At 41.1% G+C, this 64206-nt stretch overlaps 4 protein-coding genes, 2 non-coding genes and 3 pseudogenes across 8 annotated transcripts; 2 read left to right on the top strand and 7 right to left on the bottom strand.

Annotated features, from left to right (window-relative positions):
• Positions 1-1270: 1270 nt before the first annotated feature.
• LOC144514039 (uncharacterized) lies at positions 1271-18345 on the bottom strand. 2 transcript variants are annotated; one of them, XM_078245227.1, is made up of 4 exons: positions 18078-18345; positions 15434-15652; positions 5482-6732; positions 1271-1448 (listed from the first exon to the last, which is right to left on the bottom strand). In XM_078245227.1, exons 1-3 carry the CDS (start codon positions 18268-18270, stop codon positions 5483-5485), a joined length of 1662 nt encoding a protein of 553 aa, XP_078101353.1. In that variant the 5' UTR covers positions 18271-18345; the 3' UTR covers positions 1271-1448; position 5482. The 2 variants fall into 2 exon arrangements, with proteins under 2 accessions (XP_078101353.1, XP_078101354.1); XM_078245228.1 differs by lacking the exons at positions 1271-1448; positions 15434-15652 and having other exon boundaries at positions 5181-6732.
• Positions 18346-19962: 1617 nt separating this feature from the next.
• Positions 19963-24974, bottom strand: LOC144514038 (uncharacterized). Its single transcript, XM_078245226.1, has 4 exons — positions 24936-24974; positions 24552-24799; positions 24097-24268; positions 19963-20774 (listed from the first exon to the last, which is right to left on the bottom strand). Exons 1-4 carry the CDS (start codon positions 24972-24974, stop codon positions 20325-20327), a joined length of 909 nt encoding a protein of 302 aa, XP_078101352.1. The 3' UTR covers positions 19963-20324.
• Positions 24975-27502: 2528 nt separating this feature from the next.
• On the bottom strand, positions 27503-31074 carry LOC144514037 (chromobox protein homolog 3-like). The gene is made up of 4 exons (XM_078245225.1): positions 31066-31074; positions 28422-28615; positions 27909-28097; positions 27503-27539 (listed from the first exon to the last, which is right to left on the bottom strand). The coding sequence occupies exons 1-4, from the start codon at positions 31072-31074 to the stop codon at positions 27503-27505; spliced, it is 429 nt and encodes a 142-aa protein (XP_078101351.1).
• Positions 31075-38760: 7686 nt separating this feature from the next.
• LOC144514040 (U2 spliceosomal RNA) lies at positions 38761-38947 on the bottom strand. The gene has a single exon (XR_013501245.1). It is a non-coding gene; the product is annotated as a U2 spliceosomal RNA (small nuclear RNA).
• Positions 38948-39218: 271 nt separating this feature from the next.
• On the bottom strand, positions 39219-39334 carry LOC144514043 (U5 spliceosomal RNA). The gene has a single exon (XR_013501246.1). It is a non-coding gene; the product is annotated as a U5 spliceosomal RNA (small nuclear RNA).
• Positions 39335-39758: 424 nt separating this feature from the next.
• LOC144514041 (U2 spliceosomal RNA) lies at positions 39759-39973 on the bottom strand (annotated as a pseudogene).
• Positions 39974-40786: 813 nt separating this feature from the next.
• Positions 40787-40944, bottom strand: LOC144514042 (U2 spliceosomal RNA; annotated as a pseudogene).
• Positions 40945-42311: 1367 nt separating this feature from the next.
• Positions 42312-54807, top strand: LOC144514035 (uncharacterized). The gene is made up of 4 exons (XM_078245223.1): positions 42312-42329; positions 42467-42548; positions 49086-50679; positions 52315-54807. The coding sequence occupies exons 1-4, from the start codon at positions 42312-42314 to the stop codon at positions 52487-52489; spliced, it is 1869 nt and encodes a 622-aa protein (XP_078101349.1). The 3' UTR covers positions 52490-54807.
• Positions 54808-56190: 1383 nt separating this feature from the next.
• LOC144514034 (uncharacterized) lies at positions 56191-63046 on the top strand (annotated as a pseudogene). The gene is made up of 2 exons (XR_013501244.1): positions 56191-56615; positions 60998-63046. The product of XR_013501244.1 is annotated as an uncharacterized LOC144514034 (transcript).
• The last annotated feature ends 1160 nt before the right edge of the window (positions 63047-64206 follow it).

Raw genomic sequence — 64206 nt, 5'->3', positions numbered from 1 at the left:
AAGAGAGTTAGTGAATAATCTTCTCTTAACCCTGGACTTGCTCTCACTGACAATTTTAACTCTTCATACAATAATTTGACAAAATGAAGGAAAATACGTGCTGGTTGCAGACATGTTATCGTGGAAGCAAATGTACTTTATAACTTAAAAGTTCCGAAATATTGTAAATTTTTCAGTTGTTCTGAACTGAGACCGTCATAATCATACCATTCAAGGAGTTAGGCTACTAATCATTTACACAAATTAACAGTTGTAGTCTACTCTTTGCCTTAAAAGTGAACAGAAGATAATGTTACTCAGGAAATTTACCATCAAGATCAATTACAACCACTTATCTACAATGTTAGAATATGATGCGTAACCTACATACCTCTCTCTCACTCTGTCTCTCCCTCTCTCTCTCGTATGGGCTAAAATAAACATTTCCTAAGTAACATATTAACTCCCACTGTAAACCGAGAGAGAGAGAGAGTTAGTAAACAACCATCTTTAAACCCTGGACTTGCTCTCACTCACAATTTTAACTCTTCGTACAATCAGTCATGACAAAATGAAGGAAAATATGTGCCGGTTGCAGACATATTATTATGGAAGCAAATGTACTTTTCATAACTTCTATAAATTCCGAAATATTCTAAATTTTTCAGGCAAGTTGTAATGAAACAACTGTAACGCTGTAATGAAACAGCGAGAGAAAGCGTGGCAGATGATTGCGGACCGCCTGAATGCGTAAGAAACCTAAAAATAATAATTTACTGACCACTGCTCTGAAACATCATAATCATACCATTCAAGGAGTTAGGCTACTAATCATCTACACAAATTAAAAGTTGTAGCTAGGGCTGCCCAATATATGGTTATTATTGCGTTAACTTGAAACGGGTAAACCTCGTGGTGCATTCAAAGTTATTGTAAAATACCCTATTCACATCTGTTGTTGTCGTTTAACAGCAATTTACTGGTGAAATAAGTTATTATTGATATGTTATTAGTACGTTTTTAATAAATCATTTAAATTCCTCCCTTTTTTGTGCTGATCCGAAAAATTGATCCGATCTGTGACTCAAAAACCGTGATCCAAACCGAACCGTGAGTTTGGTGATCCATTGCACCCCTACTATTTTGCATGTATGTATATGCATGTGCATATTGCAATGTCATTTATATACGTATATAAATCCTAAAAGACATGTGTTAAACCCTCTGTGTGCATTCATTAATATTGAGATTAGATTTCTGGGACTTCAGTCTGGAGTAACCTCTTTCCTTCACTCACCTCCTCCTTCTTCCTCTTGCTCCCTCGCTCCTCCGAGTCTCCCGAGGCCTCACTGACAACTTTCCTCTTGCCCTCCTTCTTTTTCTCCTCCTTCTCCTTGTGTTTCCTCATGTACTCGGCGATAAGGTCGGGGCAGTCCCGGTTGTCTTGCGGCTCCCATGTGTTATCCTCACTGGAAAGGTGAGTGCAGACAGAAGAAAATCTCCTCAGGCTTTGTTTTTAGGCAATACATTCTCACTCTAAATGGTAATTCGTATTATACCTTTTTTCTATTGCCATTTTGTAAGGATATATTGTGCAACTTAGTGTCAAAATACCAAACCTTGAACTTTGAGGGCATGATACAATGCCGAAATTTATGCTGTAGATTATTTGTAATTTGTAAATGAACACTATATATATAAATATAGTGTTCATTTACAAATTGTATGTATATATATATATATATATATCAGGACCAAGAACACCAAGTATTATTAAAGCTGCAAGCAGCGTTGGGCGGGCCCTCGTGCCTCTGCGCACGTCGGGGTTACTGGCGGACGCTGCTTTACATTACATTACACGTCATTTAGCTGACGCTTTTATCCAAAGCGACTTACAATTGCTATATATGTCAGAGGTTGCACGCCTCTGGAGCAACTAGGGGTTAAGTGTCTTGCTCAGGGACACATTGGTTGATGTAGTGCAGTGGGAATCAAACCCAAGTCTCCCACACCAAAGGCATGTGTTATATCCACTGCGCCATCACCACCGCCGCTCCTTGCGACTGTGCAATTGCGCCGCACTCAGACACAGCAAATCGTCGCCAACGAAAAGGGAACTCCCCTGCTGAGTTCAGTGATACCTCACGCAAGACTCTATGTCATACAGTTCATTAGCTGTGAAAGCATAGGGGGCGGGCCAAACCATGACCAATGAAAACGGAACTCTCTGTTGAGTTCAATGATACCTCACACAATAGTGTACATCAGGGGTGTCAAACTCAATTTCTTTAAGGGCCACACTGGAAATGACGATCACGATATGGGCCAGACATGTTGAGTTTATTGACGTGCTTTTATTTATCAAAAAAAGTCAATTAACTTTGTATTATTGCATGTCTCATATAGCTTTCTCCCATACAGTTTGGTCGACATAAAACCCTAAAAAAGTCAGCAAAAAAGTTTTTAGCTGGAATTTAGCAAGTCATGAAAAATTTACATTTTTAAAAGCAGCTACCACCCAGCCGACTCACAACAACCTGTTTCACAGCCTGAATATTAAAAAACTCTCTGCTTCTGTGGGGAATTCTGAGCCTCAAAGTCGGTAATTTTGTCAAATTCTGCACGGCAGTGTCGTATAATTACAGGGGGTGTGGTGCACAACTAGCTGGGCCAGAATTTGCTGTGATCCTAAATTGAAATGCGGGCCGGATCAAAATTTGCAAGGGGCCAGATTTGGCCCCCGGGCCTTGAGTTTGGCACATGTGGCGTAGAAGTCGACTGATATGGGTTTTCTCTGGCCAGTGCCGATGTCGATCTTTAGAAATCAGGATCAGCCGATCTACACTTGTATACTTCAATTAAAAATGTATAATGTAAAAACACTGTATATTGTATAAATATTGTGTGAAAAATATATTAAATAAACGAAACAGGTAAGAAGAAAATAAACTTTGTCAAATAAACTTTTCAATGAAAAAATAAAGTTTAGTGCACTTAGCAGCATTTATTAAACTTCTGAGAATACAAATCTGCAAGCTTCACAGAAAGTGACATATTATTATTAATCTCAACACTATTTCCTCCTAACTCCTGTTGAATCACATCAGACCAGGGCTCTCTGAAGTCAGTTCTTGTTCACCTTGTTTGTTAGATCATTGTTCATGTGTTGAAGTGTTGTATCTGTGTTTTGGGGATCCTACTGTTACATGTCCTGTAGCACTCATTAGGATCTTATCTGAGCAGATTTCTGCCATTCAAACAACTCTTAGTTGTAATTTAAAACTCGTCCAGCCAATTTAATAAAATGAAGGGTTTTATTCGTGCTCGAGTCCATAGATGCAGTTAATGGATACAGGCACGGAGAACTGAAGGCTCTGTTAGCAACGATTAGCTCCGTTAGCAGTTAGCTCCGTTAGCAGTTAGCTCTGTTAGCGGTTAGCTCCAGTTAGCTCCGTTATAGGAGTGGATGAGACGGCCACGGACAGGGTTAACAACCAGACTCTGATAAATGACATTCAGGGAGCTTCCACAGCGGTGTGGCCGCGGTGTTTTGTACGGTTTTATCAGTACAGTTAATCCCAAGGCAAGTCTGGTGTAAGTCTCTCGTAAGTCATACGAAGGGCTACCAGTTTGATACGCTCTTCTGAAATAACAACTGGTTTTATTTCAGTTAGCCTAATAGCTGGTTTGATTTGCAATGAGAGATGATCTTATGGAAAGTACCCCATGCCAATCTCTAGGTATGGAGAAGGGTATGTGATGATGGGGGGGTATTGTAATTCCAAAGGCCAAGGGAACTTTATTTTATTTAAAAATAAAAATCTGCCTGCCTTTATGGGAATTTAACATAGGGGTGTCTATACGTATGCCCCCTGTATTTGAAGGAAGAACATTTATTTATTTACGATACATTACTCATTCACAAAGACAATTGGTGTTCTCAAAGGTTGGATTTTTCCTAATTCTTTCAATTAAGGCATTAAGATCAATTTCCAAAAGATGATTTTTTTTATTCCTCTTTTTAGTCAACTTTAGCATGGGTTCTTATATTCATGAGCAGCACTGTTGGTGCTAGATCTATGTAGAATCTGTGCTCTTGTAAACAATGTTGTGTTCTTGTAAGCGATTTAACCATAAACACATTTTTGTATAGTGTACATTTGAGTCATCAAAAGGACAAGCTTTGCACGCTAAATTTGGACATTTCATAAAAAACTTATTTCATATAGAGCATCCAATCTGCAAATTTTATATTAATTTTGTGAAACAAGGACCTTAAGCATTCAAGTCAACAGCATCACTTAAACCTAACAAACATCCATTAGACATCATTTTTAATCTCAGTCTATTGATCCAAAGACTATAAAATAGTTAACAGCTAAATTAACAGCTATTGAATTAAAATAGCTTATATGGATGATAATAAGATATATTATTTTCTAACTCTCCCTACCTCCCTTTTTGACAAACTTTGCACCCTGATTTTGGACATTTGATGTTCCTGGGCTTGGAGAAGAACAGCTCTAAAGTCCTCTGGGCTCGACCCATTGATGGAGACCCTGCAGCCTGTTAAGGCTCATGGTGCATTTGGAGCACACTGTCAGTACTCATATATTCGATAAGAAGATTAACTTTATGTAATTTATCATGTAAATTAGTTTAGGGCAATGAGGGGAAGCCAAACACCGTTCATCCCACACTGCAAAGACACAAACACCTTCCCTTTAACGTAAGCTAACGTTGTCATGACAAGTTGGAGAGGAGACTGTCAGCTAACAGCGTTAGCTAACACATAACTTACGTTAACTTATCTAACATTACCAAATGAACGAGTTATCAATGATAACTTCTTCAGTAACTCCGTTTGCTGTCGTACATTCATAATGATACAAGTGTGTCTTGACTAGTGGATAACTGCAGTGGATACTGTGTCGTTAGTTTTAACGTTACTTACCAGAAACGATGTTGTCAGTGAGTCTCGGACATGGATGTATAAGGTCTGTGTGTGAGCGTGTGCTCGTACAGCGGGGTCTGGGTTTCTTCGTTGGTCTTTATTCGGGGTGGCGTAGGAAGCATTAGCACAGAACACAAGAGAGATGTAAAAATGTTTTGGATCATTATAAAACTGTGGCCGGACCAGACTGCCCACTGCCGCTGGGTCTAACGTTAGCGGTCCGCTGACCCGCTGGGTCTAAAATGTGTATTGAATAAACTCCCATATTGATACATGATTAATAGTGAATCTTGCTAAACATACGTTACTTAGAAAGAAGTGAATATTTATGTGGGCCCATTAAAATATTGGGGGGTTGCATTGTCTGATTTCTTGATTATAATTGATTATATGACAGACATTACAAGACAAAACAATATCTAATAAAATTATTTAAAATGAGTGCACTTGTTCCTACCACACAATATAATGTCTTCTATCTAGATGTTGATACAGGAAGATTTTTGTTTGATACTTGAGAAGTTTTGCTTGGATTTAAAGGCACAAACATTATTCCATGTCACCAGTCTCAGGTTCAGAAGAGTCTCCAGTCTGGTCTTCAGTCTCTGGTTGGAAAAGTGGATGTGAGTTCCTGGCTGGTTCTGGTCCTCCACAGTCCTCTCCATCAGCTTCTGTTTCCATCTGACCAACACATTTATGTCTTTTGACCTCAGAACGCCAGGCAAATCTTCTGTTACAAAGATTACAGCTGAATCTTTTCTCTCCTGTGTGGACTGCCATGTGTGACCGTAAACTTCCTTTTTCTGTAAAAGATTTATTACAAACTGAGCAGCTGAAAGGTTTTTCTCCTGTGTGAGTTCTCATGTGTTTCTGTAAATCTCCACTCTGTGTAAAAGATTTATTACAAACACTGCAGCTGAAAGGCTTTTCTCCTGTGTGGATTCTCATGTGTAACCGTAAAGGTCTAGACATTAAGAACTTTTTCTTACAAACTAAACAGCTGAAAGGTTTTTCTCCTGTGTGTGTTCTCATGTGTTTCTTCAGGGATCCACTTTCAGTGAAAGCTTTACCACACTCAGAGCAGCTAAAAGGCTTCTCTCCTGTGTGGATTCTCATGTGTTTCTGTAAATCTCCTCTCAATGTAAAAGATGTATTACAAACTGAGTAGCTAAAAGGTTTTTCTCCTGTGTGAGTTATCATGTGTGACCGTAAATGTCCACTCTGTTTAAAAGATTTCCTACAAACTGAGCAGCTAAAAGGCTTCTCTCCTGTGTGGATTCTCATGTGTGTCTTCAGATCTGACTTAAAGCCAAATCTTTTCCCACACTCCGAACAGCTCAATGTTTTCTTACATCTTGAATCATGTTTTATAGAGTTTGAAGCTGAAGGAGGTTTTCTGGTCTCCTTCCAATCAGCACTGTCACCAGTCTCAGGTTCAGAAGAGTCTCCAGTCTGGTCTTCAGTCTCTGGTTGTAAAAGTGGATGTGAGTTCCTGGCTGGTTCTGGTCCTCCACAGTCCTCTCCATCAGCTTCTGTTTCCATGTGTTGAGTTTGTCTTTGATGAAGCTGTGAGGACTGAGCTTCCTCTTCATCATATTCACTCTTCACAGGGACAGTGAACTTGGTGATATCAGCCTCCTCCAGCCCTTGAAGCCGCTCTCCCTCCTGACTGCTCCACAGTTCCTCCTGTTCCTCTTTAATGTGTGGGGGGGGCTCTGGCTTCTGCTGGTCCACACTGGAGCTACACTCCTGCTGCTCAGGGGGAACCTCTTCTTTAACCACCAACAGCTGCTCAACATCTGCAGGAAACACATACAGAGAAATGTTGTGGAACTGTATCTTATCACCTGGATTGTGATTGTTATAAAGAAATATATAATATATAAGAATCCCTTCATGTATACACCTTTAGCGGGCTTTGATCGGTTTAAGCATCTGCGCATGCTGGCTGCCAAAAATCGCCACTTACTAGCTAATTAATTTGCCTGAGGTAAACGATAGCTATCAGTAAACAGAAGTGATGTGGTGGCGGCGTCTGGTGGTGTGTGTGTGTGTGTGTGTGTGTGTCGGCCCGCCCCCTGCGAAGCTCCGACCTGCAGACAGCAGAGGATCAGAAGAAAGTAGCTGCACCTTCGCCAAAATGAAAACTGAAAAACTTAACTATTTTGGTAAGAACATTTACTCGCCATGTGGCAGATAGCCACATAGATATACAACGTTATGAGTCAGTCGTCCTATGCTGTGACAAGAATGTCGAAATGAAACATCAAGTTGTTCAATTTTACAAATTGAAAGGCCGATCGGTGTAATGTTGATATAGGTGAACCGAAAGAAAAAGCACTGTGCGTTGGCAGAGCGCCACCTACTGTACCGGAGGTAGAGTTACTCCGTCATTCTCCCCAGCTTAAGAATATAGGGAGAACTGGCAGAACCCAGTTATTCACTAATCGGAGTAAGACCTGTTACTGCTGTGCATGTAAACTCACTGTGTGTGCGTGTGTGTGTGTGTGTGTGTGTGTGTGTGTGTGTTTCACTCTAAGGACCCTATTTTACCGATTTGAAACCCAAGTTTCAAATGCAAGTAGCTTTGAGCTGTTGCTTTTATACCGGCGGGATAAATTATTCTTGCGCCCGACACAAATCTAAAATGGGTTGGTCTGAAGTAGCTACATTACTCATAGGTGTTGTTTGGGAGTAACGTGCAATAAACCAATCAGAGCGTTATCTCACATTCCCTTTAAAAGCAGGCGTGCTTGTTCCATGGCGGATTGCTATTATAATGGAGGATTTGCTAGGCACAATACATCCATGGGCGCACGCCAGGAGCGGTTCATAGCCGAGGACACCAACGTTTGCTATTGATTTTTCTTTTTGACAAAATGCAAATAAAGAAATGTCACAAAAACATACTTGACAAACATCCGATGTTTTGGTCTCACTCTCACTGAATCACGCGATTATGAATGCATGGTGATATTTTGCAATGTAGCCTAACATTAGACCGAGATGACCTCACTACAGACGATGCAGCTCTTCTGTCTCTCCTCTCCCGTGCTGCTGCTGGGGAATTTGGGTTAAGTGGCATCGGCACATGCAGTTCAAAATCACAGCTCCTCAAGTCCTCTAATATTTCCTCATTTATGTCATCAACACATCCATGATTTATGGAAATGTTTTGTAAAACAAGGTCATATTATTCCTTGTATTTATGTATGGTTTTGCAAAAATGGGAACTGCTGGGTCCGTGAAATGAGAGAAGCAAAGCGTATGCGCAGTGAACACTCTACATTACATAAGCATGCACCCTTAAAATGAATAACGCGCCACTGACTTTATTCTTTTTCATGTTTCACAGTTGTATTTCTGTTTATTTGCATTATGGCACCAAGTGTCATATGTCAAAAAAGCCTTTAAAGCGTCAAAATAACCGTCAAACGTCAAAGCATAAAGAAAGCGCTGAAAAGTGTCAAAAGAGGGAAAAAAAGCTTTCAATTTATCAAAGAACAGATGTCATTTTCAGAACTGAGCAGCTGTGTCTGAGAGACTTAAATAACGGAAGATGTTCTGTATTCTAACTGTAGCTACACACAACGTTTCTGTTTTTAATTACGGGACAAAGTTTAATTTCTGGGTCAGCGGTAGCTACAAAGAAAAAAAAGGCTTTGTCTGTGTGTGTGTGTGTGTGTGTGTGTGTGTGTGTGTGTGTGTGTGTGTGTCTGTCTGTCTGTCTGTGCGAGTGCCTGCCTGCAAGACAAAGTCCAGGTAACGAGCTGCCAGAACTTTCTGTTTTTCTACAGATTTATTTCTCAGTGTAACTATGGAGCAAAACGTTTCCTTTTAAACCGTAATGTAACATAAAATGAAAGTTAGAACAACAAGTTAAACATTTTCAGTGATAGTGGAGACTCCGCCCGCTGCGTCTCATTTTTCTGTCTTACCCCTTACCCCTTAGTTTTGCGCGTTCACGTGAGAGTAAGGGCTGTCCCAATACTCATTTTGATTGAGAGGTAGGGCTACAAGGAAGGGCTAGATACCCCTTAACACCAAGCAAGGACGTGAGCTTACTTGAAAAGCAAGGGGTATCCAGATACACGCAACAAGGAAAATGGCTGCCAGGTCGACCAGAGAGATCCATAAATGTAAGTATTTTCGGCTTAAAGAATTGATTTAAAAATTACGACGGTCTTGTTTTGTGCTCTACACAGTCCTGTACATATATATTTGCAACCATATATGTAATTGAAACGTTTTTAAAAATTGCTAGCTTGCTATGCTAACGCTAACGTTACCATTAACGTTACATTGCTTATTTGCACAACAGTCCCGCATTTCTCTGCCTTGAATGGACTCCATGCATGTCTACAGTGTTAACTAAACTCGATTAGTAGCGAATTTCGTTTGATATCAGTGCATAACACTACTTGCTTTGGAGACATCGATACGTGCTTTACATTTACCGTCCTGTATCACACAGGGACGCTGGAGGAAACCCAGCAGCTGATCCACTTTCGGGCTGAAAACGAGCAGAAGTTTCTGCGTTCATGTTGTAGCCATTCATTATTGTATTATTATGTTATGTTATTATGTTATGTTATGATACAGGACACTAATGAAGGAATTGGGGTATGGAGGGAAAGGTTTTCTGGCCAACAGGCCAAGACTGGGGTCTGGAATTTCAGAATAGCTGTAGTTTTTTGTTTGTTTGTGGTCTTGTGTGTCTTTTTTTAGTTTTATACATTTGAGAGCTTTTTTATGTGTGTGTAACATGTAAGTTATGGTTCTAATAGTTGTAATAATGTTTACTTTATTGGGCAATAAAGACAGCTTTTTGTTAACAAAGAAAGTGTTTCTGAACATCAAGGACATTCAAAACAGTGATAACTGAAACAGATATACAACACACCATGCAGTGTGTATACAAATATGTATTGCAAACAGACCTATAAGTATGTATGATGATGTAACCAAGTGGCGTCTTATTTCATAGGGGTATGTTTTCACCCCTAGCCCTTACCACTCGGTTTTCGTGGGACAAGGGCTAGGGGTAAGACAGAGAAATGGGATTCAGCCTTAGTCTCAGAGAACGAGACGTTGTGACCGATAAGACCCAATCAGGAGGAGAAACGTTGGCGTCAGTGTTGCCAAAGGTCTCCATTTGCAGCCGTTGAGACTGCAACACAACCCCGCAGATTCCAAACCAAAACCGGGGGGGGGACACACTAGAGCAGCGGGAATGAGAGGGGGGAAACGCCAGAGCAGGGGGAATGAGAGGGGGAAACACAGCAGAAGATATTCCTTTATAAACCAAAACGTAGTAGTGTAAATGTAGCCTCATACTCCTAAAGGCTCAGACACACCAACCCGACGGATGACCGTCGGCAGAAAAGGCAGTCGGATTGATCATTCCGCTCCCGTCGGTCCAAAAAGTGCCTCGGAACCCACCGAAGCGACAGCGACTCGAGCGTACGATCTGCGCGTGTGCAAGACATAATACGTCTCCATAACAGCAGGCGGAGCTAATCTGTATTGTCGCCCAAAAAATTTAAATCGGAAATGACGAACGCGTCACGTGGGTCTGGCTTCTTCCAAATTTCAAAGCCAACAATGGCGGCTCATTCGGAATAGAGGGGGAAACACCAGAGCAGGGGGATGCTGATGCTACTGCCTAGATAATATCTCTGATACCGCTTAGATAATATCTCTGATGCTGCCTAGATGATATCTCTGATACTGCTTAGATAATATCTCTGATGCCGCCTAGATACTATCTCTGATGCCGCCTAGATACTATCTCTGATGCTGCCTAGATATCTCTGATGCTGCCTAGATGATATCTCTGATGCTGCCTAGATGATATCTCTGATGCTGCCTAGATGATATCTCTGATGCCGCCTAGATGATATCTCTGATGCCGCCTAGATACTATCTCTGATGCTGCCTAGATGATATCTCTGATGCCGCCTAGATAATATCTCTGATGCCGCCTAGATACTATCTCTGATGCTGCCTAGATATCTCTGATGCTGCCTAGATGATATCTCTGATGCTGCCTAGATGATATCTCTGATGCCGCCTAGATGATATCTCTGATGCTGCTTAGATATCTCTGATGCTGCCTAGATGATATCTCTGATGCCGCCTAGATGATATCTCTGATGCCGCCTAGATAATATCTCTGATGCTGCTTAGATATCTCTGATGCCGCCTAGATAATATCTCTGATGCCGCCTAGATACTATCTCTGATGCTGCCTAGATATCATCTCTGATGCTGCCTAGATGATATCTCTGATGCTGCCTAGATAATATCTCTGATGCCGCCTAGATAATATCTCTGATGCCGCCTAGATAATATCTCTGATGCCGCCTAGATACTATCTCTGATGCTGCCTAGATATCTCTGATGCTGCCTAGATAATATCTCTGATGCCGCCTAGATACTATCTCTGATGCCGCCTAGATAATATCTCTGATGCTGCCTAGATGATATCTCTGATGCTGCCTAGATGATATCTCTGATGCTGCCTAGATGATATCTCTGATGCCGCCTAGATGATATCTCTGATACCGCCTAGATAATATCTCTAATAGCGGCTGGACATACTGTAGGGCTGGGCACCGAACATCGATCCTTTTATGGCACCGAAGATCCTATTTAAGTATCGAAAAATTATTTATCTTTCGGTGCCAAATTTCGGTTCCAAAAGCGTCTGAGCATGTAAGCGAAAGCTTATCTGTCCTCTCTGCGTATTGAAAGCAGGCTTGTGCACAATTCAGAATTAAATTGAGAATGACTTGAATTGATGTCAAAAACAGAATCTAGAATTACAATTCAAATTTGAATTAAAGGAAGCAGAACATTATGTAATTCATATACATAATTTAAGTGAAGTGTTTTACAATGACGCTTTACAATATATGTCAGATATGATTGCATTACATATTCTATAAATGATATTAGTTTGAACTACTGGTACAGATTACATTAACAGGAAAAGTTTTCCCCCAGCAATAAATGTTAAAAGCTCTAGTCACAGAACAAATAATTAAGTTTGATTTAATTGTAATTTTGTGGAACATGATGGAAGATGACTCCATTTCCCAGAATGCTTTAATTTAACCAAGTATTTAAAATGCTTGCCAAACAATTTGAGGTAGACATTTGTTTGAAAGCTTCTTTTCTACACAATTTAAAAAGGTCAACACTGGACTTTTTAAGTTTCAAAAGTCCCTCACAACTTCACATTACGTTTATAGATTTGACACCTGTAATAATAGCGACATGGAAAAAAATAGAAGGCCTAAAAGGTCATCTGTACTAGTTCATTTTGAAGAACCAATTCCAACAAGAACACCTGGAAACCACAGATACGCAAGCACTGCAGTGCTCCAGTCTGTGGCTCCATCAAGGCTACTTCAAATTTCAAAAAGGTATCTACAAGAAAGTTAACAGACAGACATTATTTTAAAACCCATCTCTTGATGGTATTATGCTACCGATATTTGATATCATCAGTGTTGGGGTCACTACTCAAGAACGTGTAATACACATTCACTTTAAAAAAAAAAAAAAAAAAAAAAAACATAATGCGTTACCTTACTTGTTATTCTCTATGGATAGTAACTCATTACTCTACTCATTACATTACTGTAGGCAACACAGCAAGAGCCTGGCATATAGCTCATAAAAGGGCTTAAACACACCAGTAATAGTAACATTAATGTGTTACATTACTCAGTTACAGCCAAATGTGATTATATTTTGACATTACTTCGTAAGGAGTTACCCCCAACACTGGATAACATATGTGTTTAAAAGCATGCAAGCACACGTTTTACTTATTACTTATTCTAAATATAGAAAATAATTATTGTCAATTGTGGAATTAATAGAAATATTTGTTCTCTTAAAGAGTGATCTATATTTTGGAACAAAATTTATGCAGGGTTGAGGAGTGACTAGTTACGTGTAATTAAATTACAAAATTAATGTAATTGTATTTAGTTGTATTACTGAGGTAAAATGTGTAATTCAATTAGTTACCAATCAAATTAAAAGGAAATTGCTTAGCATTGATAAAGTAATCCAAATAAAGTAATCCAAACCACATTTATAATGGGTAACTTATAACAGTAAGCAATTACATTTCCAAAGTAACCTTCCTAACACTGAATGGATGTGAGAGTCAACACATTCTTTCTGTTGAGTGACTGTGTGGAATTTCTTCAAATTGCAATGAATTTAATTCCACTTCCTGTCATTCAAATTCAAATCCAACTTCCTGTGGGGCGGAGTCAATTCAATTCAAATTCATGAATTGAATGGAAGCCAATTCTGAAAAAATTTTGCACAAGCCTGATTGACAGAGAGCAGAGCTCCAACCGACACGCACACGCACACTGATGTGATCCTGACCTAGGTACTGAGCATGTGCGACTCCCAACAAAGATGGTAAAGAAGTGCGATGTCTCACTCTGTAGCTAAAACAGAGACCTGAACACAGGGTGAAAAGAGGAGCTGCAGCAATGTGCAGTACAACAAAAAAAATTGTGAATTTTTTAAAAATTAAACCATGTAAACCTATTCTGGTACAACCTCAAAATACAATTATGAACCTGAAAATGAGCATAATATGGGCGCTTTAAAGCCTCGGATTCTCCCTAAAATGCTGGTATCTGTATCGACGGCAAATAAGGCGGCAAAAACGTCTCATTTCTCCTGTCTACTGTCTTTTTTCCCAAGTTTTTAGCCATTTTTTTCCAACACATTGTTGCCTTACTTCCTTCACCACGAGACAACTCAGCTACACTTGATCGTCTCCTTTTTCGACGTTAAGGACGGCAACAATAGGTCTTAAAAGTACTTGAAAAAAGTAGTCAAAGAGGGCGCCAAAAACGTCTACATAAAGACGAAGAGAAGAGTCAACAAAAACAACAAAAAAGGAAATCCTTCTGTCTATTGTCCACACACGCACACACACGTAAACTTTGTTCCACATTATTATGCAAATTATATTTTACACTGAATTTCCTAAATAGTCGATGCAAATGACAGACAGATGGGCTACACCATGAGTTTCTCTCCTCACAAGCAGAAAACAGTGGGCCCAGAAATACATGAGGACTAATTTTCAAACAGTCTCGTTTACTGATGAGTGCTGTGCAAAACCTGGATGGTCCAGATGGATGGAGTAGTGGATGGTTGGTGGATGGCCACCATGTCCCAATAAGGCTGCGACGTCAGCAAGGAGGTGTCGGAGTCATGTTTTGGGCCGGAATCATGGGGAGAGAGCTGGTAGGCCCCTTTAGGGTCTCTGAAGGTGTGAAAATGACCTCGGCAAAGTATGTAGAGTTTCTGACTGATGACTTTCTTCCATGATACAAAAAGAAGAACCATGCCTTCCATAGAAAAATCATCTTGACAATGCACCATCTCATGCTGCAAAGAATACCTGTGTGTCATTTGCTGCTATGGGCATAAAAAGGAGAGAAACTCATGGTGTGGCCCCCATCCTCCCCTGACCTCAACCCTATTGAGAACCTTTGGAGGATCCTCAAGCAAAATATCTATGAGGGTGGGAGGCAGTTTGCATTAAAACAGCAGCTCTGGGAGGCTATTCTGACATCCTGCAAAGAAATTCAAGCAAAACCTCTCCATAAACTCACAAGTTCAATGGATGCAAGAATTGTGAATGTGATATCAAAGAAGGGGTCCTATGTTAACATGGAACCTGCCCTGTTAAGATGTGTTCGATTGAAATAGCTTTTGATTTCAGTAAATATGACCTCCTAATGCAGCAAATTATCATTTTCAGTTCTTTACAACCTATACAATGTTTTGAAACTCTGTTGTGCATAATAATTTGGAACAGTGCATTTTGAGTTTTTTTTTATTTCTGAAAAAAATACTGTTTTCATTGGGTGGTTTATTCAATGAAATTCGACTTGTACCCTAACGGTTGGTGACTTGAAAATTATACTGACTGTCATTTGCAACGACTATTTAGGAAAAATTGGTGTAAAATATCATTTGCATAATAATTTGGAACACAGTGTATTTTTTCATAGATGTTCTTTTGAACGAACACATAGGATATGGGATGCACATACAGTTTGAGGGAGACAGAGCTAGGTCGTTTAACTAAATAAGAGAAAGATTAATGCTTAAACAACTTTTTTGTACGTACACGTTGTACCAAAACAAGTTCCTTCCCGAGGCTATTTAGCAGAGGCACCATGGCTCCATCTGGAACTTAGCGCCGCCCAAGACGATTGTGATTGGTTTAAAGAAATGCCAATGAACCAGGGCATGTTTTTCTCCCATCCAGGAATGCTGTGTGGACTAGCCAGACCTTCCTCTGCAGTGCCGTGGAGGAAGGTCTGGACATGTGAGACTAGTGTGAAAGGAACCATACTCTTCTCTTGAACTTTTATGCTCTTCACTTCTGCAGATTGTTCCCCCCTTTATTTCCCCTAAAAACCCTATTAACGTTGTCCCTACCTTCATCTTCACTCTTCACAGGGACAGGAGTGAATGGGAACTTGGTGATATCAGCCTCCTCCAGCCCTTGAAGCTGCTCTCCCTCCTGACTGCTCCACAGTTCCTCCTGTTCCTCTTTAATGTGTGGGGGGGGCTCTGGCTCCTGCTGGTCCACACTGGAGTTACACTCCTGCTGCTCCTCTTTAATACCAATCAGGCTTTTGTCATCTGGAGGCAAAGCTGAAACACAGACAGAAGGTAATATCAGCTAAAGCTTAGAGATTGCTGGGTTTCCCCCAGAAAAGTTGTTTAGCTCGGTGGCCAGAGTGAAAATGAGACTCTAAAAAAGATGTAAGACTCCATAGGTTCCTACATGAAGTCAGTGCTACAAGCTAACTGGAGATTTTAAAATATGACTACGTCTAAGTTAGTGGTGGCACGTTTCACAAGACCCACGGTTCGGTTCGTATCACGGTTTTCGGTTGTGTACGGTTCTTGTTATTTTTTCTTTTAAATTTTTAACACTCCAGAAATATACTTCAGCATATGATATATAGCTTAATTATCCACATTGTAGGATACAGTATTAAAAGGTAGTTATATCATGTAATCATGCACAAACTGAATTTGACTTGACTTTAAGACCATTAATGGGACCATCTCTGAGGAAAGCTAGGTGAGATTTTGATGCAGCAAGAGGGAAGACATTGATGATTTCAACAAGCTTTTCATTTATTTGGCAAAAAAAGGAGAATGTGTATTGCCATCTACAGTAACATATGTGCCTTTTTAGCACACAAAGATTGAAATATTACAGAATATCAATTGAAATAACTTCAGTGTAGCTCTTACAAAAATTGTATCCTTTAAAAGAAAAAGAGAGGAACTCTTAAAGCTCCGTCTTTTGAATAACTCAGAATATGTTAACATTAAAAAAAAAGTTGCGATTTTTTTTGGTATAGTTCTTTAAAAATAAAAAGGAAACTTTTGGGGAGAATCAAATTACTCTTAGCTGAGTTTTCCTAGGAACCTTACCAAAAAGGCTCAGGATGCTGCAAATGTTGGTATGATATGAAAATGGCTGGTGGATTTAAGACAAAAAATAATAATTTATTGAATGAATCAAATATGAACATATCTGTCACTGTCAGTGGCTTGTTGATCTTTAAATTGTTAGTTAATTTCCTATCCTGGCCTGGGACACACATTCATACGGTTTGATAAAGTACTTATTGGACTTTAACGTATCATTGCACTTACAATAACGAGCGTAGCTGTCCTCAATTTAGGTCATCTTGTACATCTCATCTCCGTTTTTTCCTGCATATCCACCGTGGGTGTTTGTGTGTGTGTGTGTGTGTGTGTGTGTCAGTCGGGGGGAGAACGGAGCAACAGCCCCGCCCGGTGCAGAGAGCCGACAGGATTGAAACAGCAGCGGCTTTAGAGTGAAAAAACGTTACAGTTACATTGATGTATATGGTTGTAATAATAATAATAATAATAATAATAATAATAATGTAAATAGGTTGGCAGGACAGTCTGAAATGTTTTGCACGGTCTTTCGCTGTACGTTTTGTTGGTAACTTGTCCACACCTCTTCTTTCGCGCGAAAGGGAAACACACTGTCTGAGGTCACATACGGGCAGCTGACAGGCACGAGGCTACACTGCGCATGCGTCGAACCGTGCGACACACACACGTTCAGAACTGAGACAAGCGGACCGTACGGTTCAGATGTTTTTTCATGAACCGTGCCACCCCTAGTCTAAGTACTGGTTAAGATGACTTCAATTGTCATTGTGTTTTTGTATCTTGTATTTGTTCTTGTTATAGACACACTAGGGCTGAACGATTAATTGCATTCGCGATATGTTAAAAAGCGATTTCCTAATCGCAAAGGCTGCGATTTAGTCACATGACTCGCAAGAGCAAATCAGTCCGCACTCCGCAGAGAAAGCATCAACTTAGCACGCTAACGCTACGCCGTACCTTCAGCAGATTTCTGTCATTCAAACAACTCTGAGTTGTAGTTTAAAACTTTTAAATCCATTTTAATAAAATGAAGGGTTTCATTCGGGCTTGAGTCCATACATGCAGTTAATGGATACAGGCACACAGAACTGAAGGCTCGTGCACACACACACACACACAGAGAGAGAGAGAGAGAGAGAGAGAGAGAGAGAGAGAGACACCAAGGCCAACATCACTACTATGTAACCATCACCTATACAGTCCTAAGGGAATACCTATTAAATAGAACCTTTGTTTATCTAAAAAACAGCCCCGAAATCACCATCACCAAACCCACCAGACTCCATGTAAATAATCAGTACTTTTAGCGTGTATAGAGCCAGCATATTTCCACATGTAAATGGGAGAATTAAGAGTTTATTTCAACCAAACCAGAGTGGTGATTGTTGGAACAGTGGAAATACAAACCAAGATGGCTTTTGATAGTTTCATTTTGTTTCTGTCCGCTTTGAATGCAGTGTGTTTTACGATGATAAAAGTACTGATTATTTACATGGAGTCTGGTGGTTTTGGCGACGGCCTTTAAAGAGCTTAGATTCAAATAGAGCTTATGTACGTCCTATCATTATATGGTTGCTGAGAGAACAGATGACAGGAAGGAGAGAAAGATCAACTGAAGGTTTAATGAACAAACCTGCTCTGTGGAACCGAAGCTGAGGGTTGAAAACAGCGTCCAGCAGCTCCCGTTGTCGCTCGTTCTCCTCTTTTGAACGACAAAGTTCCTCCTCGTACTCTGCTATCGTTCTTTCAAACAGCCCAAATATCTCTTCAGCAGCCGCAGTTAGTCGCTGCTCCACCAACGCTCTCAGCATCTGGACTTTACACATTTTACCTCTTTCTCAACACAACAGAGAGACTCTGCTAACACACCTTTCTGCTAGACGCCATCTTGTTCAGAGTGTGAAGTTAGCCGCAGTAAAGACTATAGCTTCCGGTGTAGATTAGTTGCTGAGCTTCAAAATAAAAGTCCAGTAGTGTTTTTTCAGATTTCCTTTGAAAAACACGCAGGAATATAAATTATTAAAGAAAGACAAATACGTTATTACATTTTCAGAGCTCTGAGAAAACAATAAACCAAATTAAAGATAATTGTAGTTTGTTTCTCTTTCCTTTTAATGTGTCAAACAGAAGATACAATTTCTCATTCATTCCACAGTTTAACTCCATACACAGAAACACATCTTTGTTTTATATTTGTTCTGCTATTTGGTGTAGTGAAAACACAGCTTCCCCTCAGTTCATATTGACATTCTCTTATTTGAAACGGCCTGTGGATACAGTCTGGCAACACGCTATGATATACTTTGTACATTAGTGATGCTATTGTAAGGTCTACAAGTTCACTAAATTGAAGTGAAGCTATTGTCCAGTTTCATATTTGTCAGTCAACTTTTCAAAATACATTCAGGGCTACACTCAAAACAATCGGGGCTGAAGCCCCGGCAAATGTGGAAATATGCTGGCTCTATACACGTTAAAAGTACTGATTATTGACATGGAGTCTGGTGGGTTTGGTGATGGTGATTTCATGTTAAACTAAAAGGATCTTACTCTTTAACTAAAAGCTCTATCTCTGTAGGTAATGTTGTCAGACTCTTAGAATAATAATCTGAGTCTGTCAGCGGCAACAACAGAACTTTTAGTGGATGGAAACTTTACCTTTTAATTAGGAGTTTAAACACAGACACAACAGGAAGAATACATCCATCAAATCAAGTCACTAATAATCAGCATGTGGCCTTGTTTTATTTAATCTTGCATTTAATTGTTCCACATTCCAAAACATTTAAAACAATTGAATCATTGATGTTATTCTACAAGTCAGATAAATAAATCAGCTGTTAGCTTTCTATTGTCTGACTTTGTATGACATCATCAGTGTCTTTACTTTCAGTCTGAACAGACCTCAACAGATTTAAAACCACATTCAGTCACAGGAAATACAAACAGTGAATATGAAATGTCAGACAAAGATTATTAAATGAAAGTCCACAAAGGAAGATAATATGATGGTAAACTACAAAACAACAATAACTGGAGAGCATACAATTAAAAATGGCCAACTTCCAGTATGTTGGTAATGATGAGAGGAATGTTTGCATGGCCTTCCATGCATTAGGGTGTGCTTATTAAACTGGCATGGACCAAATCGCTGTATAGTCTCGTTATGGTTTTTGGCCAACTTTTGGGAGTTTTGGAGTATATAAGGGCGTCAAAAATGTGTTCAAAGTCTAAAACAAATAAGAGGGCCCTATAGAGCAGCCATGACACGTCTAGGCCCAGATGTGAAAGCAGCCTGGAGAAATTACTATTTTGAACATTGCTTGAACATTTTGAGAGTTTCTGTGCATCCTAAAGTCCTTAAACATGTATTCCTAAAATGAAAATTAGACTGACTTCCTGTCAGGCAAAAGAAAAGTAAAAAAAAAATGTAATATGTTACTAAAGATGAGAACAAAGTTTTTACCAAATTTCAAACATGCCTACGTTTTCCAACTGAAACGTCTTTAAACCTCTTAACGTTTAGGCAGAGCAGCCTATGTCATCTTTCATCAGAGAAATACTAAATGGTCGCCTTTGGGCCTTCCCCCTCACACTGTGGGTACATTGGGGTAAAACAGCTTCAACACTAGCATAGAAAAATACGTAAAAATAAATGTCAAAAAAGCGTCAAATGAACATCGAAAAAAGTGTAACGTCGAGTGTTCTGAGGAAAGACAGAAAACTGTCCAGCTGATCCAGGATAACATCCATGCTGTTCAGAAGATGAAGTTACTGCTGGTCAGCCTTCAATGTGGAGAGAAGATCAGAATATAACAACACAGCTATCAGGGCATGAGGAGGAGGCAGAAGGAAACAGCTTGGCTCTCAAACATCTTCACTACGAGGCAGTGTGAATGCGCTGGTGGTGAGATTTAAGGGAACCTTTCTGAGTAAAAGTTTTCCCACATTGATCACAGCTGTACGGCTTCTCTCCAGTGTGAATGCGTTGATGGATTTTTAGGATATCCTGGCGTGTGAAAGCTGCCCCACATTGATCACAGCTGTACGGCTTCTCTCCAGTGTGAATGCGTTGATGTTTTATTAGGTGACACTGGCGTGTGAAAGCTGCCCCACATTGATCACAGCTGTACGGCTTCTCTCCAGTGTGAATGCGTTGATGTATTTTTAGGGTACTCTGTAGTGTGAAAGCTGCCCCACATTGATCACAGCTGTGTAGATTCTGTCCTGTGTGAACTCTCTGATGAATCTTTAAATATCCAGATGTTGTGAAGGATTTGTCACAGTATTGACAGTGGTGACGTTTGGGTCCCTCTCCTCCTCTCTGTTTCTATAGCAACAGACAAACAGAGAGAGTTAGTGAAAAACCTTCTTTAAACCATAGACATGCTCTCACTCACACAATTTTCACTCTTCATGCAATACATTTATGAAAATATGGGCCGGTTGCAGACATGGTATTAGGAAGCAAATGTACTCTTCATAACTTTCATAAGTTCAGAATTATTAACAATTTGGCAAGTTTCCCCATTCAAGTCAAGTCAAGTCAAGTCAAGTTTATTTATATAGCACGTTTAAACCTCTTAAGAATCACTGTACCGTGGACGGCACACTTTGTGGCTGTGGCGTCGCTGTAACCTCCACTCATAAACATTTTTATAACTTTAAAGCATTAAGTCTTCAAAATATACAGCCATGCGACACACCAATTGAAAGCTTAGACTCTCAGGATTCCATTAAGCCCACACACAAAGCATAAGATGATTTATAGTAGTTATACAACTGCTACAAAGTTAAAGAAAATAAAACAATACAGCATAAACAGTGCAGCTAGTGTGTACTGCATCCATACCTTTTTCCTTGTCCCTTTAGCCACTGCGGGGATTTTTTGCCCAAAACTTACTTGCCATTATATCCTCACAAGCTTGACGTTTATGGCTGAATCACAACGGAAAATCCCTAAACTGTTTTTCATTTCCGCACTTGTATCGCAGCCTCGCTTCTCTCCTGAGGGTCCTACATGGTCGATGTGGGCGTCACTGTATTCTCTGAGATCTAAGGTTTCCATAGATACCTGGTATAAGCCAATCGGTTTAGGTCTGCCTGTGATATCCCCATTGGAAGCCAAAGAGGTCTCTGACGCGATGTGAGCCCCACGTGCAAACGATCGACATTTGCTCAGACCAGTTAGATTTAAATGCTACAAGACCCGCCTACCCTTTTAGCCAATGAGTAGAGGATTCCATAGACATATTGAAAGGCATTGAAATTTTAACCCTGTGATGGCTGGCTCTGTGTTTCAGCACCAACAGTGACTGTTTTCATGCAGAGCACTCCCTGAGCAATTTATAATTACTTATTTCTATATTTTTATGTAAATAGTTATCTCAAGTATGTGTATGATTGATGTGGGTGTGTTTGTGTATTTGATAAGTTTTTTGGCTTTTTTCTTTGCACTTTTCAAATGGAAATCAGAAAAACGCACAGACATCTCTGTAGAAAACAATTCATATAAAATCCATTTGTGAGTCTTTTGGCTTCTGGATTTTTTCTGTAGTAAGCTGAGACATGTGGCTATGACAATGTGTTGGCTGTATCTCACTAGATGTGTTTACAGCAGTGTATTTTAATAATTTTACAGATGTATGACTTGGATGGAAATAAAAAACCTCCATTCTAGCCTCTGTAACTCTGTGTCAGTAAGGCCTAAAATCACCCTGACCCTTGTAACAAACACTTGAGCGTGTCCCCTTTCCAATGATACCAGGCACATCCCTGAGTGTCAAAGTATATGGGAGCTGTACCACTTTTAATTTGGGTATGACGTTTAGACCAAAAAGCTTGAAAATTCAAGCGTTTCTTAAGAGGTTAAAACAACCAGAGTTTACCAAAGTGCTGTACAAATTCCAAAGTCCACAGCAAAACAAGTCAAATCAAAGCAAAATGAGTCTTAAATAACACAAATAAAAACAAAATAGCAAGAAAAGCAAGAAAATACAGTACAACATGTAAGAATAAAAGAATGGGGACAATTAAAAAACTAAAACATTTGCACACTCTTCAGTTTGACTTTGAGTTAGAAGTTCCATGGTCACTTTAAAATAACACAAACCATTCATACATTCTGGGTATTTTAACATTTAAATCCCATTCAAACCTTTGGAAATACATACATCAATTTGATGTCAAAATGAAGGTAAAGTTCTTTTGGTTGAAGCCATGTTACTATGGAAGCCATCGGGCTCTTCTAACCTCAGTAGTCTTAACGTGAGGTGTAAACTTAGCAAAAGATAGTCATTTTAAAAACTAAACATAGTAGTGTAAATGTAGCCCAAGTCTCATGATAGTAGCATATTAAATAGTGTTAGGTAACCCTCCAGGATTACAGAAATGGTTTGTTGGCAAGTTACCAAATGGCTCAGAATTACATGAAATCAACGTGTTGTTAAAGTGGTATTTTGTTTTTTTCCAACCAGAGGGGTATTGGACAAAAGTAGAATTTATAAATCCTGGATAACCAATAAAGCGAGGCTTGACCTAGTCTGATCAGAGCATCCTGGCGTCGTGGGTTTCATGACGGCCAAGCCAGGCTGAGGAGGAGAGACTAGGTCGAGTCGGGCTGAGGAGGAGCGACTAGGTCGAGTCGGGCTGAGGAGGAGAGACTAAGTCGAGTCTGGCTGAGGAGGAGAGACTAGGTCGAGTCGGGCTGAGGAGGAGAGACTAAGTCGAGTCGGGCTGAGGAGGAGAGACTAGGTCGAGTCGGGCTGAGGAGGAGCGACTAGGTCGAGTCGGGCTGAGGAGGAGAGACTAGGTCGAGTCGGGCTGAGGAGGAGAGACTAGGTCGAGTCGGGCTGAGGAGGAGCGACTAGGTCGAGTCGGGCTGAGGAGGAGAGACTAAGTCGAGTCGGGCTGAGGAGGAGCGAATAGGTCGAGCCAGGCTGAAGTAATTTGGATAGATGTGTGTTCACGGCTTTCCTCAACAGACCACAAGGTCAGTAACTGATTTGCTGATGCTAAAATGGAGAATGCACGTTGTGCATACTTTACACAGAGTGAGCAGCAGCTTCGTATGGAAGTTTGATGAAGTGAAACACATTATTTGTAAAGAAGAAACACGGCCGCTGTAATGAAACAGCAAGAGAAAGCGTGGCAGACGATCAAGGACCGCCTGAATGCGTAAGCAGCCTAAAAATAATCATTTACTGACCACTGCTCTGAACTGAAACCGTCATAATCATACCATTCAAGGAGTTAGGCTACTAATCATTTGCACAAATGAACAGTTGTAGCTAGGGCTGCACAATATATCATAAATGTTGCGTTACCTTGAAATGGGTAAACCTCGTGGTGCATTCAAAGGTATTGTAAAATATCCTTTTCTCATCTGTTTTTGTCGCTTAACAGCAATTTACTTGTGAAACAAGTTATTGTTATGTTATTATTACATTTTTAATAATCATTAATCATTTAAATTCCTCCCTTTTTTGTGCTGATCCGAAAAATTTATCTGATCTGTGACTCAAAACCGTGATCATTTATATACCTATATAAATCCTAAAAGACATTTGTTAAACCCTCTGTGTGCATTCATTAATACTGAGATTAGATTTCTGGGACTCTTCTGTCTGGAGTAACCTCTTTCCTTCACTCACCTCCTCCTTCTTCCTCTTGCTCCCTCGCTCCTCCGAGTCTCCCGAGGCCTCACTGACAACTTTCCTCTTGCCCTCCTTCTTTTTCTCCTCCTTCTCCTTGTGTTTCTTCATGTACTCGGCGATAAGGTTGGGGCAGTCCCGGTTGTCTTGCGGCTCCCATGTGTTATCCTCACTGGAAAGGTGAGTGCAGACAGAAGAAAATCTCCTCAGGCTTTGTTTTTAGGCAGTAAATTCTCACTCTAATTGCTAATTCTTATTATTCCTTTTTTCTATTGCCATTTTGTAAGGTTATTTACGGGTCTGCACATTTAGTGTCAAAATACCAAACCTTCAACTTTGAGGGCATGATACAATGCCGAAATTTATGCTGTAGATTACTTGCAATTTGTAAATGAACAAGACACTATATATATATATATATATATATATATATATACATTATACTATATACTTACTCTGAAAACCCCTTCCATTTAAGCAGAAACTCTACTCTTCCCTTCACCACTCTGCGGTCCAAAACCTTCTCCACTACACACTCCTCTTCCTCCTCTTCCTCTGCTGCTTCAGCTGCTGCTGCTACCGTGGTAGCGGCTGCTGCTGCTGCTGCTGCAAGTGCAGGAAGTGCTCCAGCCTGCTCCTCCTCCTCGGCCTTCTTGCCCTTCTTTCCTGTTACGGTCGCCAGCTTGACGTCTGCTGAGGGCGCCTTTGATAGACCCAAGAGGGAAACATGCAGAGATAATGATACAAGGGTTGGAATAACTAATGGGAGGTGTGAGTGAATTATAGTTTACCATGTTTTACTATATTAAAATGTTCTGTTTGCATGGAGAAGAGGTGACCAATCCATAGGACTTCAGAGTGTGAAGTATCTCCTGCATTAAAACTAAAATAACTACTAAAATGTAAGCAACAAAAGTCATTAAAAGGAACACGCTAACTTACTGGGACTTTAGCTTATTCACCGTATCCCCCAGAGTTAGATAAGTCCAGACATACCCTTCTCATCTCCGTGCATGTCGTAACTCTGTCTGACGCCCCCACCGCTAGCTTAGCCTAGCACAGATCCTGGAGGTAACTGGCTCCAACTAGCCTACTGCTCCCAATAGGTGACAAAATAACGTGTTCCTATTTACATGTTGTGATTTTTATAGTCACAGTGTGTACAAATAACAAGGTCACATGTTTAGCAGCCCCCCAGAGTCCTGGCTGTTTAGCAGCTCCCCAGAGCCCTGGCTGGCTAGCAGCTCCCCTGAATCCCGGCTGGCATCCAGCCGCCCTGAATCGGCTATGGCACCTCCCCCTGAGCCCCGGCTGGCCTCCCAGAATCCCGGCTGGCTAGCAGCCTCCCAGAACCACAGCTGGCCCGCAGCCTCCCTGAGCCCCGGCTGGCATCCAGCCTCCCTGAACCTGCTATGACCGTTCCCTCTGTGACTTTGCCGGTCTCCGGCGCCCCTGAGACCGCTCCTGAGACTTTCCCAGTCTCCGGCGCCCCTGATACCTCCCCAGTGACTTTGCCGGTCTCCGGTGCCCCTGAGACTGCCCCTGAGACCGCTCCTGAGACTGCCCCTGAGACCTTGCCGGACTCCGGTGCCCTTGAGACTGCCCCTGAGACCGCTCCTGAGACCGCCCCTGAGACCTTGCCGGTCTCCGGCGCCCCTGAGACCGCCCCAGAGGCTTTGCCGGTCTCCGGCGCCCCTGAAACCGCCCCTGAGATTGCCCCTGTGACTCTGCCGATCTCCGGCGTCCCTGAGACCGTCCCTGTGACTTTGCCAGTCTCCGGCGTCCCTGAGACCGCCCCTGAGACCTTGCTGGTCTCCGGCGCCCCTGAGATCGCCCCTGTGACTTTGCCGGTCTCCAGCGTCCCTTAGAACGCCCCAGTGACTATGCCCATCTCCGGCACCCCAGAGACTTTGTCTTTGTCGGCGGTCAGACCCACTCCTGTCCCCCCGTGTGTTGTCAGCAGTCCGACCTACTCCGGCCCCTCGTGTCCTGCCGGCGGTCAGACCCACTCCTGCCCTTCGTGTCCTGTCGGCACCTCAGTCAACCTCTGTTCCCGTTGCCTGGTTGGCTAACCCCAGCTCAGCTGACCCACTGCCTAACTCCAGTCCTGCTGACCCGCCGCCTGGCCCCAGTCCTGCTGACCCGCCGCCTGGCCTCAGCCCAGCTGACCCGTCGTCTGCTCGGCCTCCAGAGAGGTCCCGCTTTGGCTGACCTGCTCGGCCTCCAGAGGTGCTCCACCTGGAACGACCTGCTCGGCCTCCAGAGGGGCGCTGCTCTCGCCGTCCTGTTCGGCCTGAGGGGCTCACCCTTCTCCATCCTGTCCGGCCACCAGAGGAGTTTTGCCTTTGCTGCCGGCCCCCTGAGAATCCTCTACGGCCTGTTCGGTCGCCAGAGGGGTTCCATCCTTGCTGCTGCCAGCAGCCCTGCTGGCCAAAGCAGTTTTGTCCCCATTGGTTCCCAGTTTCCGAGTGCCCTCTGTCCCCGGTTCCCGAGTGCCCCCAGTCCCCAGTTCTCGAGTGCCCACTGTCCCGGGTTCCCAAGTTTCCTCTTTCCCCAGTTTCCCATTGACTCTCTGCCTCCCCCGGACTCTCTCCGCCCTCCTTGGGTTGTTTTTGGTTCCCTGGACACTTTTAATTTTTTTATCCTTTTTGATTATTCCCCCTTCGGTCCATCTCTGCCCTCCCAGGGTTGACTTTTTGTTTTGTTCAGGACGTCTGGGATCCGTACCTTGAGGAGGGGGTACTGTTGTGGTTATGGACATTTCTGTTGGGGTTGTTTATATTTCTGTTGCCTGTTATTATAATTCTGTTTCCTGTTTTGTATATGGAGTTTGTATCTTTCTGAGGATTGTTTATGTTTCGGTTTATCCTGTTTTGACTGTGTAGTATTCTGTGCTTTGTGTATATTCCTGTTTTAATTTGATAGTCTGTTTTCTGTCTTGTCTAGTTTGACTTCCTGTGTTTTCCCACCTTTTTTAATTACTCTCCCTCTCCTCGTTCACATTTTTACCGGTGCCGGTACGATACCGGAAATTTGGTTCCGGTACCCAACCGTAACTTTTGTCGGTACTTTCCCTTTGCAATAACAAAAAAATGTATTTCAGTTGTAAAAAATAATTTCAAAGCTATTTATGCACGCGGCACGCAACTTTGCGAGGGGGAGGGGCAGGCAGCTTGTCTTTGTGCGCTGTAAAAAAAATTCACCGTTGTTTGGAAAAAAAATTTAATTTGGATTTTATCTACCTGGCCGGGTCTCAATTTACCTGGGCGGTGCGCCCAAGTAGAACCAATGTATGGGAAACTCTGCTTCTGACCTCCGTAGTGTGGACGTAAGGTGTAAACAAGGCAAAAGATTTTCATTTAAAAAAAATTAAAATAGTGTTAGGTAAGCTCGTTCACGGCTTTCCTCAACAGACCGCAAGGTCGATCACAGATTTCCTGATGCTAAAAGGGAGAATACGCGTTGTGCATACTTTACACAGAGTGAGCAGCAGCTTCTTATGGAAGTTTGATGAAGTGAAACACATTATTTGTAAAGAAGAAACACGGCCACTGTAATGAAACAGCGAGAGAACGAGTGGCAGACTGAATTTTTTGTGCTGATCCGAAAAATTGATCCAATCTGTGACTCAAAACCGTGATCCAAACCAAACCGTGAGTTTGGTGATCCATTGCACCCCTGCTATTTTGCATGTGCATATTGCAATGTCGAGAGTCCTTTATACATAAATCCTAAAAGACATTTGTGAAACCCTCTGTGTGCATTCATTAATATTGAGTTTAGATTTCTGGGACTCTTCAGTCTGGAGTAACCTCTTTCCTTCACTCACCTCCTCCTTCTTCCTCTTGCTCCCTCGCTCCTCCGAGTCTCCCGAGGCCTCACTGACAACTTTCCTCTTGCCCTCCTTCTTTTTCTCCTCCTTCTCCTTGTGTTTCTTCATGTACTCGGCGATAAGGTTGGGGCAGTCCCGGTTGTCTTGCGGCTCCCATGTGTTATCCTCACTGGAAAGGTGAGTGCAGACAGAAGAAAATCTCCTCAGGCTTTGTTTTTAGGCAATACATTCTCACTCTAATTGTTCATTCGTATTATTCCTTTTTTCTATTGCCATTTTGTAAGGTTATTTATGTACAAGTCTGCAACTTTGTGTCAAAATACTAAACCTTCAACTTTGAGGGCATGCTACTTATGCTATGTATATTATTTGCAATTAGTAAATGAACAAGATTATATATATATATATATATATATATATATATATATATATATATATATATATATCTCAGGACCAAAAACACCAAGTATTAATATTATAGACTCATACTTACTCTGAGAACCCCTTCCATTTCAGCAGAAACTCTACTCTTCCCTTCACCACTCTGCGGTCCAAAACCTTCTCCACCATATACTCCTCCTCTTCCTCCTCCTCCTGTACTGCTGCTGCTGCAGCCTGCTCCTCCTCCTCGGCCTCGTTGCCCTTCTTTCTTGCTACGGTGGCCAGCTTGACGTCTGCTGAGGGCGCCTTTGATAGACCCAAGAGGGAAACATGCAGAGATAATGATACAAGGGTTGGAATAACTAATGGGAGGTGGGAGTGAGTTATAGGTTACCATGTTTTACTATATTAAAATGTTCTGTTTGCATGGAGAAAATGCAAGGGCTGATGAGTGTGTGTGTGTGTGTGTGTGTGTGTGTGTGTGTGTGTGTGTGTGTGGAGTTTTTTCTCCAGTAAAAGAATGAAAGGAAACGTCCCAGTTAAAGGGCTTTAAATGCTTCACTGTTTTGAACTTGAATAAATGAAAACATCTTTCTAAAAGTCGACGAGGAATCCTGTTCAATAATCCTGATTTACAGGATCTCTTCCCTAATTGAGCGGCCCTACGACTGTCTTGGTTGGATCTTTTTCTGATGTTTTGAAGTAATCCTGTTAAATAATCCTGATTTACATAGAAACCAAAGTCATTAGGATTCATATTTCTTTCCCTAATCGAGCGGCCCTAACGTACCACACAGAAAAGATTCAAATGATCACATTTCAGAAACATCAAAATCAGCAAATGTTTGTTTGTTATAACGAAAATATATTAAAATTATTATTAATTATCTAATTAGTTGCCAATTAATTTCCTGTGGATGAACTAATGGATAAATCTACTAATCGTTGCAGTTACAGCCTGTAACAACAGTAATAACATGTCAAGATGTGATAAACATGAACTTCATTATGTCATAATCTGTGTGTGTGTGTGTGTGTGTGTGTGTGTGTGTGTGTGTGTGTGTGTGTGTGTGTGTAATAATCTGATGCATTTTGTAATAAAAACCTGAACCCAGTATGTAATAATATATCTAATAAATGTCTCTGGTTTTTGTTATAAATTATTACATGACGCTGAGATTTTTTTAACAGTAACGTAAAATGGTGCATTATGTAACGTTAATAACAAACAAAATGGAGTTATTGTTTTTTTCAAACATTGTTTTTATTAATTTATGAATTCTAGCGTGAATCATAGTGACCTGTTGTTCAGTAGATTAGTATTACCTTTCATTGGTCAAAACACGTCAATAAATGATTATTTAACCCTTGTGTTGTCTTCACCGTCGGCCATCATTTTCTTTTCATGGAACTTTTTCGGATGTTTTTGTTGCTTTTTTAAAACGTTTTTGTCCCTCTTTTAAACTCTTTTTAATTCATGGTAAATAAACCTAATTTAAATGACATTATACCTCATTTTTGAGTTTGAAAAAAAACAGAAATTATGAATAATTTTGACTAACAGAATAGTTAAGATCAGAGGATGTTGAGTGAATCACAGACTGGTTTATGTCAAAGTTTGGTCAGGATGCTGTTTTGAAACCATTTCAACATTTATTTTTCAAATGCTGTGAAATTAAATAAAACAACGAGGATACATGGATGTCTCAGTCACTTAAAACAACTACTAACTGGCTTCTCTGTTAGCCTACAAGCTAGCACTCCACACTGACTGTAGCTTGTGCTCTGGAGAGCTATGTCTGGCAATGCTATGCTAACTGCTAACGATGCTAACGATGCTAGCGGGCTAACGATGCTAACAGCCATTGGTATCACAACTTCTACAAACTGTGTGGATGTAAAACGATATTAACACACACACACACACACACACACACACACACACACACACATATGTTTACCTTCTGTCTGGAGTTTTTACAGAGAAAAGAACAGATTCTCTTCCTCATCAGGGATAACGGTCGTTCTCCTCTTCACCGCCGAGGGCCCGCCCCTCTGCCCCCACAACGACAGCTGATTGGACGGGAAGTTAACAGCAACCAATAGAATTAAAGTAGGTCAAGATATTTAAAAAACAACAACCAACAACTGTATTTTACTGTAACAATGAAGACACATTTAAAATAAATTATTTAACAAAACAACAACGGAAAAAACAAACAAAAAATGATATAATATAGAGTATAAATAATTAAATCAACCTGCCATATGTGTAGTAATAACAATAACTGAACTTTTCTTTCTTAAATATTATTTACGGTCCAGCATGTAGAAAGTTTGTGTGTGTGTGTGTGTATGCATGTGTGTGTGTGTGTATGTGTGTGTCTCTGTGTGTGTGTGTGTGTGTGTGTGTGTGTGTGTGTGTGTGTGTGTGTGTGTGTGTGTGTGTGTGTGTGTGAGAGTATATTTCTTGTTATTATTGTATGAAATGATTGTTTAAGTTATGATAAATGTTATCAAACTGCAATAACAGAAATATAAATATTTCAGGGAAAACTCCAGATGAAAACATGCTAATAAACCAGATTCACTTTCTCTCTCTTCTCCTGTTTCTTCTGTGTATTTTGTTTTTTGTTATTTCATCAGTTCATTAGTTTGTTTTTAGTTTTGAATGTCCTGCAGTTTTCACTCAGTATAGGCTCTATGCACGCATCACTTCCGCATTGGTGTAAGGATGCTTGGACATTTCCGGTTACCGGAATCATGCTTGAAATAAAGTTTAATAATGTGCACATACCTCTCTCTTCATGTGTTTGTACTTTTATGAAAGTATCAGGTAAAACAGGGCTACAAATGAGTTCTCTGTGAGAGCCCAGCATACTCCTAGCTAACTATTATGTAGCTGCATGCTAACGTGACATAGCTGTAATCTTGGCCAATGCTGGTCATTTCTCCCCAAATTCTGGTCACTTCACTGCTGGGACATGTCCGGTTGTGTAGTATTTGGTTTAGAATCCAATATTGGTGATTTATCACAGTACAAAGTCCTGCTATATACATACAGTATATAGCTATATATACTGTATGTATATATAGCTATATACATACAGTATATAGCTATATATACTCCGCTGCCAGGGTTCTAAATTAACTTTTTTGATCACCAGCCAATGTGGCTGGTAACTTTCTAAAGCCAATCAGAATTTCCACTAGCCAAATTTTTTCCGGTGAAAATAAGAGAAATTATGAGTGCCACTGAATGCATTTGGTCATTTTATTAACATTGTTGGCATGGAAAATACATATAAAGTTCAATACATACAACAAAATATACACAGGAAGTGCAAACATTTCATTTCAAGTTTGGGATCTACAGTCAGGTCCATAAATATTGGGACATCGACACAATTCTAATCTTTTTGGCTCTATACACCTCCACAATGGAGTTGAAATGAAACGAACAAGATGTGCTTTAACTGCAGACTTTCAGCTTTAATTTGAGGGTATTTACATCCAAATCAGGTGAACGGTGTAGGAATTACAACAGTTTGTATATGTGCCTCCCACTTTCTAAGGGACCAAAAGTAATGGGACAGATTAACAATCATAAATCAAACTTTCACTTTTTAATACTTGGTTGCAAATCCTTTGCATTCAATTACAGCCTGAAGTCTGGAAGGCATAGACATCACCAGACGCTGGGTTTCATCCCTGGTGATGCTCTGCCAGGCCTCTACTGCAACTGTCTTCAGTTCCTGCTTGTTCTTGGGGCATTTTCCTTCAGTTTTGTCTTCAGCAAGTGAAATGCATGCTCAATCGGATTCAGGTCAGGTGATTGACTTGGCCATTGCATAACATTCCACTTCTTTCCCTTAAAAAACTCTTTGTTTGCTTTCGCAGTATGCTTCGGGTCATTGTCCATCTGCACTGTGAAGCGCCGTCCAATGAGTTCTGAAGCATTTGGCTGAATATGAGCAGATAATATTGCCCGAAACACTTCAGAATTCATCCTGCTGCTTTTGTCAGCAGTCACATCATCAATAAATACAAGAGAACCAGTTCCATTGGCAGCCATACATGCCCACGCCATGACACTACCACCACCATACTTCACTGATGAGGTGGTATGCTTTGGATCATGAGCAGTTCCTTTCCTTCTCCATACTCTTCTCTTCCCATCACTCTGGTACAAGTTGATCTTTGTCTCATCTGTCCATAGGATGTTGTTCCAGAAATGTGAAGGCTTTTTTAGATGTTGTTTGGCAAACTCTAATCTGGCCTTCCTGTTTTTGAGGCTCACCAATGGTTTACATCTTGTAGTGAACCCTCTGTATTCACTCTGGTGAAGTCTTCTCTGATTGTTGACTTTGACACACATACACCTACCTCCTGGAGAGTGTTCTTGATCTGGCCAACTGTTGTGAAGGGTGTTTTCTTCACCAGGGAAAGTATTCTTCGGTCATCCACCACAGTTGTTTTCCGTGGTCTTCCGGGTCTTTTGGTGTTGCTGAGCTCACCGGTGCGTTCTTTCTTTTTAAGAATGTTCCAAACAGTTGATTTGGCCACACCTAATGTTTTTTGCTATCTCTCTGATGGGTTTGTTTAGATTTTTCAGCCTAATGATGGCTTGCTTCACTGATAGTGACAGCTCTTTGGATCTCATATTGAGAGTTGACAGCAACAGATTCCAAATGCAAATAGCACACTTGAAATGAACTCTGGACCTTTTATCTGCTCCTTGTAAATGGGATAATGAGGGAATAACACACACCTGGCCATGGAACAGCTGAGCAGCCAATTGTCCCATTACTTTTGGTCCCTTAAAAAGTGGGAGGCACATATACAAACTGTTGTAATTCCTACACCGTTCACCTGATTTGGATGTAAATACCCTCAAATTAAAGCTGAAAGTCTGCAGTTAAAGCACATCTTGTTCGTTTCATTTCAACTCTATTGTGGTGGTGTATAGAGCCAAAAAGATTAGAATTGTGTCGATGTCCCAATATTTATGGACCTGACTGTATCTACAGTATCTATCTATCTATCTATCTTTATATCTATCTATCTATCTATCTATCTTTATCTCTTTCTATCTATCTATCTATCTATCTTTATATCTATCTATCTATCTTTATCTCTTTCTATCTATCTATCTATCTATCTTTATATCTATCTTTATATCTATCTATCTTTCTTTCTATCTATCTATCTATCTATCTTTATATCGATCTATCTATCTATCTATCTTTATCTCTATCTATCTATCTATCTTTATCTCTTTCTATCTATCTATCTATCTTTCTATCTTTCTATCTATCTTTCTATCTTTCTATCTATCTATCTATCTTTATATCTTTATATCTATCTATCTTTATATCTATCTTTATATCTATCTATCTATCTCTCTATCTATCTATCTATCTATCATTTGAATCACATGTCTTCAGAGCTCTTCTTCTTCAGAGGTGGAGCCATCAGAATCTGAGCCACCCTCTGTTCCTTTTGTTCCATGTTTGCGCACAAAGTCAGGCCTGCGTGAGCGCACACTGTCAGCATGCCAGATGTCAATGGCTTTGGTCGGATCAAAGTCTTTGATGTCAGGTGAGCACAACTGGGTTTTAAGGAGGTCGGAGAGGGTCTCACCTTTTAGGTGTGAGCGCCAGTCACTCTTTACCTGCTTCATAACACTGAACCCTCTTTCACAGTCAGCTGTAGCTGCAGGGATGGTGAGGAGAGCATCAAAAAGATCAAGGACATCAGGACACCAATGGCACAGCATTCTGTTCACAGTAGGCCAGGTCTTCTCAAAGGTTACTGTAGCAGAGTGAGACAGACAATATGCATTATGCACTTACACAAGTCACGTTATACACAAACAATTATACATTTTCAAATGCATAATTCCATTGATCAGGGATCAACTCCACATCCACTCCAGCAGACAGTAAAAGAGGTCGGAAGTGACTGATGAGTTTGTTTACCTCTTCATCACCAAAATCTGAGATCAAAAGGGAAAACATGAATATAAAGTTAAGCAGTTGTCTTAAAACATAAAATGCGTAAAGATTAGTTCATTACATTAGAATTGCTAACCTGAACTCGTGTCTGCCTCTGGCCAGCACTGGAAACTGGTCAGCCGCATAGCCTGCAGGACACCACAGCTTAGGCCCAGGTCTACAGTTGTGCAGAGATAGATGGATGGGCGTCTTTTTATTTATACTGAGGTGAAAACACACCAACACAACCTAAAATCAAATCATAAATTGTAGGATATAAGATACATACCTTGACTTGTACTTTTCTCTGACACCCTGAGTGGAGGAAAGGCAGCTCTGAGCTTCAGCCAGGGTTGACACTGACCTCTGCAGTGACTTGGAGAGGTTGCTCAGTTGATAGATGGTGTCATGGACAAGCCAGCAAAACCTGAGCACTCCACCATCCTTGCCTATGTTGAGGAACCCCTTGGCTTTTGCCCTCAGAACAGAATTGATGTTCGAGGCCTCCTGGGACTACAAACAAAACAACTGCATTATATCAGACAGCATTTAAAACTGATGAAGAGAACAAGAAAGCAGACATTAAATAATCCATCTACACTGCTGGTTTTAGTAGGCTATAATTAACATACCTTCTCCTCCAAGTGGCGTCCAATGCCAGCATATCCCCTGAGAAAATGGTCAAGTGCTTTGAAGAGATGTGGTAGCCACCGGGTTCCACCTACTCTGGTTGGCATCAAAGCCTTCATGTGGAGCTCCCTGAAGTGTTGCTTTAGGCTGGCCCTGTTCACTCCCCTCTTATGATATAAGGTGTAGAGTCCACTCAACAGGTCCTCAACTTTCCTGGCCATCACATTTTTCCTTATTCCGTCTGAAAAGGCAAGTTCTAGCTTATGGGCCATGCAGTGGATCCCCAGCACATTTGGTCTGTCTGCACGCAGTTTTGTAACTACACCATTGTTTACTCCTGTCATTACAGATGCTCCATCTGTGGTGATTGCCACTAGCTTGTTCATCCAATCAGTGCTGACTCCACTTTCCATTATACTGCACACTGCTTCAGCTATATTTGTAGCATCTGGCTTTGAGACAGCTTTTACCCCGACAAAATCAACTTTGACCTTCCCCTCACTGGCACTCCTGACGGAGACCATTTCTTCTTCCATCACTGCACTGTCCAGGGATCCATCTGACATGACCGAGATGAACTTGCCATCTGATAATCTTGCCCTCATCTTTCTTCTCTCTTCCTCTGCTATGTAGTGAATGAACTCTTTTGCCTGGTAGTCATTTGGGTATGTCTCTCCTATCTTCAAGCCTTTCTTCCTCTCCACCCTGAAATTATTTTTTATGTAAATGAAGCCACTGTTAGTGCCTACAACAAAGTACATTTCAGTGAGATTTAGTTTCTTCTTTTTGAAACTTTTTAAAGTTTCATCTGTGTCTATGGAAGCACTCTGAATCATATTAAATGCACTGTTTCTGAAACATGTAAATAGTAACGTTAATTCACTTAGTCACACATCCATGCGAAGTCGGTGAAAGGACCGTGGTAAAGTTAGTTTTATATTGGACATTGGATATTGGACACATTCGAAAAATCTATTATTTGGCATGCCATTTTGACCTATTCATGTCAAACCACTTTTGCTGAACTCAACTAACTCCCCCACACATTGCACAAAGCTTCTATTTAAAAAAACAAAACAGCCTTTCATTTTTTTTATATTTTAACTCAAACGTCTTCAATAAAGCGAGGCTTCTCCCAGCAAGGCTCTCTTCAATACGGCCTGTCTTGGCAGTTTTAATCCTTAGGCTCTCCTGATGACTTCGGGCACTCTCATGGTCCTTTACTGCCTCGACTTTAAAATTAGTAGTTCCTACCACGAAATTGTTCGTTTTGTTTTTTTCTTTCGCGTACATGCGGCAATCCTGACAAAACATGACAACATTTTCATGATCAAACACAAGCCATTCACGACCCGTCAGCCATTTGGCATTACATTTTCTTTTCTTAGTTTCTCTGTCGATATCCTCAGCCCCTGCCTCGTTCCTCTTCTCGCCCCCAGAAGTCTGTCCCAACCACCGCCACATTTAGTTTAGCTAATCTTAACTTTTTACTTTACTTTACGAGCTAGCTAGCTAACTCCCTCTTCTTTCAGTCTGCTCCCTGCTCTGGCTCCGTTCGTTTCCATGGTTTCTCTGAACATAACCCTAACCCTAAATGTAGGCGAAAAATTAGAAACTACAACCCTAGTACCGTTCTTAATGAATTCACTCTCCTCTCCTCTCTTCCCTTGCGAAAGTGTAGGGAGTAGAGGGAGGCAGGGCCTACAGCCCGACCCGACAGGGGAGAGTTCTAGCCCGACCAGGCTCCTCTCCTTAGCCCTGTCTCCTTCGTTCTACCATCTCTCTCCTTCTCTACTGTCTCTCTCATCCTAATCCTAATCTCAACCACTCGATTTTCTTGCCTAACCTTAACCGATTAAATTAATTTAATAAAAAAAAAAAAAAACAGAAATTACACACCTAGTACTGTTCTTCATAGAGAAATGGCAGAAAAGCCAACCAGGAAGTGAGGTTTCGCCCACTTTCTGTCATCATAGAAACAGGTGACTGGCACGGCTGGCTGTGATAAACCTAATAGTTTAACTGTAACTTTATCTCAAACCTCTACGATCTTCAGGAAGAGTTACAACACTAAAAGCCCTAAGCCACGCCCACAAACGCCTTTAAAGCGTTTACCTACTTCCTGTCATCCTATAGCCACGTGACTTGTACGATTGATACGGAAGACTCGAAAGTTCAACTGTAACTTTATTCCAAATCTTTCTGACCTTTAGAAAGAAAGTTACAGCATGAAACGCTTAAACCACGCCCACAAAGGCCAAAAAAGTGATTTTTCGCCCATTTCACTCACTTCCCATCATCGTACCGGAATAAGATTGACACCGTTGGATTCAGAAAACCCTGCACTTCCTTGCTAGTGTTCTTTTAACACCGCAATGTCTTTTCCAGAATTTAAGTTTTAAATCCATGACTTAACGGACTAGTACAAATGAAGACATCAGGAGCGCAGACTGTCCATTTCTATTCTAATCTTGACAGCGCCTCCTGTAGTTGAGCAGTGTATGGAACACAGGAAGAACTTTGAAAAAACTGACCTGGACTTCAGGACCCTCGGGCATGACTTGCGCTGTTAACAGACACCCTTGTCGGTAAGGTGGTAAGTAAGATTTTTATTATATTAAAATTGTGAAACCTAAGATGTTTTCTTAGATATTAACTGGTATAAAATCAATTATCTTACGTAGGATACGGTAATACTTTTGCGCCAAACAACTTAATACTTCAAACATGATTTTTCTTAGGATAAGGTAACACTTTTTCACCAAATAATATAGTTTTTCAAATACGGTAACAATTGTGTGCCAAACAATACCATTTTTAACCATTATTTCTTAGGATACGGTAATACTTTTGCACCAAATATTATAAATTTTCAAACAACAATATATAAAGCAAGAAATAAACCTCAAAACATATCCTAATATATCTAAAACAACAGACTGTAATCCAGAATAAATGTTTAATTGGCTATGGGACACACTCAAGGGACTGATTAACCTCGGTGGGCCGCCCTTGGAGGAGGGTGTCTAGTTGGTAATGGCTGAAACACCTGAACCGAGGTTCACTACTGACGATGTGTCTTAAAATGTAGAATAAAATCTATGCAAGACCATGCAACAATTCCAAACAAAATAAAGACAGCACAAAATCCAGATCTTAAAGAGCAGACCTAAAAGCAAAACTATGCATTTTAAGGAAACGTTTAATAAACCAACAGGCTCAAAACAGACTTTAAAGCCTAAAAGCTTGGCTATGCATTCTAAAGAAACCGTTTAATAAACAAACAGGCTCAAAACGGACTTCAGGACCTACAAGCACGACTGTGCAATTTAAAGAAGCCGCTAATAAACAGACAGGCTTAAAACAGACTTCAAAGCCTAGAAGCATGACTATGCAAAACTGTTTAATAAACCGACTAGAATGACTGCATTTCAGACAGAAACACACAGCCCAAAAAGTAAACTAATGAACATAGTGAATATCGGGACGCTGTCAGCTTGGCTGCCGCGAAGAGCTTATCTCTGCTTCTCCAATGTTTTCATGTCGGGCTGAAAACGTCTAAAGTCAAAATAATTACTACGTGATCAGATTTTCTAAACAGACAATCAGGTTTATGCAATTGCAGTGTGATATAAAGGAACTTTAAGTGTGGGAAATGTAGGAATGAAGAACTTTGACTGATGTGTGCCGGCCCGTACCTATGATTCACTATCAACTGCCTAGGCGTCGGATGAAGCAGGGGGAATCATCGAGATAACGTTCTTATTCCCTAATCCGAACCCCCCTAACCCATTTAAGATGTTGTCCCCTGATAAAGGACATATCAGATATTAAACTGATAAGAACAGCGGTTTTTGCCACAACTCGTGGAGTGAACGGAGCAAGCCCCTTTTTGAACTCCCATTGCTAAAAATCCATTTAATACGTTGTCCCCTGATAGAGGACATATCAGATATTAAACTGATAAGAACAGATACTACACTTGATCTTAGCCAAAAGGCCGAGAAGCGATGAGCACCACCTGTTTGCTGTCCGACGCAACCTCCCCGGACGGTTCGCACTTGTCATGGTCCAGTACTTTTAATTGGGCATAACAATAGCTGCTACTTAGCACCCCCGCCCAAGCGCTCCATGGTGAAGCACCTAAGGCTGGTTAAAGACAGCTTGTTTGGTTTTCAAAATTGGACAAGGTTCAGCCAAATGGCAATGCTCCCTCTGTGTCCTGTTTCTGCGCTGCTGATAACAGAAGTCTAGTTAAGGACAGCTTATTTGCTTTTCACAAGTCTCAGCCAAACAGCAGAGCCCACCAAAAATAGGTTCAACTCATTGGTGTTCCTCTCCACGGAAGTCTTAAGTAAAAGGCGAAAGACTTGTGCATTATGAAGAGAAACCAGAGTAAGTACAGCCCTGTACTCGAGAGCAGCCGTAAACCCTAGTCGTCCCAGTCCAAACCCTCGCGGTAAGCCTCACTTGGTGTGCCGCTTTCCAAATCCAAGGCCACACGGCCAATATTTTCTCTCTGCTGCTTTTCCTGCCAATCAATAGTGCAAATCTCACTGCACTTTTGTGAGACTTCATCTTGCTGTTTATTCGCTGCTGCGTTTTTCACCCCAGTTGTCGTGTCTTAAGAGTATTATAACAGCGTTTTGATACCAGGAACCCAATGAGGTTTTACAGATCATTCAGTCAAACCGAGCGCTTCTTGCCACGAAGTTCGGGCCACGAAGTCCGCCAGCCACTGCGACGCATGTCTCTTTCGGTCCGGTATCAAATTGAACGACGGGCAGCTCAGCGTGCATTATTTGGTTTTCCACAAGACAGAAGAAGGGTGCACCGTTCCCGGCGGCGCTGCAATACCAGGTCGATGCGTGGAATGAACGGAGCAAGCCCCTTTTTCAACTCCCATTGCTAAAAATCCATTTAATACGTTGTCCCCTGATAGAGGACATATCAGATATTAAACTGATAAGAACAGATTTTTTTTTATTTTTTTATTTATTATTATTGACACAAGTTCAAGACACATTTCATAAGGTCTTCACACAATTCACAAAATTTCAGTTACCATTTAAGATACAACGTGATAAATAAGTTACTCTGTAAAACTATTTAAAACAGGTGTAGTACAATAAAAGCAATTGTTTTCAGACATAATACAGGTAAGAGTTGTTTTCATAAATTTCAGGTAAACATAAAAAGTTGTCATCTTGTGCATTTCATATTGTGTTTAGTGTCCATATTAAAAGTCTTAAGAGAGAGGGCATTGGTTTAAAAGCTCTCTTCAAATATCAGTTGTGCAGGAGCGCAGTGAGTCTCTAACAATGTTAATACTTTTTGAGTGTCTCGGGATCCTGTTACGGTGCTCAGAGGAGACCCTCCCCTTGTTGCTCCTTCCCACCTGCCTCACCCGGAGAGTCAGGTCGCCGCTGCTTTGACCTTTTTTTGTGTGGCTCCGGCTCCTTCGTCCGAATGGGCACAGAGGCGATTCTTCTTTGCAGCTGTGTCCTTGGCCTGCCGCTTGCAGCTCGGGCCATTTGGGCCGCTGCTGCAGCCATCTTGATCACAGCTGCGGGGGGGATCTGCATGTGCTTTCTTACCAGCAAGTTTCTGGAGGTCCAAATGGCGTCTTTGATGGCGGCCAGGGTGAGCCACTGATTTGCAAAGTCACGTGCTGGCATCTGTTTCTTTGGGCTCACCCCATACAGCACTAGCTGTGCTGTGAGGACCTCCCTTGCTGGTAAGTACGGGAATTGCAAGGAGCCGGCCATTGCCCACTGGTCTACGGCAGCGCTGCACTCCCAGAGCAAATGCCTCACCTCACCTCACTTATTTGGTTTTCCACAAGACAGAAGAAGGGTGCACCGTTCCCGGCGGCGCTGCAATACCAGGTCGATGCGTGGTGGGAATGGAGCAAGCCCCTTTTTCAACTCCTATTGCTAAAAATCCATTTAATATGTTGTCCCCTGATAGAGGACATCATCTGAAGTGAAGAGTATCTGAAGAGCCTATAAGGTTAAAGTTTGTATAAAGCTCAAATGTGCTGAGACATAATGAGCACTGTGTTAGTGAAGTAAGTTTAATGATTTTCCTCTCAGTGGAGTGATGTGTTGAAGAGGATGTTTTATGTGATTCTGTGATTGGGGGCTGAGTGGGATCAATGATGTTATGTGTAGTGTTGGAGCCCCCCAAAAAGACTCTGACCTCAAAGGGACTCAGACCTTTACTTGCCAACTCACATCTATTTACTTTACTAAACTGTAACATATTACCTAAACGTACCCCTTATAAGCCATGTTCTTGCTGCAGCACGACAGAGTGCATATTGGCTTTGTACTCTCTGGGTTCTGCAGGATCCGTCATGATGCTGAAATCCTTGATGTGATAAACCTTTTCATAATCAAGAACAGTGTCAACGAAGTTCCTTTTCCACACATCGGCAACGCAGTGCTGCAACTAAATATACAACAAGAACATGTCTGCTGCTGCTTAAAAAATTACTTGAACAGTTAATGTGTTTAAAGTGCGTCTGTGCCGTCGCCATCTTGAGACAGACAACTCATAGACTCATAGAAAAAGATTTTTGTACTGCTTTTGGGTGTTCATGTGAAAGAACTGCCAAACTAAGCAACATGGAATAACATTTCACAGATGGAAAATGTGTTTTACAATATTATACTATTACGAAAGTGTTGATTTTAATATCACAAAATGTAACATTAATCCTTGTTTTAGGCTAACACTAAGCTAAATTACAATCCTGATACTGAATTAAGCTAATGCTAGCTTGTGTCAGGTAAAATATGTTTAAGTGATTATTAGTATCTCAGTAAGATGCTGAAAACGATGTTTGTTATGTGTGTTACTGAACAGTTTCTTTAACTGGGTTTCCTTGAGTCATTTACCATAGACCCCATGTGAAAAAATTCAAACTTTACCTCAGAAATAAACATGTTTACAGCCTGGTACAAAAAAACAGTTTTGGTCTATGAAGCTAATTTCACACTTCATAATAACTGGTTATATAACTCACCTGTTTAAACTGTACCAAGGCTTAAATCATCATCAGGCAGTTTTCCTTCCTGTTTTAGGAAGCAGCGACTGTATTGTGTTTGCCTGTAATACCGTGTCTGTGTTTTTCATATTTATGTAGAATTATAGTTTGCTCTTCTTATATAAAATATGCGGCTCTGGTAGATGTTTGTGATTGGTCGTGTATAGATATCATTTTCTTCAAAAGTGTGTTTTAATCATTTATATTCCTGCGTGTTTTCCAGAGGAAATCTGGAACACTTCCGGACTTTTATTTTGAAGCTCAGCAACTAATCTGCACCGGAAGTTATAGTCTTTACTGCGGCTAACTTCACACTCTGAACAAGATGGCGTCTAGCAGAAAGGTGTGTTAGCAGAGTCTCTCTGTTGTGTTGAGAAAGAGGTAAAATGTGTAAAGTCCAGATGCTGAGAGCGTTGGTGGAGCAGCGACTAACTGCGGCTGCTGAAGAGATATTTGGGCTGTTTGAAAGAACGATAGCAGAGTACGAGGAGGAACTTTGTCGAGCGACAACGGGAGCTGCTGGACGCTGTTTTCAACCCTCAGCTTCGGTTCCACAGAGCAGGTTTGTTCATTAAACCTTCAGTTGATCTTTCTCTCCTTCCTGTCATCTGTTCTCTCAGCAACGATACGACGATAGGACGTATGTAAATAAGCATTTGTACATAGATCTATTGTAATCTTTAACAGGCCTTCGCCAAACCCACCAGACTCCATGTAAATAATCAGTACTTTTATCATCGTAAAACACACTGCATTCAAAGTGGACAGAAATACAATAAAACTATCAAACGCCGTCTTGGTTCATCCTTCCACTGTCCCAACAATCACCACTCTGGTTTGGTTGAAATAAACTCTTAATTCACACATTTACATGTGGAAATATGCTGGCTCTATACACGCTAAAAGTACTGATTATTTACATGGAGTCTGGTGGGTTTGGTGATGGTGATTTCGGGGCTGTTTTTTGGATAAACAAAGGTTCTTATTTAATAGTTATTCCCTTAGGACTGTATAGGTGATGGTTACATAGTAGTGATGTTCACCTTGGAACACAACAGCGCAGTATTGTAACCACTAAAGTTTAGAGAGAGTGTGTGTGTGTGTGTGTGTGTGTGTGTGTGTGTGTGTGTGTGTGTGTGTGTGTGTGTGTGTGTGTGTGTGTGTGCCTCTGTGTGTGTCTCTGTCAGACGTGTATAATGTACTACAGACCCATACTTGTGTCAAAGTACAAGTGCTCTGTCAAAAAAGTGACTTTAGTATAAGTTGAAGTGCTCTTTAAGCACCACACTTAAGTAGAAGTACTAAAGTATTCCAAATGTATTGTACTTAAGTATTGCAAGTAGTTTATTTTAAAATGTACTACTCAAGTACTGAAAGTACAAGTATTGTGTTTGAATATCATATTGTTAATATTATGTCAAATGTTTAGCCAAGGCTGTAGCCCAAGGAATTAACAAATATTAAATATATACTATATTAAAAATAACAAATACTTAAATAAAATGTACAATTATCACACTGTGCAAGTAAAATGAAAATCCTCTCCAGCACAGTAACGATTAAAGCCCCCCAAAAAATCACATACTAGCTAGTAACGTGATGAACAGGAAAGTTAGCAAGCTAGCAAAATACAGATGAACTAGCAGCTAGCAAAATACAGATGAACTAGCAGCTAGCAAAATACAGATAAACTAGCAGCTAGCAAAATACAGATGAACTAGCAGCTAGCAAAATACAGATGAACTAGCAGCTAGCAAAATACAGATGAACTAGCAGCTAGCAAAATACAGATGAACTAGCAGCTAGCAAAATACAGACGAACTAGCAGCTAGCAAAATACAGATGAACTAGCAGCTTCACATCACAGGGTAAAACGGTTAACATTCAGTACTCACTGCAGACTGAAACAACTCAGGAATAGCTTAACAATAGCTAAATGGAAAGAGTACAAACTTACATCGTCTCTGACTTCTGAACAGGCGACCGTAATGAAAAGAAACACGAAGCGATCTCTGGGATTTGAGGGATTTCTTACGTAACTTACGTACGTAACTAAAGTACGTAACTAACGTAGCCGTAACTACACACACTGTAACCTACAGTCTCTGTAGCGTGAGGAATTCACAACAGTAACGAGTAATGATGCAGCACATAAAAAACTGTATCGGAATAAAAGTATTAAACTCATCGAAAATATATACTCCAGTAGAGTACAGATACAGAATTTTAGTACTTAAGTACAGTAGTGAAGTAGTTCTACTTCGTTACTATACATCTCTGGTGTGTGTGTGTGTGTGTGTGTGTGTGTGTGTGTGTGTGTGTGTCTCTGTGTTAATGTGTGTCTATATGTGTGTGTGTGCGTGTGTGTCTCTCTGTGTGTCCCTCTGTGTGTCCATTTGTATGTGTGTCTATAACAAGAACAAATACAAGATACAAAAACATACCTGCAGTGTTGCCTAAGGGCCCTTATGCAATTTACAAGTATCACTGGGTTTATTCAGTCTAGCAGCATACCAGAAGGCTGTGAAGGAGGCAAAGATGCAGCATCTCTCTTCTGTCATAGCTAGCAGTTACCATGAACCAAGAGTGCTATCTAATACTATTAACTCTGTCGTGAATCCATGCACCTCTACTCCGACAGATGTTTCAATCAGTACATGTGAGAAGTTTCTCTGTTATTTTATCGACAGAGTAGCATCTGTCAGGCCAAACGCCAGTGCTAATTTTAATATGTTTGTACCTGCTACTCCTGTGCACTCTGCTGTGTTTGAGGAATTTAAGCCAGTTTCTCTGACGTTGCTTACTGAGGTAGTGCAACACATGAAACCTACCAACTGCCCCTTAGACATTGTTCCCGCCAGGATGGTGAAGGAGGTTTTTAATAGCACCTTGGGGTCGAGTTTACTTACTTTTTTAAAATTCTTTTCTTAGTTCAGGTTCTGTCCCAGCTGCCTTTTAAACATAGTGTGGTCAGGCCCCTTCTTAAGAAGCCTAATCTTGACCCCACAGTGTTGTCTAATTTTAGACCAGTATCTCATCTGCCTTTTCTTTCAAAGGTTTTGGAAAAAGTTGCTTTTATACAGGTACAAGCCTTTTTACAACAGAACTCTGTGTTTGAAAAATTCCAGTCTGGTTTTAGATCACGTCACAGCACTGAGTCTGCACTTTTGAGAGTACATAATGATATTGCCTTGTCTGTAGATGCTGGGAATCCTACTGTTTTAGTGCTATTAGAACTCACAGTGGCTTTTGACACAGTGGACCATGCAGTCCTCCTTCTCTCGCCTTGATCAGTGTGTAGGCATCCGAGGCTCGGCACTTCAATGGTTTAGATCCTATTTGGCAAATAGGAGCTTCTCTGTCATGATTGGTGACTTCTCCTCGTCTACTACTAACTACTACTTTACTACTCCTCTCTCCTGTGGGGTACCCCAGGGTTCCATTCTTGGCCCCATTCTGTTTTCTTTAAATATCTTGCCTTTAGGAGCTATTATAGGCAAGCACAACCTGTCATTTCATTGTTATGCAGATGATTTGCAAATGTATTTGCCTATGAAAGCAAATGACAGTGTCGCACTAAACTCCCTGCATAGTTGTATTAATGATATTAAGTTGTGGCTGTCACAAAACTTTCTTAATTTGAATGAAGATAAAACTGAGTGTATTATTTTCAGTACCTCAGGCACACAAAATGGTCCTGCTTTGAGCCTGGGGGCTCTGGCATCATACACTAGGGCAGCTGTCAAAAATGTGGGCGTTACTTTTGATTACAGCATGAAATTTGACAAACAGATCAGCAATGTTGTTAGAATGAGCTTTTTCCAGCTTCGTCTCCTGGCTAAAGTTAAGCCTTTCCTGAGCAGGCACGACCTAGAAAAGGCTATTCATGCCTTTATTAGTTCAAGGTTGGATTACTGTAATGCTCTCTATGTTGGTCTGAATCAGACCTCCATCTCACGCCTTCAACTTGTTCAAAATGCTGCTGCTCGCTTTTTGACAAATACATCTAGACGTGCACACATCACTCCTGTTCTCTACATTGGCTCCCTGTGCATTTTAGAATTGATTTTAAGATCTTACTGTTTGTTTTCAAGGCATTAAATGGCCTGGCCCCGGAGTATTTGTCTGAAATTCTAACTTTGCGTGAGCACAACCGGTCATTGCGGTCTTCGAATCAACTGGTTTTAGAAGTCCCAAGGTCTAGGTATAAACGGTGGGGTGATCAGGCTTTTGCAGTTGCTGCCCCGAAACTCTGGAACAAGTTACCCCCTGATATTCGGACGATTAAAGATGTGGCTCTTTTCAGGTCTAAAGTAAAAAACCTATTTGTTTAGGCTGGCTTTTAATACATAGTAGTGGTGTGACAATTTCACTCTCCTGTTTCTTTGCAACCTTTTTTCATTGTATGTGTTGTTTTGTACTTGGCTCCTGATGTAAAACACTTTGGATACCTGCTGGCGCTGTAAAGTGCTATATCAATGAATTTTGATTGCTTTTTTGATTGATAATGAGAATTCAAGCAACCATATACTTAGCTTAAATGGAAGAAATGTCACTGCTTTCTCCATTAAGTTGCAATAAAAATAGACGTCCATGCCATTTACATAGGAGACTGTCAACATTGTCCAAATATAACAGTCTTACTAGAACTAGAGAGGAACAGCTAAACTAGCAAGATTCAACAGGTTTACTGTCAAATGTACAGTAAAGACAACTTACACCATGCAATGAAAAGTTAGCTTTGCTAGTCTTCATTACACAACGAATGAAATTAAGTTAAAACCAAACAATTAAAAAGTAAAATAGTTTGAAAAAGAGATTAAAAAATGGAGATAAGAATATGGATAAAGTGCACTGTGCCTAGACAGCTCTGTATGTGGTGTGAGTTTAGGAGGAGAGGATGGAGTCTGTGTGGGGGATATTGCAGTGTTTAGGAAGGGAGGATGGAGTGTGTGTGGGGGATATTGCAGTGTTCAGGAGTTTAGGACGGGAGGATGGAGTGTGTGTGGGGGATATTGCAGTGTTTAAAGGTTTTCACTCTCTCTACCTCTGTCCCCCCGATGTATAGTGGCGTGCTGCACCTTCCTCCATCTCCTAGTATCGATAATCATCTCCTTGGACTTTTCTGCCTTTAAGGAGAGATTATTTTTCTGACACCAGTTCTGCTACCTGCCTTCTGTATGCAGTCTCCTCACCACCAGTGATCAGCCCAATCACAGTTTGTCATCCGCAAACTTTAAAATGCTGGTCAGTGTGGGAGGCTACACAGTCATAGGTGAAGAGGGTGTAAAGCAGCGGACTCGGCACACTGACCTGTGCTTAAAGTCCAAATGTCAGATGTCCGTTGTCCTACTCTGACTGACTGAGGTCTGTTTGTAAGAAAGTTCAGCACCCAGTTACAAAGGGAGGGTGTCATTCCCAGGCTGAGGAGCTTTTCAGAGAGCCTGTATGGTATGACTGTGTTGAATGCCGAACTGTAGTCAACAAATAGCATTCTCACATATGTGTCCTTGCCTTCAAGATGCGTGAGGGCTGTGTGGATGGCAGCGTTGACAGCATCATCAGTGGACCGGTCCCGTCGACATGCAAATTATAATGTGTCCAGGGTGGCTGGGATGGTTCTTTTGGTGTGGGACATGACTATCCTTTCAAAGCACTTCATCAAAATCGGGGTGAGTGCCACAGGACGATAGTCGTTAAAGCAGGTCACAGTATTTTTCTTTCGGAGGGTCACAATGGTGGTGGACTTGAAGGAGGTGAGCACATGATTGAGTAAGAGACAGATTGTAGATATCTGTGAGCACATCAGCCATCTCCGCTGAGCAGATTCTGAGTGCTCACCCAGGGATGTTATCAGGGCCAGCTGCCTTCCATGAGTTTAATTTCCTCAGAGCAGCACACACCTCGACCGATGACACTGAGACTGGTGTGTCTTGTATGCCCCCTGTGGTCAGAACCCTGTGATGGTTGGTGTTGATGGCTTCAAAGCGGGCGTAGAAGTTATTCAGGTCATCTTGTAGGATGGTTTGGCTGGAAGTGACTCCTAAGTAGGGTTAGGGTACCGAAACCCGGTTCCACTATGGAACTGGTTACAACGCAACCGGTAGGAATCGGACCGGATTAGAACGCAAATTTCGGTTCCTCATTTCGGTTCCACGGATATAGCTTTTTTTTTTTTATGATGACGTAGTTAAGGCAGCAGGCGCGTGTTACTTTAGGTGGCCGCCTTAGCTGCAAAGTGCTGCGGGAAACCCTGATTAAGCATGAACATAAGTATATTGAAATTAGATTCAACCTAATCATTACACATATTGTACTGACAACAAAGTTTGTTTAGCATTTAACCAGAAGTGTAAAAGAAGCAGTTTAGCTTCGGATCGAGTAGCGACTCTAGAGGCATAGTGGGAGAAACAAAGTGTCTCCCCTGTGCTTTCTGACCACGATGGGAAATCTGTAGCAGGAAAAGTTAGCCAGGCCGAGCGAGGTGCGTCGTCGCGACGTCCAGTTGCATTTTTCGATAGCTGCACGCACGTCGCTCGGCCATGGCTTGGTAGCGTTGCATTTCCCCCAACTCTTCTCCTCCATAAACAACATGAAATCAAGGAGAGGGTTAACTTTTCCTGCTACACGATTTCCAACCATGGTCAGACTGAACAGAGTAGACACTTTGTTTCTCTCACTATGACTTGAGTCACTACGCACTCTGTAAATAATCACCATCACTCTCTCACTCTCTCTACCACACACACATGCCGGCCCTGCTATTCTCTTGAAGAGATTGACGCATACACCAACGCACTACTATAAACTTCAAGCCATTTACATAGGCTGGAGCCCTGCGTTTCTATTATTTTTCTTGCCCCACACTGATGCAAAAATACATTTGCCAGTAATTATCTTAACTGCATATTACTCCAGTGATGAAATAAATCCATGTCATAGCCATTTCAGTTGTGCTATGCTACTTTATATCAGTTTGTTAGACTAAATTTGTAAGTTTTCATATCTATGACGATACAAACTACCTCTCATTATTATTGGTTTGAGTTTAGTTTGAGTGGTGGTCAGTAATGTGTCTGTTTCATTCCGTTTCCTGCAGATGTTCAGCAGCTGTCGGTGGTTAAAGAAGAGGTTCCCCCAGAGCAGCAGGAGTGTAGCTCCAGTGTGGACCAGCAGGAGCCAGAGCCAGAACCCCCCCCACACATTAAAGAGGAACAGGGGGAACTGCGGAGCAGTCAGGAGGAAGAGCAGCTTCAAGGGCTGGAAGAGGCTGATATCACCAAGTTCCCATTCACTCCTGTCTCTGTGAAGAGTGACGATGATGAAGAGGAAGCTCAGTCCTCACAGCTTCATCAAAGACAAACTCAACACATGGAAACAGAAGCTGATGGAGAGGACTGTGGAGGACCAGAACCAGCCAGGAACTCACATCCACATCCACTTTTACAACCAGAGACTGAAGACCAGACTGGAGACTCTTCTGAACCTGAGACTGATGACAGTGCTGATTGGAAGGAGACCAGAGAACCTCAGTCAGCTTTAAACTCTCTGAAACATGATTCAAGATGTAAGAAAACATTCAGCTGCTCTGAGTGTGGGAGAAGATTTGTCTTCAAGACACATCTGAAGAAACATATGAGAATGCACACAGGAGAAAAACCTTTCAGCTGCTCAGTTTGTAAGAAATATTTTAAACAGAGTGGAGATTTAAAGAAACACACCAGAATCCACACAGGAGAAAAGCCTTTTAGCTGCTCTGAGTGTGGAAAAAGATTTTGCTACAAGACACATCTGAAGACACACATGATAACTCACACAGGAGAGAAAGCTTTCAGCTGCTCGGTCTGTAAGAAATCTTTTACAGAGAGAGGAAGTGTAAAGAAACACATGAGAATCCACACAGGAGAAAAACCTTTTATTTGCTCTGAGTGTGGAAAAAGATTTAACCACAGTTCAAATCTGAAAAACCACTTGAGAACTCACACAGGAGAAAAACCTTTCAGCTGCTTAGTTTGTGATCAAAGATTTGGCTGCAAGACACACCTGAAGAGACACATGATAACTCACACAGGAGAGAAAGCTTTCAGCTGCTCAGTCTGTAAGACATCTTTTACGCAGAGAGGAAGCCTGAAACAACACATGAGAATACACACAGGAGATAAACCTTTCAGCTGCAGTGATTGTGACAGAATATTTGCCCGGCGTGTACAGGTCAAAAAACATAAATGTATTGGTCGTAAGTCGTCACAGCTTCATCAGAGTCAAACTGAGGAGAACAGAGAGGCAGAGCCTCCAGCCAGCAGAGAAACTCAACACATGGAAACAGAAGCTGATGGAGAGGACTGTGGAGGACCAGAACCAGCCAGGAACTCACATCCACTTTTACAACCAGAGACTGAAGACCAGACTGGAGACTCTTCTGAACCTGAGACTTGTGATTGGAAGGAGACCAGAGAACCTCAGTCAGCTTTAAATTCTCTGAAACATGATTCAACATGTAGCAGTCAGGAGGGAGAGCAGCTTCAAGGGCTGGAGGAGGCTGATATCACCAAGTTCCCATTCACTCCTGTCCCTGTGAAGAGTGAAGATGATGAAGAGGAAGCTCAGTTCTCACAGCTTCATCAGAGACAAACTCAACACATGGAAACAGAAGCTGATGGAGAGGACTGTGGAGGACCAGAACCAGCCAGGAACTCACATCCACATCCACTTTTACAACCAGAGACTGAACCTGAGACTGATGACAGTGCTGATTGGAAGGAGACCAGAGAACCTCAGTCAGCTTTAAACTCTCTGAAACATGATTCAAGACGTAAGAAAACATTCGGCTGTTCGGAGTGTGGTCGAAGATTTGGCCACAAGCACCATCTGAAGAGACACATTCTGACTCACACAGGAGAAAAACCTTTCAGCTGCTCTGAGTGTGGGAGAAGATTTGGCCGCAAGCACCATCTGCAGACACACATGATAACTCATACAGGAGAAAAACCTTTCAGCTGCTCATTCTGTAAGAAATCTTTTACACAGAGTGGAAGTGTAAAGGCACACATGAGAATCCACACAGGAGAGAAACCTTTTATTTGCTCTGAGTGTGGGAAAAGATTTTGCTACAAGTACCATCTGAAGACTCACGTGATGACTCATACATGAGAGAAACCTTTCAGCTGCTCAGTCTGTAAGAAATCTTTTAGACTGAGTAGCCATTTAAAACATCACATGAAACAACACACGGGAGAGGAAGCGTCTACTTCCTGTGTTAGTGACATCAGAAAGCAGCAGGAGTGGAGCTCCAGTGTGGACCAGCAGCAGCCAGAGAATCTCAGCCAGGTTGGAGCTCTCTGAACCATAGAAATAAAATGGATAGAAAGGCCATTTCCATTCAGATCAACGTAGCGTAATGGTCATAGTGGCAGCCATTTTTATGTGTACCATTGCCATGGTAACGTATAAACTTCAGCATAAGCCGACTTCCGGTGAGTCGTGGAGCTGAGGCTAAATGAGTCAAATTAACTTCATGCTTCATCCACACAAAGCACACTGCTATCGCCACGAGTAACGGCTTTATTCGGCTCGTTTTCTGTGAACGATGTGGCGAGTTGGTGACATTAAGGCAGAGTTAGCAAGCTAATGTTAGCCAAATAACAAGTTGTTCTCCAGCTGGCTGGTTCCACCGTGCTGTCATGCTGCATCGGTTACAGAGAATGAGCTGAACAGCGGGCTGGGTCCAGTGAGGGACTGGTATCAATAAACAGCCCTGGCATTTGTAACACACCGGCCCAATTTTCAAACCACACCAACCTCACCCAAACATTGAGATAAAATCCCCAAAATCACATACAGAGAATGCAAACATTTAGAACACACACTGAAAGGACACGCATTACGATCGCTACAGTCGATGACATATGTCAACAACAATTTAACATCTAATTGTTGTTGACCCATTGTCACTGGGTCTTACTGTCCCTAGTCACTCCCTGCAACTCCGGAACATCTCCCGAGCTGCGTTGGGTGGCTCTCCTGCCAGCGAGCTGCGACATTGTTTACAGCCTCACTGATGGATATTGTCACCATAACAACTTACAACAATCGCCATTTTGTTGTGTGCCAATCAAATGACCACGGGAAACAGTTCAATGGCCTTTCTATCCATTTTAGTCTATGCTCTGAACGCTGTAATCTGTAAACTGTGGACGCTGATCTCTACTTAAATGTTGTTTGAATTTAGTCTAAGGACAATTAATGTGGTGTATTAGTACAAACTGAAAACATGGAAACAGAAGCAGATGGAGAGGACTGTGGAGGACCAGAACCAGCCAGGAACTCACATCACATCCACTTTTACAACCAGAGACTGAAGACCAGACTGGAGACTCTTCTGATCCTGAGACTGATGACAGTGCTGATTGGAAGGAGTTTCAGTCAGCAGTTAAACTGAACAGAGAAAACAACATCTTATACAAGCAACAACATTATTTTTGGGGCTATTTTACAACTTATTAATAGGATCATATCAGCATTGATAAAGTTAATCATGAACTCACTTAACTAACTTCCTGTGGCTTTCAAGGTTCAGTTATTCAATGGTTACGTGAGTACTTAAGTAATCGTAAACACAATCAAAAGTTCTCTTTTCACAAAGCAAACATTTTGTGTGGGGTCCCACTGGGGTCAATCATAGGCCCTCTTATTTATATAAACGACCTAGTTTGCTTTTCTTTTCTGTTTGCACAGGATAGATAAGTGAGCAGCTCATTAGTGTGTGTGAGAGCATTTCACTTGTGCGTGTGTAAATATGATGTAAGTAGGATGGTGCCTCATACAAACTCATTTCCACCAGCTGACAGTTTGTAACATAGAAACAAAATGGATTCTGGATCTTTTTTTTAATAGTTTGTAGCTGACTTTACCAGCTGTCTTCTCTATTGGCTGTTGAAACAGGAGACGTCTCTTACGTTCTAAAACCAGCCTCTGGAGACTCCACCAGCTGACAGCGACACTGGGCTTTCTGTTATTGCACTCTGAGTTATTGTTTTTTTTCATAGCTGTTATTGCACGTGTGGGGTGCCAATGATGTTCTTAATCGATTCGATTTCAATTCACAAGGTCCAGATTTGATTCCAATCAGGTTAGGGAAATTTCAGTTCCAATACCAGTTTAGCTTGTATAGAGAAGAGATTTTCAGAGAACTTCTGCTGTAAATTATACAAGCAAGAAGCAACCCTCAGATATGTTTTATATTTCACCAGGTTCATGTTTACATTAAGAACTGAGCCCCCAAAAGTTTGTTTTAAAGCACTTTTTACTTCTACGTCCTCGGTGAAAATTCAAATATTAAAGGTCCTATGACATGCTGCTTTTTGGATGATTTTATATAGTTTAGTGGTCCCCTAATACTGTATCTGAAGTCTCTTTTATATAGGCCTTAGTGGTCCCCTAATACTGTATCTGAAGTCTCTTTTATATAGACCTTAGTGGTCCCCTAATACTGTATCTGAAGTCTCTTTTATATAGACCTTAGTGGTCCCCTAATACTGTATCTGAAGTCTCTTTTATATAGGCCTTAGTGGTCCCCTAATACTGTATCTGAAGTCTCTTTTATATAGGCCTTAGTGGTCCCCTAATACTGTATCTGAAGTCTCTTTTATATAGACCTTAGTGGTCCCCTAATACTGTATCTGAAGTCTCTTTCCAGAAATTCAGCCTTGGTGCAGAATTACAGCCACTAGAGCCAGTCCCACAATGAGTTTTCCTTAGTATGTGCCATTTCTGTGTCTGTAGCTATTGAGGAGGAGGGGGGTGGCGTGTGGCCTTGACCAACTGCCACTTTGCTCGTTTACAAGCCATGATGTCTCTCTCTTTTTAATGGACGGGCCAAATTCTCTGGGCGGGCAAAGCAGAGAAAGGGGAGGTAACCTTTCCCCTTATGATGTCATAAAGGGAAGATTCCTGATTGGCCCATCTGAGCTTTCATTTTCTCAAAGGCAGAGCAGGATACCCAGGGCTCGGTTTACACCAATCACCATTTCTAGCCACTGGGGGGCCATAGGCAGGCTGGGGGAACTCATATTAATGTTAAACCTCAAAGTGAAATTTTCATGCCATGGGACCTTTTTTAAAAGATAATATTTTTCTGGATTTCATTGATTAATATCAGCTGTGGTGAGCCGACATTAGCTAGTTCTGTTAGCTGACTCAGCCCCGGGGTGCGAAGGACCACACCTGGGGCCTGTTGCACAAAAGTAGAATGAAGAAATCCAGGATAACTGAAAAAGCGCAGCTTGACTTAGTGTGGTCCGCTCATCGCGGCTTAATCGGTTGCACGTTTGCCGAGCCAGGATGAGAAGGTGAAGCTGTGTCAGCCAGGTGTAGATAGCTGGGATAAGTGCACGTCCACGACTTTCTTAAATAGACCACGGTATCCATCACAGATTTACTGATGCAGAAATGGAGAAGACGCGTGCGGCATATGTTTCACCTGCTGAGCAGCAGCTGTTAATGGAAAATTACGAGGAGGTGAAACATTTAATATTCAGAAAGGGAAATAGGCTACGGCTCTTGTTATCAGACAGAGAGAAAAAGCCCAACAGACAATAGTGGACCGACTGAATGCGTAAGGATTTATAAAGATCTACTTACTAGTCACTCCACATTTTTACTAAGTTGTACACTGTGTTTTAATAGTTTTTAATATGCTTGTTTTATGTGTTGGTTGTATTGCTGTATCTGTTTTTATCTGCTAAATGTGCTGGTTTTACTGTAAAGTGTCTTTGAGGAGCCTGTAAAGCACTACATAAATAAACATTTTATTATTTAGCCTACTTTGCCTTAAAAGTGAGCAGAGGGAATTAATGTTCCTCGGGAAATTTACCCTAAGGACTCGGCTTAATTCCAAACCCGTATTCACAATGAGAGAATATGTTTTACAACCATATGCACCAATCTCTATAAGCTATGTCTAATTTTAAATATCTTTCTACAAATAATGTTCATACAGAACAAAGATGACTGGACAAAAACTAGAAAAAGAAGTAAGTGACTTCAAAACACACTGTAAGCATATCTGTAAAACAATATAGCCTATTATTATTATTATTCAGGCTTTTTTTCTCACTCCCAGATGCGTGACAGCACCAAAATAAAAAGATTAAGAGGCTTTGTGGCGTTCCAACACATTCCCACTCCCATCTGGTAAAATACGGACGTTTGGTCAGGTGCCATTGTCGTCGTTATTGACGCTAAAAGTCTCCTTTAGAGTCCGCTGCACGGTGTGGGAGGACCCCCCTGCCTCCCCCCGCCTCTCCATGTTGCACGGGGCATATTCACGGGGAGAGCAGCGGAGGAGAAGCCCCTTTCCTCCGCATTGTCCCACTTTATCTCCGGTGCCAGTGCAACCATTTCTTACCTTGTAAAGAACTGCAATAGTAGGATTTACATCAAACTTGTGACAGCAATAGTGACAAGTAATGCATGTTAATAAAAATAAAGCAGAACACATTCAGATAGTCAGACTCCAGGATTAATCTTAGCCCGGCTGTTAGCCCGGCTGTTAGCCCGCTGTTAGCCCGGCTGTTAGCCCGGCTGTTAGCCCGGCTGTTAGCCCGGCTGTTAGCCCGGCTGTTAGCCCGCTCTGGAGCCGGCTAGCTGCAAAGAATAAAGCTCCATGGTTACTTGGCTGGATTTAAGTCAAGGGAAGCGGCATCATTTTCTCCTTTTCTTTTATCAATATCATGAGCACTAAGATGATGAAGAATGCTTTGGTGCTTGTGATTCCAGTCAAATGAAGTGAATGATTGAAAATGAAAAATACGTTCAAATGCTCCAAATGAATCTATATTTAGTTATTTCTCCATATACTTCTACATTATTTTAGTTATTAAAATGCTGTACATTACTTAATACTCAAGTAAAGTACAAGTACCTCGAGTTAAGTCCAGTACTTGAGTAATGTACTCCGTTCCAGTCCACCACTAACTGATTCATTAACTGAATGTGTATCTGTTGTTTCCCCTCCTGACCTCCAGGCGGTGACGTTCTTTCATTTTAAACTTTTAATCTGAAAAACCCTGACTGGGAGGAAACAGGAAGTCTGGTGTCTTCACTGTGACGTGTGTCTGGCGGCGGGACAGCTGTGTTGTTTGTTATTAGTGAGTTTTAAGAAGACAGAGCTCCAGGTAAACCTGCACACACTCAGGTAAACCCTTTAAGAACTGCTCTTTTACACGGCAGTCACAGAGAATAGAAGACAGAGCTGCCTGTCATTCTGGAACTTTACGGTTCAGGGACACTTCATAATAAAAGCATTTAAATAAGAAAATAACGGGGGGCTTTTATTGTGAAGAACATATAGGAAATGGAACCGTTTCACAGCCGCTGCTTTGAGTTTCAGACTGTTTTAGTTGTGTGTGGATGTGAGGAAAAGGAGAGCAGACAGCAGCTCCTGAATATCTCTGCTGCTTTGATTTGTACTGAACAGAATCCAGAGTGAGTCCAGCAGCCCCAGTGGAGATCTGCTGGACTTCAGGACCAGAGAGGAATGGAGGAGGACAACCAGAACCAGGAGCAGAGGAGCAACCAGGTCCCCAGAAGACAAGCAGCAGACTGGGACTCTGATAGCAGCCATGTTCAGGTCAGTGTTCTCCTATCATATAACCTTACTGGCTGGACCAGGTTTCTGCCGCTGGCGCACCAAATGCTTGCTGGTGTGAAATGGTTGGCTCTTTGTAAAGTATATAGTGTGGTGTAGACCTACTATATCACTCATTTAGATGACGTGATGTAAGAAAAGAAAGAGAATAAGGATGGACACAACTAATGTCTAAAGTGAGTACACAGATACATAAACAGTGTTACAATTTATGACAAATAAATGAGTTCTCCTCATAGGATTTAATGTGGAATGTAACATATTCACAACCCTCTGTGTATCATCTGTTCATTCTGTTGTTAGAGATCAAATGTGGGAATGGAAAGACGTGTTTCTAGAGAGAGAGGAACAAACAATGGAACGTTTCCCTCCAAAACTAACCAACAGACAAACACCACGCTGAAGTTAGCGTCTGATTCAGCAGGAAACTTAACTTCCATTGCTGAGTGACTGATCCTCTGTTTTTTTAACCTCTGACTGTATTGAAAGAGTGTTAGTCATTAAGGTCAATTAGGAATTATGTCTAAAACACACTTTTAGATTTGTGAAAGCTTCATTGTCTTCATGAGAACGCAATAAAGGGAGATTTCACAGTTTTTTTCATATGTAGACCACAAAGTAGTTCCAGGACCGTAGTTCTAGGAACAGTCCACTTCTAAACAGTTCTACTAACTACTCTCCCCCAAAACTGGTTTCCCATTTGCATTCACACTGGCCAAGTGGCCGTAGGAACTGACCTTTTGTTATTATAATCTCAGCCATCTAACCAGCACTATGCAGAAAAGACCCTGCCCTGAAGTAGGAGCTGAAAGAGTTACAGGAACTGCAGCCAGAGGAACTTAATAATCCCCAAATTGGTCCAGTTGGAACACGAGAACAAAATGGTTCTGGGAACATTATGTTCTAGGAACAAAACAAAGCTTAGCTTGCTACATTTATCTTGGGGGGCTAACATTAGCTTCAGTTTATAGTGTTGCGTTTTCTTGAATTTTGAGGAATGAGAGGCTTGGTCCAATGAAGATTAACAAAAAGATTTAATAAGAAAATGGCATGACAAAAACCTATTTCCAAATCCATGTGTTTTGAGGTAACTCCCGGTCACACAGAGATCCGACCATGTGGGTGCCAATTCTTTTCAAGCTACAGGAATAATAAGGAATTTGTTCTAATCTAGTCTGCACGCCAGCAGGCTCCAAGAAGGATAGACAAAAGGTCTCTTCCTGCCGTGTGATAAAAGAACCCCCCCACCCCCAATCTTAGGAGAGCAGACAGACATGATTTAATTAACATGAAGAAGCTGATTTTTACTGCTCAAGTGGAATCAGTATGAAAGAGAAGGCTATTAATTGGGTCTAACAGTATTGATACAATTCTTCTGCCTAACCCAGCTGCAGCGTATGTTGTGAATACATTAAAACATAAAAGTACATTGACATCAGAGATCAGCATTGTTTTAACATTTTTAAACTCGACCTAAGCTTTATTTAATGTGGAGTAACTGGTAGCTTAGCTCTCTACACTTTCCAAGTGGCTTGCCTTACTCTGGTAATAAGCAATATGACAACAGGATAAACATAATGTTGGTTTGTTAACGGACTAACAGAGCTGACGGACTGACAGCATTTCACTGCCGAGCGACGGAGATTTCATTAACGTTAGCAGTGTGAGGGGAAACATCACAAGTTCTGTTTGTTTACAGTGTTTCCCACAAGTTAAAAATGTACTTGTGGTGGTGGGTGGCGCAGGATGTGACGACGCGGCGCGTGATTGCTTGGTTCAGTAATAAACTAGTCAGATGAAACTTTCTGCTGCTTAGTATTCTGCTAAATACAACAAATTGCTCGTTGAATTTAAAACAAATGAAAGGAAAGTGGAGCCATGGTGTGCTTTGTCAATTAAATCTGTTTTTTTGGCAAAACGTTAACGGTTCAACAGATAAAATACCTGATTACCTGGAGCCCAAATATTAGATTAACAACTATATAATACTATACTATAGTATTTTGATCCATACAGCCAGTTATTATGAATCTTAACACTGTCTCCTCCTAACTCCTGTTTAATCACATAAGACTCCAGCTATCTAAAGTAAATTCTTGTTCATTTTGTATGTTAGATCATAGTTTGTTTGTTTTCTTCGGTAAAGTTAGAAAGATACAGATTTGAACTTCCGAGATCAATTACTCTATAGCGAAATGTTATTAAATCACAAACGATGCGTCTTTCCTACCGTAGTAAGGTTAACAACGAGCTATTGGCCAGTCTCAGATATGGCTTTTTCTTTGCCACTCTGCCTAGAAGGCCAGCATCCCGGAGTCGCCTCTTCACTGTGGACGTTGAGACTGGCGTTTTGGGGGTACCATTTAATGAAGCTGCCAGTTGAGGACCTGTGAGGCGTCTATTTCTCAAACTAGAGCCTCTAATGTACTTGTCCTCTTGCTTTGTTGTGCACTGGGGCCTCCCACTTCTCCTTCTATTCTGGTTAGAGCCTGTTTGTGCTGTTCTCTGAAGGGAGTAGTACACACCGTTGTAGGACATCTTCAGTTTCTTGGCAATTTCTCGCATGGAATACCCTTCATTTCTCAGAAGAAGAATAGACTGTCGAGTTTCAGAAGAAAGTTCTTTTTTTCTGGCCATTTTAAGAGTATAATCAAACCCACAAATGATGATGCTCCAGATACTCAACTAGCTCAAAGGAAGGCCAGTTTTCTACCTTCTCTAATCAGTCATTTACCACATTAACAATGTCTAGACTGTATTTCTCATTAGTTTGTTATCTTCATTGAAAAAAACAGATTTTTCTTTCTAAAATAAAAAAATAAACCAATATCCCCTAAAATTTGGATATGATTATTTTTGAAAACTACATGTTGTAGTACAACCAGCAGGCGGGCTTGTATGTGTGGAGTAGTTTTGGAGACATTACTCTGTAATTATGATAGATATTACATTTGTTTAGCAAAAAATATTCCCCAAAACTATGCATATGCCTATTTTTTTAAAAGTAATTGATGTAGTACAACCAGCAGAAGACTAATTATGTGTGAGCTAAGTTTAGAGACACTTCTCTTTTTAATTATTAAAATATTAAGTCTTTTTGGCATAAAATATTCCCCCAAATTATGATTATGCTTTTTTTTGAGTATCTGCTGTAGTGCAACTAGCAGGAGACAAGTTATAATTGATGCAAGTTTGGACACACTACCTTATTTAATCATTAAATGAATAAATATTCTTGTTGTATCTCTTTTCGGTGTTGTAGAGACGGTCCCTAAGCACTCGTCTTACTGCCGTCTCACCGCCGGCTGCTCGTAGAGACCAATGTTATTTCTCCAGGTTGGAGGATGGCTCATTTTGATGAAAATGTGTTTGTAGCTCGTTGTTAACCTTACTATGGTAGAAAAGATGTGTCATTTGTTATTTAATAACGTTTTGCTCAGAAGTTATTCATCCCGGAAGTTCGAATCTGTGAATATCTTTCTAACTTTACCTCGTTTTAAGTTTTAATCTGTGTTTTTGGGATCCTAAACATTTTGTTCTGACATGTCCTGTTTCACTCATAAAGATTTCATCTGAGCAGATTTCTATCATTCAAACAACTCTGAGTTATAGTTTAAAACTTTTACAGCCAATTTAATAAAATTACAGGTTTTATTCGGGCTGGAGTCTATAAATGCAGTTAATGGATAAAGGCACAGAGAACTGAAGGCTCTGTTAGCAACGATTAGCTCCGTTAGCGGTTAGCTCCAGTCAGCTCTGGTTAGCTCCGTTATAAAGATATGGAGCATGCTTACGGTACTACTAACGATAGCCTCTGAGCCTGATGTGCAGCGGTGATGCTGTCATGCACGCACGGCTTCATGAGGTTCTGTGTGCGCTGAAAAATACACTGATTGGAAAAAATTGTAATTCAAATTTTATTTACCTGGGCGGCTCACAATCTACCTGGGCGGGCGCTCAAGTAAAACCTATGTATGGGAAAAACTGGTGTGTAAACACGCAATGTTAAACAAAAGAAGTTACAGTAGAAGGCTCACTACATGTTAAAAGTCCTGGCTTAGAGGCGCATTACCGTGCTTACTTAGAGGCATGTCCTTTTAGATGTTTTATGTTTTTAAATGGACCTTAAGCCTAACAATAAAGCTATCATCAAAATTTGTTTAGCAGCTCTTTAGCAGTGTGCATAAACGTTAAAAAAAACTTAGAGCAAATATGAATAAAGGCCGAATATATGATATATACAGTATAGAATTTCCTTAATTTTGATGTTAAATTTAAGTACAAAGACGGAAAATTGTGAGAGCAACTTAAAAAAAAAAAAAAAAAGGTCGGTCACTAACTCTCTCTATTTTTGTCTGTTATAGAAACAGAGAGGAGGAGAGGGACCCAAACGTCACCACTGTCAGCACTGTGACAAATCCTTCACAACATCTGGATATTTAAAGATTCATCAGAGAGTTCACACAGGACAGAATCTACACAGCTGTGATCAATGTGGGGCAGCTTTCAAACGCCAGGATATCCTAAAAATCCATCAACGCATTCACACTGGAGACAAACCTTACAGCTGTAATCAATGTGGGGCAGCTTTCACAGTACTGAGTTCCCTAAAAAAACATCAACGCAGTCACACTGGAGAGAAGCCGTACAGCTGTGATCTATGTGAGAAAGCTTTCAACACTCAAGGAGATGTTGAAAACCACCGACGTGTTCACACTGGAGAGAAGCCGTACTGGTGTGAACAATGTGGGAAAACTTTTACTCAGAGTAGTAACCTTAAAACACACCAACGCATTCACACTGAAGATAAACCTTACAACTGTGATCAATGTGGGGCAGCTTTCCGTCATCAGAGTAGCCTAATAAAACATGAACTCATTCACACTGGAGATAAACCTTACAGCTGTGAACAATGTGGGAAAACTTTTTCTCAGAGTGGTGAACTTAAATCTCACCAGCGCATTCACACTGGAGAGAAGCCATACAACTGTGATCAATGTGGGGCAGCTTTCCGTCATCAGAGTAGCCTAAAAACACATCAGCTTATTCACACTGGAGATAAACCTTACAGCTGTGAACAATGTGGGAAAACTTTTTCTCAGAGTAGTAACCTTGAATCTCACCAGCGCATTCACAGTGGAGAGAAGCCATACTGGTGTGAACAATGTGGGAAAACTTTTTCTCAGAGTAGTAGCCTTAAATCTCACCAACGTGTTCACACTGGAGAGAAGCCATACTGGTGTGAACAATGTGGGAAAAAATTTTTCTCACAGTGGTAGCCTTAAATCTCACCACCAGCGGATTCACACTGCCTCGTAGTGAAGATGTTTGAGAGCCAAGCTGTTTCCTCCTGCCTCCTCCTCATGCCCTGATAGCTGTGTTGTTATATTCTGATCTTCTCTCCACATTGAAGGCTGACCAGCAGTAACTTCATCTTCTGAACAGCATGGATGTTATCCTGGCTACGACTACATATTACGCTCCCTCCCTTTGAAGGAATAGCCCTGTTAGTGGGTCAGATGCTGTTTCTCCAGTCTCGTGTTTTAACGATTACTTACTGAGACTGTTTTATTACAGATTTGTTCCTGTTATTGTTTTAGTCTGACTCATACATAGTCTCCAGTTATTAGCGGTCCCTCCCTGGCACTGAAAGTGCGAGGAACCTGTTGTTTATGAAAGTTTTATTATTTTCCTGGCAGGCTAATTTAGCATTTTTTCGGGGCTTGGGATGCTCGAAAACTCATGGCCTGTTGCATCTTTTCCTCATATCACGTGGCTCTAGCTGTTACAATGTTATGTTATTTTATTTCTTTTCAATTAATAAGTAAAGGAACATATGGAAACTAAAGATTCCAATTTCTGAAAGAAATTGTGTTGTGAATAATGGGTGCTGAAAAGCTGAGGCGACACTGCATTGCTGGCTTGAATGTGATAGATAGATATGACCATGCATGTTGAGCGGCTCCATAGCACCCCTAATGCACAGAAGGCCTTAATTTGGACATAGTTGCTCTGATATTCGCAAAATTTGGTACACACATTTTGTCTCATAATTTCAGACATACTGTATTTTCAGTTTACTTTCATTAGCTCCGACAATCGGAAGTCAGCCATTTAAAATGTTATGCTATCTAGTTATTGTTGTTTTGTAGTTTAACATATTTTGTCCTTTGTGGACTTTTCATTTATTAATCTATATTTTACATTTGATATTCACTGTTTGTATTTTCTGTGACTGTTGAGGTCTGTTCAGACTGAAAGTGAAGACACTGATGATGTAATACAAAGTCAGAAAATAGAAAGCAAACAGCTGATTTTGATGTCAATGATTCCATTTTTTAAAAATGTTTTGGAATGTGGAACAATTAAATGCAAGATTAAATAAAACAAGGCCACATGCTGATTATTAGTGACTTGATTTGATGGATGTATTCTTCCTGTTGTGTCTGTGTTTAAACTCCTAATTAAAAGGTAAAGTTTCCATCCACTAAAAGTTCTGTTGTTGCCGCTGACAGACTCAGATTATTATTCTAAGAGTCTGACAACATTACCTACAGAGATAGAGCTTTTAGTTAAAGAGTAAGATCCTTTTAGTTTAACATGAAACAGCCCCAAAATCACCATCACCAAACCCACCAGACTCCATGTCAATAATCAGGACTTTTAGCGTGTATAGTCCCAGCATATTTCCACATGTAAATGGGTGAATTAAGAGTTTATTTCAACCAAACCAGAGTGGTGATTGTTGGAACAGTGGAAAGATCAACCAAGACGGCTTTTGGTATTTATTTTTTCTTTTTCTATCGACTATAAATGAAGTTTGTTTGATAATCATGAAATTGCTATTTTATTTAAATGGAGTCTGGTGATAACATACATTTAAATGCTTACATTATATTTTGTTATTTCTCTTTTATACTTACAAATTGTTTTAATTATTTAAGTGCTGTAGATTATTTAATACTCAAGTAAAGTACAAGTACATCGAGTTAAAGGTGCACTATGAGTTCCTGCATGGTTTCAGCGCAGTTTCATTTTTGTCTCAAATGGCAGGCATCTCTCCTTGATTCGCTAGCTGCCTGGTCCCTGAACACACCGTGAAAAAGCCCGGTCTCGGGAGACAACACGGGTCGTAAACGTCAAACAAACACTAGGGGCACAGGCTGTGACCAAAATACAACAAACCACTCCAGCCAATCACAGACAAGATGGTTGGGGGAGGGGGTGGTGGTTAGTGACAGTCAGTTAGTCATGACAGTTACGGAAACATGGGGGGAGGGGCGAGCTTGCTCTGTTTGGTTTGGTATTTTACTACAGAAGTGACCATGCAGGAACTCATAGTGCACCTTTAAAGGGTAACTACTGTTTTTCCAACCTATGTTCCCATGTTTTTGTGTCCAAGTGACTGATGGGAAAAAACTATCCTTGACGTTGTTCCAGTATTAAGTGAGATCGCTGCAGTCAGAGAAACAAGCTACGATGTAAGTTAACAGGACAATTGTCCAGCTTGTATTCACCTTCACAAAAGTGCTTGTTTCCATGTGGAAATATGTTGGCTAAAAGTATTACTTTT

Source organism: Sander vitreus, unplaced genomic scaffold (genome assembly GCF_031162955.1).
Source record: "Sander vitreus isolate 19-12246 unplaced genomic scaffold, sanVit1 ctg417_0, whole genome shotgun sequence".
Taxonomy (NCBI): domain Eukaryota; kingdom Metazoa; phylum Chordata; class Actinopteri; order Perciformes; family Percidae; genus Sander; species Sander vitreus.
The sequence above is the reverse complement of the archived record's forward strand: the minus strand, read 5'-3'. Positions and strand labels throughout refer to the sequence as shown.

What these genes read in the sequence shown, in the direction of transcription:
- LOC144514037 (XM_078245225.1), bottom strand. An exon ending in AAATGGAAGGGGTTCTCAGA is followed by an intron (nt 28,098 to 28,421) that starts GTAAGTATGAGT and finishes TCACCTTTCCAG; the next exon opens with TGAGGATAACACATGGGAGC. An exon ending in GAGGTGAGTGAAGGAAAGAG is followed by an intron (nt 27,540 to 27,908) that starts GTTACTCCAGAC and finishes TCTCCCTTTTAG; the next exon opens with CATCAGGAAATCTGTGATCG.
- LOC144514038 (XM_078245226.1), bottom strand. Translation starts at nt 24,974, where the DNA reads ATGCAGGAGATACTTCACACTCTGAAGTCCTATGGATTG. An exon ending in AAATGGAAGGGGTTTTCAGA is followed by an intron (nt 24,269 to 24,551) that starts GTAAGTATATAG and finishes TCACCTTTCCAG; the next exon opens with TGAGGATAACACATGGGAGC. An exon ending in GCAAGAGGAAGAAGGAGGAG is followed by an intron (nt 20,775 to 24,096) that starts GTGAGTGAAGGA and finishes CTGTTGCTATAG; the next exon opens with AAACAGAGAGGAGGAGAGGG.
- LOC144514035 (XM_078245223.1), top strand. An exon ending in GCTTCGGTTCCACAGAGCAG is followed by an intron (nt 42,549 to 49,085) that starts GTTTGTTCATTA and finishes CGTTTCCTGCAG; the next exon opens with ATGTTCAGCAGCTGTCGGTG. An exon ending in GGACCAGAACCAGCCAGGAA is followed by an intron (nt 50,680 to 52,314) that starts CTCACATCCACA and finishes CCAGGAACTCAC; the next exon opens with ATCACATCCACTTTTACAAC.
- LOC144514039 (XM_078245227.1), bottom strand. Translation starts at nt 18,270, where the DNA reads ATGTGTAAAGTCCAGATGCTGAGAGCGTTGGTGGAGCAGCGACTAACT. An exon ending in GCTTCGGTTCCACAGAGCAG is followed by an intron (nt 15,653 to 18,077) that starts GTTTGTTCATTA and finishes TCTGTGTTTCAG; the next exon opens with CTTTGCCTCCAGATGACAAA. An exon ending in TGTGAAGAGTGAAGATGAAG is followed by an intron (nt 6,733 to 15,433) that starts GTAGGGACAACG and finishes TGTTTCCTGCAG; the next exon opens with ATGTTGAGCAGCTGTTGGTG.